General features: G+C 42.3%; 1 protein-coding gene across 1 annotated transcript; it reads right to left on the bottom strand.

The window, feature by feature from the left end:
* Positions 1-15243: 15243 nt before the first annotated feature.
* Positions 15244-62323, bottom strand: LOC147903804 (serine/threonine protein phosphatase 2A 59 kDa regulatory subunit B' eta isoform-like). Its single transcript, XM_087401395.1, has 2 exons — positions 60542-62323; positions 15244-16247 (listed from the first exon to the last, which is right to left on the bottom strand). Exons 1-2 carry the CDS (start codon positions 61766-61768, stop codon positions 15948-15950), a joined length of 1527 nt encoding a protein of 508 aa, XP_087257521.1. The 5' UTR covers positions 61769-62323; the 3' UTR covers positions 15244-15947.
* Positions 62324-72089: the final 9766 nt, after the last annotated feature.

The following is a 72089-nucleotide window of genomic DNA, read 5'->3' as shown; positions in this document are numbered from 1 at the left end:
CTTGGGTCCATGCTCCCTCATTGTGACAGCATGTTCCAACCTTGCAATCTCCTATCCTCCTCCTCCTCCTCCCTTCTCCTCTCTTCTCCTCCTCCTCCTCCTCCTCCCTTTTCCTCCTCCTTCTCCCTCCCTCCTCCTCTTCCCTCCTCCTCTTTCCTCCTCCCTCCTCCTCCGTCCTCCTCCTCCTTCCTCCCTCTTGCTTCCTCCCTCCTCCTCCTCCTCCTCCTCCTCCTCCCTTCTACCTCCATTCCTCCTCTTGAACCTGGTACCTCCTTCTAAACCCTTAACCCCGTGAATCAGTGAACGAGGCTAGCTCTCCACTCCTCAACCTGAAACCCTCTCTCAACCTTGGACTCCTTCTAAGCCCTAGTACCCATCATTAGTTTCCTCAACCCTGTCCTTCTTCTAAACCCTTGAACTCCCATGGAGGTGAAAACCTCCACCAATCCATGTGATCAACTCTTCTTCCTCGCCTAGCACAAGCTAGAACTGCTTTCCACGCTTTAGCCTACACCTTTCATCGGAATATGACTTGAGGACCTATGCTACACTTGTGAAAACCCATTCTACAATGAGCGATGACACGATCGTAGGTGACAAACACCCTCGTATATGTATGTAAAAGTGAATAGTGTAAGGATGGAGTTTTGAGTTTTGGCATCCTGAATGAAGAAGGAGGTTCATGTGCATCTAGTCTTTCTTGCAGTATGCTTCTCCTGACAACTCTCCTATGCCCCATGTATGGTGCCTGATGTATTTCTTTCATTATAGCCATCCAAAGTGTTGAGTGATTCATAATCTCTTTTCATAGAAAATGTATCTATAGTATATGAATATTCTGACATAGGATTCCAATTTATTTTCCAAGTTAATCCATATATTAGAAAATCTTGGATCCTCTTTTCCTACTTTGAAATGGTGGAATCTATATAGCAAATCTTGGATCCTGTTTTTAAAAGGCTTTCCTACATTCAAATGGTGGAATATATATAGCAATTTATCTTATCGGTATTCGATTTGTAAATAGTTTTTCATGTTTTCAAATGGATGGTGTTTGAATCATGCATCGAATCCTCTATATAAATGATGCCCATTTGATGTGTTTATCTGATGTAAAGGTGAGTGAATAAATGCTAATTGTTTTTTGATCCATTTTAATGAGAATTCAACTCCCATCAAATGATGTTTCCACATTCTTAGCACATGAACAACAATGATGAATGCCTATGCTATGGGATGCTTATCCTGCATAAGCATTTCTCCAATCCCATAGCCAGTAGCATTAGAACAACTTTAAAAAATGGTCTAGAAAATTTGGTGGCTATAACATTGGAATTTTGTAAAAGCTTTTTTCAAAGCTCTAAAAGCTTTATCGTATTGCTTAATCTGATGTAAATGTTTAGCTTTCCTAAGAAGTTCTATCAATGGATGTGTAATAAATGCAAAGCTCTTAAAAAACTTCCTATTAACCTAGAAATGATCTCAACTTTTATATATCTCGGGTCTCAATCATGTGACTATACACTCTATCTTCTTTAGATCCATTCAAATTCCATTAGCCTGATCCTCACTTGTCAATCTAATATGACCCAAGTATTGTATTTGGTCTTGAAATAAATGACCCTTTTCAAGATTAAGATAAGTTGGCTTTCCTTCTAGAGTTTAAACAATAACTCTAAATGTTTCTTTATTCTTCAAAGTATTTACTAAAGACCAATATCTCTTCAAAGAATACTACCACACAGTCTTGATGTTTAAGAAATATCCAATTCATCGTTCTTCTCAAAATATTTTGAGGTTCTCATGCTCCTACCTACCTTCCCTCGTGCTCTCCCATTGCTCCTACTTGCCATTTTCCTCCAGCTCAGTCCGCCGCCTCATTTCATCGCCAGAAACCTATTTCTTGAGCAGAAAAACACTCCAATGACTGTTTTTTTACTTTTCGAGGTACGATTTCAACATTTTAAAAAAATTTTGAGCTTCTTGCATACAAACGGCCCTGTCTCGCACCATTTCAAGTAGGAAAAAATTTTGTCAGTATAGTTGTATGGACATCTATTCAGCCGTATGGACAGGTGCGCGATGCTACTAGGAATTCAGACGACTTGTCAGTAGTTGATTTCGAGCATTTTTTAATAGTTTTTGGAGGTTTTGCTCAGATGTGGACTCTTTTTAATCATTTGGGCATTCCTCCAGGAGCTCCAACTTGCTCTAGCACCATTTGGTTGGGATTCTCTCCCTCTTGACTCAGATCTACCTGGTGCAGTTGGATTTGAAGCTTTTCACCCTCTTTTATGTCACACTTGCACACATTGCAGTGACATTGAGGAGATTCTGATCTAGAGATTGGGGCTTTTGTGTCACATTTGCAAATTTTGCAGTGACATTTTCTCCTTTTGGTCACATTTGGGGGATTTTGTCATTTCCACTCCAACACTGGGGATTTTGGATCTATTGCTAACAAATTGCGAAATATTTTTAGATTTGCAAGTAATTTTTTCACATTTGTTTTATTTCAGCAAAATTTGGGGCTTTTGGTCATTTGCCCCAAATTTTGACAATTTTGCCCTTTCAGAAATTGGGGGTTTTGTCAATTTTGTTGAAATTTGCAGTGACATTGGCTTGGTACAGCCAATTTTGGGCATTTGGTAGACATTGACATGCAGGAACATTGACATTGTCTTGGAATTGTAGCACGTTGAATCACATTTGCATTGCAGCACAATTTGCGGCTTTTCCCAATTGCCCTATTTTTGGCATATTTGCCCTCTCAGATTTTGGGGCTTTTGCCAGATTTGTTGTCCATTGCAATGACATTTGCTTTAATCACCTCAATTTGGGTATATTATGCATTTGCCCCTTGATTAAGGCTTGTTGTCTTGTCAGATTTGAGGCATGTAGCCTCCATTTGGGACATTCATAGCTCAATTGATCATTGGATATAGTTGTAGACATTTGCCCCTTGTTTTGGCAAGACAGCTATCTTTGGTAGGGGGGTCCTTTGACCGAGCAGATATTAATTTGCAGGTCATACTTTTGGGGACAGGACATGCATTTAGCTCATCATTTGAGCAACCAATTTTTGGTTTGTCATTGCCTGCCATATGCTGTCATTTTTGGACAGCCAGCTTATTTTGTAGTGAAAGCCTTGAGCCTACTCTTGAGTGCACATTTTTCCTTAGGGATTTATTTTTGCCATGGGAAGGATGGGTATGTTCTCAGCTGAGGACAGGCTCAATGGACCCAATTATCCCATGTGGTCATACATGGTGAAACATTTGTTGGTTGCCAAAACATTTTGGGTATTGTCTCAGGAACGAATCTTCGCCCTTCCTCTGTGGCATCCACTTCTGCTATTGCTATAGTTGGTGCAGCTGCTACAGTGACTTCTCGATCTACTGCCACCGCTAGTGCAGCTGTTACAACCACCTCTCGATCTACTACTACTCCAGCCACACCTCCTACACCGGAACAAGCTAGATGGGATGGTAGAGATGCCCAAGGACATTCTATCATTGCTTTTTCAGTCAAGAGACATATCATTCCTCACATTTGGTCTTGCAAAACATCAAAGGCTATGTGGGACATCTTGGCTCACCTTTACCATGCTCACAATGAGGCACGTGTTGCTTTCTTATGTAGACAATTGGAGAATGTCAAAATGGAAGAGGGGGGTAGCATGGATCCATACATCAAAAAAATCAAGGATTTGAAAGAGCATCTCATTAATGCGGATGAAATTATGTGCTCAATCGAGCACCCATTGAAGACTATCACACCTTATGAGGCATGGCACGGTCGCAAACCTGAAATTTCTCATATGCGGATTTTCGGGTCATTGCCTTATACTCATGTGCCATCTCAGTTGAGGCACAAGCTTGAAGACAAAGCCGTAAAATGCATATTCATTGGTTATAGCATAGAAAGCAAGGGATAAAGGTTGTATCAGCCCAGCACGGGCAAGGTCATTGTCAGTAGGGATGTTGTATTTGCTAAAAATGGCCTTTACCTTGGCTGGAATGCAAAAAAAAGCCTACTGTTGATTCCACTAATGTCTTTGATACATTGTTGCCTCTCTTTCAATCGCCCACAGATCAGAGCAGCCAGTGCAGAGTGTTGTGCCATACACTTCTACCAGTGCACATCCTCCTCCAATAGTTCCTATTCAGCCTAATATGCCTTTAGTTGATGATCATGCTATTGAGCAAGTAGTTGCACAGGAGAGTGTTGTCATTAAATAGCAAAAATTAGTCCCAAGATGGCTTTTGGACACACTCAAGGACAGCAAACAAGCTAAGCCTTTGCCAGCCCACACTAGAGGTGCGCATAAACATATGCATCGCAACTATTTGGCTATAGCTTTGGTTGCTACTACTTGCAATGAGGAACCTTTATGTCACAAGGATGCCTTTGACAACAGCAAGGAATGGATGGATGCCATGAAGGCTGAGCTTGAATCCATTCATGCCAACAACACTTGGGAGTTGTGTTACTTGCCAGCAGGCAAGCGTGCCATTGGCACAAAGTGGGTCTACAAGGTCAAAAGGAAAGTTGATGGCAGTGTTGACCGCGTCAAAGCCCGCTTGGTTGCAAAGGGATATGCACAGCAACATGGCATTGGCTTTGAGGAGACCTTTGCTCCCACCTCACGCATTACTACTATCAGGTGTGTTATTGCTATGGCATCTCATTGGCATTGGGAATTTCAATAGCTGGACATCAAGAGTGCCTTCCTTCATGGTGATCTTCAAGAAGAGGTCTATGTCACTCAACCATCTGATTTTGAACAATTAGGTTCTAAAAATATGGTTTGTTGGCTTAGAAAATCCCTCTGTGGCTAAAAGCAGGCACCCTGGGCATGGTATGCAAAGATACATGCATTTTTGACAGCCCGTGGCTTTCAAAGTAGCCCAACCGAGGCCAATCTTTATGTCCAAAAGAGTGCATCAGAATTTTTAAATCTCATTTTATATGTGAATGACATGCTTATTATTGGGCCATATATGGAATAAATTGCATATTTCAAGGCTGATTTACAGCAATCTTTTGCCATGACAAATATGGGCCGGTTGCACTATTATTTGGGCATACAGTTTGCATATGTTGAGGGGGATATAATGATGAGTCAGTCCAAGCATATTGGACAGTTCCCTGATCGCTTCCAATTCGAGGATTGCAACAGGTTGTTGGTTGCCTCATATACCTTTGTCATACCCGGCCTAATCTTTAGTATGCAATTTTCCATCTCGGCAGGTACATGCACAAGCCTAGTACGCAGCATTGGCAAGCAGTGAAGCGGGTCTTTCGATACTTAAGGGCCACACAACATTTGGGTTTACTCTATGGTTCAAAGGAGGCCTCACTTGTTTTGCATGCATTCACATATAGCGACTGGGTAGGATGTTACAACACTAGGGTGTCACACAGTGACAACTGTTTTATGCTTGGAGCTTCATGCATCTCTTGGTTTAGTAAGAAGCAGCCTACAGTTGCCACATCCAGTTGTGAGGCTGAGTACAGAGCAGCTTTCACAGCTACAGTAAAGTGCGTTTGGCTTCGCAAGTTACTTACAGATCTTGATACCATTCAGAAACCCAACTCTACTACGATCTACACCAATAGCTAGAGTGCTTTGGCGGTTGCTAGAAACCCAGTGTTTCATGTGCACACAAAGCATATTGAAGTCCACTATCACTATGTTCGAGAGCGACTATCAGGTGGAGACATCTAGTTGTCTTATGTTCCCACCGAGGACAACTCGGCAGATCTTTTCACGAAAGCTTTACTGTGTCCCAAGCTTGAGGCATTTCGACATGCTTTACACTTGGCTCCTTTTGTTACGTGAGGGGTCACTATGTACATATCATAGGTTGCTATATCCCTCTGGGACGAATATGTGCAACCATGATGTAGTTTCCAGAGATATTTCCAAGATACTTCAGCCATACCATGGAGGGGGGTTTGTTAGCACTTAGCCTTAGTATGAGCCTTGTAGGTCAGGTCAACTCAATGAGTCAAATTCTCTAGTCAACCATATGGTTGACTTGGGGGCCATATAGGCCACCCTTTGTATTTTCCTCTTGTCCATTTGAGCAGTACTATGTTTTGCTCCAGCTTGTTGTTTGCTTCCTGCACTCCACTCCCGTTCCATTGCTTCCTGCACCCAACACATCAAAGTCAATATGTAGTAATAGAATCTAATAACTATGAACAAGAAGCATAGGAAAACAAAGTCAATGCATTGTTTTAGACAAATAGTGTATCTTTACACCATCTTTATAGGTTGAATCCAAAAGACTCTTGAATTACTCTATTTAAGTCATGAGTTTACTAGATCATTATTGACAAGAGGTCACCACTTTACAACTTTGCCGCATTTTATATTTTGCTACATCATGTTTGTATGGAGGTGACCTAGGTAGTGTTGCAAATTTACCCAAATTCAAAGTTTAAAACATCATTATTGGTTGAAGGTGATCACTCTAGAAAAAAGTCCAAACAAAGTGAGAAAGTCCAAAATTGTTGAATAGTATGTTCTTCTTCCTCAAAGATTTGTTCTTCTTTCTTGTAATCCCTTTTCCTTTAACCTCAACCACTAGACAATAATCATTCTTATTATGCCAAAGGAATGGCATCCTAGGATCCATGTGTTCAAGAACTCTGTGATATATACAAATGACTCCTATGCTTCCCTCATAATCATCCTATTTTGCCAAAGGAATGGCATACTAGGATCCATGTGTTCAAGCAACTTTGTAATATATACAAACGACTCTTATGCTTCCCTCAAGCCTTGCTTCCTGCCTCCCAAACACCTTCAAGGTTTTGAAAACCTAAATTTGAGGGAATACATCTAGAATTGTTCCCACAATGGCTACCTCATCCACTACATGTACAAGCAAGTGCACCTAGATTGTCTTATGCTTGACTGAAATTGCTTCTTCAACAAGCACGTAACTTTATGAAGTCTATTCTAGTCTATCAATGCTTGATAAGGAGCTCTTCTTTACAGAGATCCATCTTTTCCACATGCCAAATAAGATCGAAACATTACTCATCAAGTGTATACTAAATTTACTAAAGTGATATCGGATGAGCCTACCTTATGGTGTTTCAAATCTTGTATTGGCTTCTCTAGCATCTTCTAACGATGATTGTTACAGACTCTCAACTAACTACTGATAATCACGGGAGCTAGCATCATAACTTTCCACCCAGCCAACCTTGCTGGAGTGTGAGAGTACACACAGAGAAAATCAAAATCTGAAAAACATACGTGAAGGTCCCTTCTCATTCTCTCACTAACTCCTACAAGCCCCATCTCCCTAGATGGATCTAGATGCCACATGCCATCATTATAGGGCCTTTCCTAATGCATCTTTTTTTCCCCTCTCTTGGGATACTTTGAAATCCTTTGCCCCTAGGCACATTTCTTGCATTAGGCCCTTAGCCTTAAATCCACCTAGTCTGGTGCTATCAGCCCTCAACTAGGACCTTGACATTAATTCCCTCCCGATCATTTACATGAAGCGCAAACACATATATTACAAACGTAGATCCTTAAGGGAAATGTCGACTGATTCTTCCGAGGTCATGCCACCTCAGCTAGAGCGTAACATTCCTTCCCTCTTCAAACATTAGCGTCCTCGATGATAAAGTCTGGGAACACTCTCTGCAACTGGTATACGGATTCCTAGGTAGCTTTTGATAGAGGCTGACCATTCCATGCAACCAACACCGTGGGTATCTTTCGATTTCACACTTGCATTGTTCCTCGGTCCAGGATTCTTGTTGGTTTGTGTCTTGCATTATCCTCTATCTCCTGAAATAAAACCACACCTTCGATTAGTGAGTCACCAATATGCAAAAATTTCTTTAAATGAGAAACATGAAACACTGGGTGCACCTTGCAACCCTGTGGCAATTCTAATTTATACGCTACCTTGCCTATTCTCTTTAGAATTAACCACGGCCCACAATATCAACGTGATAACTTAGCACACTCTCCTGAAGTTAACGACTTCGAGTGCGAAGGAACTCTGAGAAAAACTTTTTCTCCATCATTAAATTCTCTTATAGACTGGTTTTCATCCGCATACGCCTTGGCTCTATCCATAGCCTGGCGGATATTAGCTTTCGCAAGTGCTAGCATCTCCCGCATCTGAACCATAAAGTTCGCGGCACTAGGCACTCTCTGAGGTATTCCAACAGTAGTTGGATTTGCTGGTCTATAACCATATTTCAATTCAAACGGACTAAACTCCGTGGAGGAATGTTTTCTATCATTGTAGGCAAACTCTAACAATGGCAACACTTGTCCCATGTATGTTGCCTCAATGACACATATGCCCTTAGCATATCCTCTAAAATCTGGTTGACTCTCTCCGTTTGACCATCCGTTTCAGGATGATCCCCACTACTCATTCCCAACTCAGTCCTTAGAGTCTCAAATACCACTGTCCAAAAATGACCGGTAAATCTGACATCTCTGTTTGACACTATGGATCTAGGCAATCCATGCAGACGAAATATATGTCTAATAAACAAATCCGCCACTTGCGGGGCACTAACAGACTCTCTAGTCGGAATGAAGTGAGCCATCTTGGTTAGACGATCAACCACCACAAGGATAGAATCATACCCTCCTTGTGTCGTAGGCAGACCCACAATAAAGTCCATGGAAATGCTCTCCCACTTACCTAGTGGTACTTCCAAGGGCTGCAAAAGTCCAGGTGGCTTCACCCGTTCTGCCTTACTTACCTAACACGAGAAACACCGTGTCACATATTCATGAATATGCTTTTTCATCTTTGGCCAAAAGAAATCTCACTTTACGAGATCATATGTCTTCTCGACTCCTGGATGTCCCGCACATGGGCTATCATGGCAGTGTCGAATGACTCTCTGCCTGAGATCATTCTGACTAGATACTATAACCTTGCCATTTCTTTTCAGCATACCATCCCTTATGGTATATCTTGCATATGTTTGGCCTTTTCTAGATGCCAAGTCATCCTTTTCTTTCCCGGGTCTAAACACATGAGCTTTAGGCCATAAGCTCTGGACAAACTCGTCCACCTTTTGAGTTTCTCTAATCTCGGTCATTAGAGCACTCTCTAATACCGTAAAACTCATATTGTGCGTAATGCGAGACAAAGCATCAGCAACCTTATTATCCTTCCCTCTTCGGTACTGAATCGTCAAATTAAACTCCTGCATGAGCTCTGCCCACCTAGCTTGGCGGCCCCTCAAGTCAGGCTGTCATCCACATAAAACTCTGAACCATACAAATAATGCCTCCATGTTTTCAAAGCATGGATAACAGCATACAACTCCAATTCATGAGTTGGCCAATTTCATTGAGAGGGAGAAAGCTCCTTGCTTTCAAAGGCTACTGGCCTTCCCTCTTGAAGAAGAACCACTCCTACCGCAATGCCACTTGCATCGGTTTCTAGGAAAAATGGTTTCTGGGGATCAACTATTTTTAACACCAGTCCTGAAACCACAGCTTGTTTCACAGCGTTAAAAATTTCTTATTGATTCTGTCCCCATATAAAAGGTACTTTATCTGAGGTCAGATCAGCTAATGGCGATAATATTTCAGAATATCCTTTGATATGCCTTCGATAAAATTGGACAAATCCCAAGAATGATCGCAAAGCGGTCAGACTCTGAGGGATTGGCCAAGTTAGTACCGCAGCCACTTTCTTTGGATCCATTTCTACCCCCTCTGAAGTAATTATGAATCCTAAATATTCAAGTCTAACCATACACAGTATAGTTTTCTTTTTATTTACATAAATACTGGCTTTCCTCAAAGTACTGGACACTATTCTTAAGTGTTCGTGATGCTCAGTAATACTTTTACTGAATACGAGAATATCGTCAATAAAATGTACTACAAACTTTTCGATATACGGACGTAGTAAATCGTTCAGCATGACGAATGTAGCAGGAGCATTGGTAAGTCCAAAGGGCATTACCAAAAACTCATAATGACCAAACCTGCTTCTGAAAGCGGTTTTATGCACATCCTCGCTCTAATCCGGATCTGATGGTAGCCACACTTAAGATCTATCTTGTTGAAAATCACGGCTCCATGTAATGCATCTAGCAAATCATCAATCTGAGCCATCGGATACCTGTGCTTAATAGTGATATTATTCAATGCTCTGTAATCTATACAGAGGCGAAACGTATCATCCTTTTTCTTCTTTAATATCACTGGCGAAGCAAAAGGTGAGAAACTTGGTTGAATCTATCCCAACTTGAGGTATTCTTCTAGTTGCCTTCGCACCTCCGCTTCTTCGGTAAAACTCATTCGATAGGGAGGTCTATTTACAGGTTCTGCCCCCGGGATTAGTTCGATCTTATGCTGAACATTCCGCTCTGGAGGTAACCCATAAGGTAGCTCATCCCTAAAACAATCAGAGAACTCCTCTGCTGTAAGATCAGCCAGCTTGGCCATTTCACCACTTTGGGCAACATCAGTGCTAGCCAAAGAATCGTCAACCGGCTCTACCGATGCTGTACAAAGGAATAAAAACTCTTCTTGAGCTTATCGGATTTCCATCACGAAAACCAACGGTCCCTGAGATACATCTTTCTCACCTCGTAAGACATAAAGCACATCATTCATCTTGAATTGATATACGTGCTTTTTCCAATCAATGGCTGGATTCTTTCTAGAATGCCACGCCTTACCCAGGGCTATATCTGCATGAGCAAGCTTAGTCATTTCAAAATCAAGCTTCTCAGCATAGTCCTAAATACGAAGCTCCAACTAGGTAACCCTTTGGTCCCATACTTCAGTTGAACTTGCATCTGCCATCCTGACTATATACGCATAGTCAGATGGGCTAGTCTTTAACTTCAGCCTCTTCACGAGCTTGGAGTTAATTACATTGTGAGTTGACGCCGAGTCAAACAACACAATGACATCATGATTGGCCACTTGCCTTTTCATCTTAATTAACACTGTATCATTAAAGGCTGTATACCCCATTGCTGCGGGCTTAGATAGGATGTTATCAGGTGCACTCGTTACTAGCTTAGCAACAGACACACATAACAAACAAGGTACTGACCTCTGAGAAGATCCCGCTAGCTGAATCTGCATCTGTTCCGCTCTGGGACTTCCCTCCATTTCCATGTCACATTCTGAGACTACTATCTCAGCCATCCAACGATCCTTATTTCGTGGACAATCTTTCCACTGATGAGACTGAAGGCAACCAAAACACAAGCCTTCTCTCCTCGCTTTTTCTCTTTGCTCTGGGTTTCAGGGAGACATTGACCAAGCCCGGGCTGCCATTGGTGTTACTTTCCTCTTCACTTCAATGGTGGTACTTGATTTAGGAGTTTCAGCTGGTTTCGCCTACTTGGCTTGACCACTCGGCTAAGAACCACTCCCTTTACTAATCCACTTCTTCTTAAACCCAGATTTCTTCTGGTACCCATACTGGGTTCCGACCTGCGCAAACCCACTTGGCCTGCTGCCCTTGGCATCTTCATAGTTCAAGGCTATGGCTATTGCATCATCCAACGTGTTTGCATACTTAGCCCGAACTTCCATTTTAATCCAATCATTCAATCCAAATATGAAATCTTTCACTTAGATTGATTGAGGTAGGGGTTCATCAACCTTCATTACGCTCTCTCAAAACTTATCAGTGTATCCTGCCACTGACAAATTTTCCTGACGAAGGTTTCTATACTGATCCCAAGCTCGGGATGCTTCGTCAGGAGGTAAGAAGTGTTTTCTGAATTCTCTTTTAAACCCCTCCCAGGTAGTGGATGCTATACCATCTTTCTATTGCTTAATCCACCACCTATCTGCTGCCTCACTAAACATGTGGGTGGCCTCGCAGATTTTCTTGATATCATTTCTGATTTCACAAATGGCGAACGCCTCGTCCCATTTGTGCAACCATGTCTCAATGATATTGGAACTACGGTCATTCATCCGACCAGAATACTTTTTCGGCCTATAATTGGCAATATTAGGTACTTTAGCCCTCCTAGGCTCGACCGTATGGACACTATACTCCGGTTCCATCGGAGCCTTTCCTTTCTCATCTCGAGAAGGTCTGGTAGACATACTGTGTATCACTCTTCTAAGTTCAAACTGCCCTGCATTTGCCTGTAACTGTTGCGCTAATAATTGCTGCAACGCATCCTCAAGTAATGCAATCCTGCCAGATAAGGTGTGAACTACTGGGCGCGACACCTGCTGGGTCGGCCGGACTCCTGACTCTACAAGGTCCATCCTGGAAGCTCCTGCTTCTTCCATTCAGGTCAATGGGTGTTTTGTTTTATTTTGTGGTTTTTTTTTTTTAAACACCGCTAGAACACTGTATTTACAAAACAAACTGACAAAATTCAGTGTACTCGCACTTTGACACAATTCCCTATTCTAGGGAATACCTGCAATCCTACATGCACACTGACTAGGCATTTGACAAAGGCATAACCCAAATACCGCTTTTCCCTATACTAGGGAAATTCCTGTAAATCAACTCTGACTGAAGCACACAGGCATATACACAAGTATAGGCTCAAAGACTGTCCACAAATTTTTTTGGAGAAGCCAAAAAAAAATTTCCCGAGTCTGCTACAACTACTAACACATAACACATCTATGGCATCTTCTCCTTCATGTAACCTGGCAACCCACGAAAACCTAATCTGTTTCTAACAAATTAGAAATGATAAAAACAAAGGGGAAAATGGGTAAAGTGCTCCCTGGTCTATGAATTCGATGTTAGGGAACCCCAATCAGATCGTGATTTCTCTGCCTCCTTAGCAAACTGGTGGTTGAATGCCAAACCATTAACCATCCGTTGAGTCTCTGTTCCAAGCAGCGATCGATGACCAACAGTAAACCATAATCCGCTACTGCATCGTCTCTCAAATCGTGATCTTGCGCCATCAACCTACTGGTACCTAGGAACGCAGAAGACCATACGGGCTTCCGCTACGTAGCTCCTCGTCAATCTATTGGATGCTATTCGTCGAAATCTACCCGCTGTATTACGAGTCGCTATATCCTAGAACCAGGAGCAGGTCAAGCCTGTGAGCCTTCGCTGCAACTGTGCTGTCACTCTTGCACCACCGTCAACCAACGGAATCTGCTGACGAATTGCTATGAAGGCAGATCGCTCGACCCTTCAATTCCATTCGCTTCTCAACCCACGAACTCGTAGTCAACCTCTGCGCTACTCTGATGGCAATCTATTCTCTCAGCTGCATGCCAAGCTATTTCGATGTATCTGAGACGGACTGCTCGTGACGTCGCTCCAAGTTTCGTCACAACCTACTACGCTGGTACCGTCTCCAACGCTCTGCATCACGTCACGCTGGCCACCGTGAAGCCTCACGCTATCACTTCCCAAGCTCGCCTTCCCGAGCTCTGATACCAAATGTTACAGACTCTCAACTAACTACTGATAATCACAGGAGCTAGCCCCATAACTTTCCACCCAACCAACCTTGCTGGAGCGTGAGTACACACAGAGAAAATCAAAATTTGAAAAAACATACGTGAAGGTCCCTTCTCATTCTCTCACTAACTCCTACAAGCCCCACCTCCCTAGATGGATCTAAATGCCACATGCCATCATTATAGGGCCTTTCCTAATGCATCTTTTTTTTCCCTTCTCTTGGGATACTTTGAAATCCTTTACCCCCAGGCACATTTCTTACATTAGGCCCTTAGCCCTAAATCCACCTAGTCTGGTGCTATCAACCCTCACCTAGGACCTTGACATTAATTCCCTCTCGATCATTTACATGAAGCGCAAACACATATATTACAAACGTAGATCCTTAGGGAAAATGTCGACTAATTCTTCCGAGGTCATGCCACCTCAACTAGAGCGTAGCAATGATCCTTTCAACACAATAGAGAGTCTTGCCATTATGACATACCTATAAGAGCTTGTGCCAATCATGAGACTTGAGGTCACTAAGATAATAATCCTTTGTAAAAGCTCCCTTTCAACAATGCATGTACCCCATATAATATTCTTGCTCTATAGTAGGAGACAACTAAGATGGCTTTAGTCGTTTCGAGGAAGGGGTTGCACCCATGTCTATGGAAACAAATCAATCAATTAAGGGAGTGAAGAGCAAGTTGAGGTAGGTTTACAAGAAACAATAATAAAACCAAGTTGACCAAATTCTAGTACAATCTTGGTGACCTCATCAAGGTCCTTAAAAATCTAGGCTTGGGCCCAAACGCCAGATGAGTATGATGGGGCTTTGGGCTTTGCAAATGTATTGGTAGGGGTCAAATTATTTGGGCAAAGAAGCTAAGAAAGGTGAACTAATGAGGATCTTTGTCTTCACATATGAGTGCAAGATGTCAAGTGGCAAGGAGTTCATTAATAATAAGAACTGGCGAGGTTGGGGTATATGATGCAATCAAATCAAGAGAAGGTGCAAGGGGAAAAGTTGGGAGCTCACAAAATTGTCCAACGTGAGCTGGCTCTTACACCATTCGCACAATACAACCACACACTTGAAGAGGGACTCCCAATTATCCAATGCAAAGGTAGGTAGGGCTTCTAGTAACTTCAACTATCTAATCTACCATCGAATACAATGCACAATACATAAAACACGTTTTTGTTCATTAGATAGATGGCCTTCGTGCTGCTTCTCTAGTAATAGTGAATTATCCTAGTTCACAAGTTTCTTTGGTAGTGCATTTTAATTTGGCTGCTCTAGGTCCTTGAGTTATCCAGCCACCTCTACTCTTCAACCCTAGGCAAGCTTGGTCTCAGCAGCAAGTATGTCATTCTTACTTGGTGCGTATGAGATGTCACTTCTTCCACCCTTAGGTTTCAAGGTTAAGGGTCCTCTTTCTTCACCATCTTTGGACATCATATCTCAACTTTGGCCTAAAGTAGATTTATAATCATGCTTTTTGAACTCCCCCAGCCATACCCTTCACTATTCTCATGCTCCCTCGCTGGCAATGGTGCCAAATGTTAACTCCTCTTTTGTGGTTTAATACCAATGAACCCTGATCATAGTAGTGCCTGAGAATACTACCCTTTTGTGGTTTAATACCGATGAACCCTGATCATAGTAGTGCCTGAGAATACTACCTAAACCACAGCATGCTCTTCAACATTATAGTAGGAGGGGCTTGATCTTTTGAATCTTTCACATTAATGCATTCTGTGCAAGCCTATGGAATTATAAAATCATACTAATATTAAGGAAATACAGCTTCAAAGCTAAATCCATGCAGTATGTAGGTTCTCCACAGCAGACTTCAGCATGGTACTTTTTGATGCAGTATTTGGTTCTCCCAATGTAGCATACTTCGAAGCCATAGAAGTGCTCAACTAGATTCATTAACTCTGGAAACCACCAAGTCCGTCTCACTGTAGGAAGGTGATTTAACGGATGGCACCTATCACACATGTACAACAGCTACCATGTTCCTTACAGAAAGCAATTGTGACCTTGCCACTTCGGACTTCCTCAAACAATTTAGCCACAAACAATAGCTACCTCTCCACGAGATAATCAAAGGAAAACACATGGAGCAACTAACGGGGGGACTGGGGGAAGAGACTACACCCAGCAATTCAGAAACGAAATGGTTTCCTTGCAGTCACCATGGTCTTTGCGCTCATTAGACCATCAGCATATCCTCAGACGCCAGAGGAATGAGCAAGGAGATATTGGTCAATTTGGATCAAGGCTATTTAAACATGTCCTTGCAACCTGGAAGGTGAAGCCATCTGGCCTTTTGTCGATGCATTGCTGCTGCAAGCTTTGTCTGGGACAGAGGCCAAGCCTTTTAGAGGACAAACCTGGCTGATACCAGCAGAACCAAGATCCCTTATAACAGCAGAACCTCTGTTATAAGGCTGTCCTTAGATTGCCTTCTGATGATTGACCATTGCTGGATCAAGACTGCTGCATCTGATTTATTTGGAAGAGACCAGTGCTTCCAGGCGCTGCCAGGTAAGTTCCCGTGTCTTTTGCATCACCTTTGCCTTGGCTTCCTCTTCATCAAACTTACGCTTGCACTCCTGAAAAAGATCCTGATCCATTTCCAAAAACATTTTTCTTGCATTCGAAGTGAGGCCGTGCACAGCCTGATTCCAATGATTTCTGGTATTCTTTTCTAGGGCAGAAAAGATTAGAGGAAGGATGACAGCTCGATTTTGTGTGACGAGATTTACAATGTGATCTGTATTCCACAAAAATAAAGCCCGCTCTGCAACCTGTAGAGAAAACACAATATGGTATACATAACCAAACTACCTTGATGTGGAAAAGCAGCACAAAGATGCATCCGTTTGTCAATTTTCATGGCCATTATAGTGGAAGGGACACACTGCAAATATAAAGCCTGTTAATGTTACACCAGCACCTTCTATAAATTTAATCTCCTGGCCCCATCTATAATCCCATAACAGAGGACCCCCCCACCCTCCCAAAAATTTAAAATTCCTCCCTTTTCCCATTTTTCATAAAGATGAGCCAAACTGCATGACGGCATGAAATGCAAAATGCATGTTGAAGGATTGAAGCCTCGACTCAGCTTCAAAAACAATTCCGCACCCACTCAGAAAACAGCACAATGAGTAATTCCAATCTCAGCTTAATTTTTAAGATCTTAAAGGAAATAAGGCATTTTATTTGGAAAAACGGCCACTGACAAGAACAGCAGCCCCCAGAATTTTTCCACCCCAAAATCGTGAATCATGATCTTGTACTAAATAACCTAATTCATCCAGATGAGACCAGGCACATGTCCACCTGTGCAAATTCAACAAACAGGTATTCTAGAGAATTATGTTGTTCAAGTGCACATAATCATTTAGAGAATTGCAAAGAAAGCTGCTACGTAAAGAAAGAAGCATAAGAGGACTGATGAAAGCTTAAGGCTGTATTGTTGGGTTTTGTATTGGCATAAGCATATGACCATCTTTTGCAACTGTCAAAGAATGATGTCGGTGCAGTGCCCTTCCTTAGGGAACTGTAGCAATTCACAAGTGCTTGGATTTTGTAGCAAATCTGAATTTCTTGCCTCCTAGGTTTTTAAGTTGGAGTTTACATGGTCACCTCCCCATCTGTGAGCCCCAAAATAAAGAGAGCGTGGGGAAATGTACCAACAGATCTGGTGGTCAGAGAAGAGACAAACAAAGCCGCATTGATTAGGGCTGCCATGCAGCAGTCAGGCAGCAAGTTTAGGACTGCTCCACAGGTTGGGGCTGAGCAGGAATACCCTGCAGACAGGTGCAGCAGAGGTGCAATAGACACGTGAAAGTTCTGGAGCAAATGGCACAGTATTGCAGGTTCTGTAGCAGGTACAGGTTGGCTGGAGCAGGGCCAGCGGTGGACAGTTGCACTGGACGAAACAACAGAGGCAAATTGACACTGCACATGCCTTAAATAGGCCACAGGACTAGTCGAGCCAGTCTGTAACCAATCGGTGACAGACTGATCAGCCAGTCTGTAAAAGTCTACGGACTAGGGCAGGCTCCAGCCTATAAAAGAACCCCTATGGGAGGACACTACTTAGTGCAGTTCTTGAGCAATCTAGTCCACTTCAGGAAGCAGACAAGCAGCCATCTGGTGGGTCCAGAGGAGCGACTGTTTGCAGCAAGAAAAGATCTCAGGTCTTCACATATTCCAGGAGCAAACGAGGGGCAGATCTACCCAGTGTAGAATAGTTGGATAGTGGTGCACAGGAGCAGCAAAAGAATATGGATTCAGGGGACACTTGTGCCTCATCATTGGCTTCCTTCACAACAGCAAGGAGGTCAAGGATCCAGGAGCAAGCACTGCTTACCATAGGCCGCCCAAGGGAGTAACAGGAAGGTGTGATTGCAGCGTGCCATTACGAGGCCCACACAAGCTCTAGGAAAGCAATGCAGTCTGAGTGTTTTGAAGGTTCCATGAGGAGGTGGGAGAACATTTTGGGAGCAACAAAGGTCCACATCTAGTCAGCGCCCTGTTTATAAAGGGTGGCGCACTACCCATCTTTTGAATATGATTTGGTCCACCTTGGACAAATATATATTGATGTTTCTACTCGCTCTTGAGCATTGTTCATTTACTATCTGAACATCTACAGTAGTACACACTAAGGAAAGAAGTTGGATTTGAATTTATATACCTAGATAACTCATCCTCTAAAAAGACAACATAGTGCCATTTAAATCTCACGATAGTCACTCATAAGATTGAAAACCATAAACTCCATCACGCATAGCAGGGACTAGCTATTATGGCATCCCCACTGACGTCATCAGCGCCCAACAATGGGTGTAGACCATAGCATAAAAGTATGCTCTCACACATACAAATCGACACACCCACACATACTTGAGCATCCTTTTATACAAAGTCTTCGTACTAAGCTTCTGTCGGCACTCCAAAGGTGAAGGGCAGACTCATCCATGACGAAGGCTAGCACTAAAGGAGAAGGCTAATCAATAAGTAGTCCAAAATCTCTTCATTCAAGCTACAACTGCTTGTGAAGTCTAAACGATTTCATTTTAGTCTCTCCCAAACGAGCATCTAAATCTAGCTGATAGGGCAACATACCCTTTAAGATAGAAAGGATTAAGAGTATGGTACCATTAAGTGATTCCTTGTTACGCTCAAGTCGAGGTAACATGACCTGGGAAGGGTCAGTCGACATTTTCCTTTAAAGGATCAATGTTTGTATTATAATTGTTTGGGCTTCATGTAAATGATCAAAAATGAATAAAGGTCAAGGTCCTTGGTGAGGGTGACATGGCACTAGACTAGGTGGATCTAAGGCTAAGGGACCTAAATGCATGAAATATGCCTAGGGGCAAATGCTTTCAATGATATCCCAAGAGAGGGGTAAATGATGCATCAAGGAAGGACCCTAAAATGAAGACATGTGGCATACTAGATCCATCTAGGGAATTTTGGGGCTCGTTGGGAATAAGCAAGCTAGAAGCTGAAGCTTTCACGTAATCTGTTTTTTTTTTTTTGATTTTCTGAGAGCTTGCTACCACCGAGGTTGGCTGGGAGGAAAATACTTGTGCCTGTGCCCGTGATTCGACGTAACATTCTAGGAGCAGACAGATTTTCATCTAATACTTGGTATCAGAGCCGCAGGTGATTGGAAAAGGGGGATCACGAGAGGTTTTGGGCTGGCCAGGCGTATGCTTAAGCTCACGGGCTAAGGAGCAAATAATGGTACGAGTTGTTTGCATCATCTGGTTCACATTATACCCAGTAGTTCGTCAACCTTGGAGTTGCGTGTGAAAGGATGGCAGGATCGCGTACAGTCGCAGGTTTATAATTTGGTTACCTTCTGGACTCCTTGGCATCACGGGAAGGGACTAGCTGTTGTAATATTGTGGTATCGTATATTTCGTCGTTGATTTGAAGGTGTGGAAGACGAAAATAGTAAAGCTGAGAAAGTTTGCGTCGTTTAGTTCAGGCCATTAGGTAAGTGTTGATGAGCAGCGCATGACGAGAGCCACTTACGCGATAACTCAGACTTTCTGGTAACTCTTTTCAAAAGCGAGGTTGCTGGAGTTACGACCACCTGCAGAGAGCTACTGTGCTGTCACGGGACTTTCTTGTCATATTTTGCCTGTGATATTTTGTTATTTGGAGATCTCGGTGGCGCACGCATTGGTCACCGCGCACAACGAAAGTAGCCCGTAAGTGGTTCACGTATGATGACTGGTGACTCAATCGAGGTATGGTTGCGTGAGTCTGTCTGCAAGGTTCGTGCGCTGCCATGGACGAATGGTTGGGTTAGCCTGTAGAGACACGTGTATTTGCTGTGATCGAATGTGAAAAGCTTGGTTATATTAGCCGTGACATTTCGTCTGCGTTCACGAAAGCCGATATGGTCAACAATAGCCAAATCGACGTCACATATATGAATTCGATCAAGGAGTCCCGCTGAGAATGATGGAGTGATTTTCAAGGTCAAGTTAATCTCGTCATGCAGCAGAAATATGACCAGGGAGCTTTCTATGCCTTCTAAGCTTTGTTGGAGTATTTGCTTGTTTATTTGCCTCCATGTTTGAGTCAATTTCGATTGAAGGAGTTTTCCCTAGTACAGGGAAAAGTGGTTTTGGTTACAATGTGATATATGCTTGGTTAGCTGTAAATTTGGAAGTTGGACTTTCAAATTGTAATTACAGTTTCAAGCGGTGTATTATTGTTTAAAATAATTTATTTTAAATTTTTTTTAAAGACCCATTGACCTAAATGGAAATAGAAGAAGAAGCTTCTAGGATGGATCCCGTAGAGTCGGGAGTCCGATCAACCTGCAAGTGTCGCGCACAGCAGGTCATACACTATCTGGCAGAATTGCAATGTTAGAGGATGCCTTGCAACAAATTTTAGTGCAACAGTTACAAGCAAATGTAGGACAATCTAAGCTCAGGAAAATGGTGCATAGTATGTCTGCTAGACCATCTCATGAGGAGAAAGGTAAATCTCCGATGGAATCGGAGTCCAGTGTTCGTACGGTCGAGCCTAGGAGGGCTAAGGTGCCTAATATTGCCAATTATAGGCCAGAAAAGTATTCTGGTCGGATGTCTGACCGTAGTTCCAATATCATTGAGACCTGGTTACACAAATGGGACAAGGCATTCGCCATTTGTGAAATCAGGAATGATATGAAGAAAATCCGTGAGGCCACCCATATGTTTAATGAGGCAGCGGATAGGTGGTGGATAAAACAGCAGAAAGATGGAGTAGCATCCACTACTTGAAAGGGGTTTAAAAAGGAATTTAGAAAATACTTCTTACCTCCTGACGAAGCATCCCGAGCTTGGGATCAGTATCGAAACCTTCGTCAGAGAAATTTATCAGTGGCAGAATACACTGATAAGTTCAGAGAAAGTGTAATGAAGGTTGATGAACCCCTAACTTAGTCAATCCAAGTAAAAGATTATGAAAAATTTGGACTAAAAAAGCAGCTCTTCTTGTGGGAATAGGATTGGATAAGGTGAATAAATATGAAATTGAATGATCGGATAAAGATGGAAGTTCGGGCTAAGTATGCGAACACGCTAGATGAAGCAATTGCCATAGCCCTAAACTATGAGGATGCAAAAGGGAACAAGCCAAGTGGGTTTGTGCAGGTTGGAACTCAGTATGGGTACTCGAAGGAAACTAGGTTTAAGAAGAAATGGATTAGCAAAGGGAGTGCCTCACAGCCTAGTGGTCAAGCCAAGCAGGCGAAACCAGTTGAGACTCCTAAATCACGTACCACCATTGGAATGAAAAGAAAAGTAACACCAATGGCAGCCCGGGCTTGGTCGAAGTCTTCTTTGAACCCAAAGCAAAGGGAAAAAGCGAGGAGAGAAGGCTTGTGTTTTGGATGCCTTCAACCTCATCAGTGGAAAGATTGTCCACGAAACAAAGATCGTCGGATGGCTGAGATGGTAGTCTCAGAATGCGACATAGGAATGGAGGGAAGTCCCAGAGCTGAACAGATGCAGATTCAGCTAGCGAGATCTTCTAAAAGGTTAGTACCTTTTTTATTGTGTGTGTCTGTTGCTAAGTGAGTAGTGCACCTGATAATATCATGTCAAAGCCCACAGCAACAGGTTATATAGCCTTTAATGATACGGAGTTAATTAAAATGAAAGGGCAAGTAGCTAATCATGATGTCATTGTGTTGTTTGACTCAGCGTCAACGCACAATGTAATTAACTCCAAGCTTGTAAAGAGGCTGAAAATAAAGACTAGCCCATCTGACTATGCATATACAGTCAGGATGGCAGACTGAAGTATGGGACCAAAGGGTTACCCAGTTGGAGCTTCGAATTCATGACTATGCTGAGAAGCTTGATTTTGAAATGACTAAGCTTGCTCATGCAGACATAGCCCTAGGTAAGGCTTGGCATTCTAGGAAGAATCCAGCCATAGATTGGAAAAAGCACATTTATCAATTCAAGATTAATGATGCGCTGTATGTCTTACGAGGTGAAAAGGATATACCTCAAGGACCGTTGATTTCCGTGATGGAAATTCGAAAAGCTCAAGAAGAGTTTTTATTTCTTTGTATAGCATCGATAGAGCCGGTTGATGATTCTTCGGCTAGCACTGATGTTGCCCAAAATGGAGAGATGGCCAAGCTGGATGATCAAATAGTGTTGGGGTAAAGACACATTGCCACCCCTTTATTAAAGATATGACACCTAATCCTAATAAAACCTATGAGTTTGTGGTGTGGCTCATCACTTCACACCCACATCTTTTGTGTCACTCCTCTCTCTCACTCTCTCCCCGTTGTACTTCTCCCTCATTCTTTCCCTCTCAACTAGTATCAGAGCCTTCATCTCTCCCCCTCCACTCCTGCCTACCACTCCCTCTACCCCTTCCTCTCCCCTCGGGCCTCATGCCCTCAGCAACGGCAACAGCGAGCTCGGCCGCGAGCAGCAACGCGGGGTAGCGCGGGCAGCAGCGCGGGGTAGTACGAGCAGCAGCGCGGGGTAGCGCGGGGCAGCACGGGGCAGCGTGCGTGCGGGCAGAGCAGGGCGGCGCGGAGCAGCGCCAGCAGCTGCAACAGCAGCAGCTAGCAGCAGCTACCCGCTACCAAGCGGGCGCAGCCAGTGCGCAGCACCGGCACGCACCCAGGCAGCACACGGGGCAGCCGTACGAGAGCGTCCCGTACAGCCATCCGTACTGTCCGTACGGAAGCCGTACAGGTACCTGTCGAAATTTTTTTTCCTCTGTTCTGGGATTTCGTACCCTGCGCAGGTACAGCAGGTACAGAAATTTTGTCTTGGGGAAGAAAGAAAAGGAGAGAGCACTCTGCTCTTCATTCCCGGAATTTTTTCAGTTCTCAAAACTGTGTTTTTGAGGTACAGCAAGTACACTCTTGTCCCTCGTGCTTGAGGTGACTAGTGCCACAATTGTGTGGTGGTTGCACAGTTATCTTGTTAAGGGAAGGTCATATGCCTTGACTTTGCAGAGGGCTTTTATGCTTTTGCTGAGTGCAAATCAAGGGCTTTTGCCTGGAAGTTTATGCAGTGTATGCCTTGAGGCAGTGTGGAGCCAGGGAGCCCACATTGGTCTTGTTTCCGCAGTGTATTTAGTGACATTTCTGCAGGTCACATTTTGTGTACGACACCTTGAAAAATCTCAGTTGAGCCACGCTTGGCCAGGGCGCATCGAGTTTACTCGGTCCCTAACTGTCCATCGTTGACAGTGCTCAAAAGATTTTCTCTTCAGTGTTTGTACGTTGGGATCTGTGTTGTTATTGTGTACACAGGGCTGTTTATGCATTGCATTGTCAGGTGAAAGTGCCAGGAGAGCGCTGTATTTTGTATGCTACCTCAGTGTTGAGGTGTTTTTTTCACTTGATACAGGTGTCAAATCAAGGGGCTTTTGCCCAGATTTTGCTTGAGAGCACTTGAGTTATTGTTTGAGACCTTCAAATGCCTTTTATCCCCTTGGCAGAAGGGTGATTGCTTGGGATTTGTCCCATTTTCTGTTGCAGGTTTGTGACAGGCTGAAGTGTCTGGAGCCTCTTTTCAGTGAACAAAACAGTGTATGACAAGTGGTTTATGCATATAAAATCAGTGCAATACCTCATCTGAGGTGGGAAAAGTGTCCAGGACAGCAGTGTTTTGTGCTTCGTCAGCTGATGATGCACAGTTAAAGCACTTGTGGAACAGCTGCAGCATTCTGAAATTACTGTTTTATGCCTATTTGAGCACGGTACAGTGTGTCAGAAGGTACAGTAACTGGAGGGAAATTTTTCTGTTTTGCTGCAGATTTTTTGACAGTAAAAACAGCACTATTGTGAGTGCTCCTGGCTCTTGATAGAGCAGGTTTTTCTGAGAAATCAGAATTTTATTCAGTCATTTTTTACTTACAGGGAGTCAGGTACTTTCCTTATCTGATATGGCATCAGGGGGAAGTGAATCATCAATTCTGAACATAAAGAAATTGGAAGGGGCACACAATTATGCATTATGGGCAGAACAGTGTTTGAATGTACTTCTGCTAAAGAAGATTTCTAAGCCCATAAGGGTGAAGGGTGTCAAGCCATCTAGGATGTCAGATCATGAGTGGGAGGAGCTAGATTTGTCCGCAAGGGCTGCTATCATGCTTACTCTCAGTGATTCTCTTGTGTTCAATGTTCAGGCTGAAAAGACCTCTTATGGCCTATGGCAGGAAGGTACAGCTATGACCTCACACTTGAGTGAGTTCAATGCCATCTTTACACAGCTGATTGCACAGGGGTTGAACCTTGATGAGGAGTTCAAGGCTACTTTCTTGTTGTGTACCCTCCCTGAGAGTTGGGACACTTTCAAGACCACCCTGTCTAATTCAAATGTCACTCTTATATATGCTGATGTAGAGAGCTCTCTCCTTGGGGAGGAGATGAGCAGGAAGAATAATGCGGGCAGCAAGTCTTCAAATGCTTTGCAGGTACAAGAAAGAGGCAGGACTCAGCAGAAGGGGAGATCTGCTAGTAAGTCCAAATCCCGCAGTCAGTCCCGTGGCAAAAAGGATATTGAATGCTTTTATTGTGGCAAGAAGGGACATGTGAAGTCTAAGTGCTTCAAGTTTATACGGGATCAGAAAGCCAAGAAGGATGAGGCAAAGGATGCAGGCAGTGGAAGCAAAGGCAAAGGCAAGGCCAAGGTAGATGACTTGGATGCAGTGAATGTTGCAGCAGAAGACAGTGAAAGTGACAGGCATGATGTTTTATGCTCTTCTGCTGTAATTGCACATACTTTGGTTATTGATGGCCATGACATGCACACCTGGCTCTTGGATTCAGGTGCTTCTTTTCATGTTACTCCTCATAGGGAGTGGTTTACTTCCTACACAGGTACTCATGGAGTTGTTCACCTTGGGAACAACTATGCATGTCAGATTGCAGGGATTGGCAGTATACAGATAGTATTCCCTGATGGACGCATATTTATGCTTGATGGTGTTCGCCATGTGCCACAAATCAAGAAAAATCTGATTAGCACTGGCTTGTTGGATGACAGTGGTTACCACACCACATTTGGGGATTCCAAATGGGTGATTACTGATGGCCAGGTTGTAGTGGCTGAGGGTTATAAGAGTGATACCTTGTACCCTCTTTATGTTTCCAGTGTAGGTAATCATGTTGTTGCCATAACCGAGCTGCCGAAGGTTTCATTGTGGCATAGCCGGTTGGGACACATGTCCGTTAAAGGAATGCAAGAACTGTCACGTTTGGGTTATCTGCCGTCTCTTTCTTTTTCAGATTTGCCTACTTGTGATCATTGCATATTTGGCAAGCATTCTATGACTCCTCATAAGAGGAGAACTCCCCAAAATAGAGCACCGCTTGATCTAGTGCACACTGATTTGTGTGAGATGCCACAGCTATCACTAGGGGGTGCAAAGTATTTCATTACTTTTATTGATGATGCCACACGCAAAGTGTGGGTCTATTTCTTGAAGCATAAGAGCGATGCCTTAGATGCTTTCAAGAAGTTTGTCGCTCAGGTTGAGAATCGGACAGGTCGCAGGCTGAAATGCCTCAGATCCGATAATGGGGGTGAGTATGTGTCAAATGCTTTTGTACAGTTTTGCGAAGCTAAGGGCATTAAACGGGAACTCACAGCCCCTCATAATGCATCTCAAAATGGTGTAAGTGAGCGGATGAATCGAACTATTCAGGAGAAGGTTCGATGTATGTTGTCTTATGCTGCATTGCCCCATGGCTTTTGGGCAGAAGCCGTGCAAACAGCAGTTCACATAATTAACAGGTCGCCGAACAAGGCTTTGGAGTTGAAAGTACCAGAAGAGGTGTGGTCTGGCAAGCCACCTTCATATAAGCACTTACGTGTGTTTGGCTGCGAGTGCTTTGCTCATATACGCAAAGAACTGCGCACCAAACTGGAGCCAAAGTCTTCCAGATGCATCTTTATGGGTTATGGTGACGAAGGTGAAATGGGGTACAGGTTATGGGATCCCGTTAAACGGAAGATTATACGCAGCAATGATGTCATCTTTAAAGAGGATAGTGTACACAAAGAACCCGTGCAACCTGTGGAATACAGGAGGGTTATTTATGATGATGTCGGACAGCAAAGAATGCCCATTTATATGCAGCAGCAGGCTGCTGCAGATAACCCTGTTCAAGAGGGTATACAGGCTGAAAATCAGCCAGATAATTTTGCCAATGATGCACCACTGGATATGCCAGCAAATGGGGCTGTAGAACAGCCAAATATGTGGTACAGCCACCCGTCATGCATGACGAACAGGCTAGACAGCAGCCTAATCCGGAACATTTTGTTAGGAGGAGCACCCGTGTACAACGGCCTCCTAACAAGTTTGTTCCAGGAGCCAATAATGTGGCTGATTTTATCATGCTGACAGATTGTGGTGAGCCTTCCAGCTTCAAGGAAGCTATGGGAAGAACAGAGAAAAGGAAGTGGGAGAAAGCCATGCAGTCAGAAATGGACTCCCTACTTCAAAATGACACATGGGACTTGGTGCAGCTACCAGTAGGCAGAAAGGTTTTGCCATGCAAGTGGGTTTACAAAGTCAAAGTGGATTCAAATGCTTTACCGAGGTATAAGGCCAGATTGGTTGCCAAGGGATTTAAGCAGGAGAAGGGCATTGACTTTGATGAGATCTTTTCCCCTGTAGTCAAGATGACTACTTTGAGAGCAGTGTTAGCTCTTGTTGCTCATGAGGACATGGATTTATGTCAGATGGATGTGAAGACTGCTTTTCTTCACGGAGATCTCCATGATGAGATCTATATGAGTCAGCCAGAGGGATATGCTGTTAAAGGGAAAGAGCAGCTTGTGTGTAAGCTCAAGAGGAGCTTGTATGGACTCAAGCAGGCACCAAGAGAATGGTACAAGAAGTTTGATGCCTTCATGCAGTCCCAAGGGTATCATAGGTGTGAGACCGATCATTGCTTGTACACCAAACGGGCAAAGGATGGCAGTTTGATGCTACTCATTCTATATGTGGATGACATGCTAATTGCCAGTAAATCTCAGCATGAGATTAGTGCTTTGAAGAAACAACTGCATAAGTCTTTTGACATGAAAGACTTGGGTGATGCAAACCATATTCTTGGCATGCGGATTACTCATGACAGGTCCAAGGGACTTTTGTTTCTGTCACAGAAGGAGTACATTGACAAAGTACTGCAGAGGTTTAAAATGGAGGGGGGGAAGTCTATTAGTACCCCGTTGCCTCCACATTTAAAACTCAGCAGTAAGGACAGCCCCAGATCAGATGATGATAAGGCTGAAATGGCCAAGGTTCCGTATGCATCTGCAGTTGGTTCTTTAATGTATGCCATGGTTGCCACTCGTCCGGATATTGCTTTTGCCGTGGGAGTCATCAGCAGGTATATGGCAAATCCAGGCAAGCGGCACTGGGAAGCAGTGAAAGGTGTCTTGAGGTATCTCAAGGGTACCAAAGACTTGTGCATATGCTATGGTAGGCAGGATGCATTGGTGCATGGTTTTACAGATTCAGACTATGCAGGGAATGCAGATAACCGGAAATCTACTACCGGTTATATTTTCACATTTGCAGGAGGTGCTATATCATGGGTGTCTCAATTGCAGAAATGCGTTGCACTGTCAATTACTGAAGCTGAATATGTTGCATCCACTGAGGCTTGCAAGGAAGCAATATGGCTTACTCGACTGGTGGGAGATTTGGGCATTACAGGAGATATGCCAGTTTTGCATTGTGATAGTCAGAGTGCTATCATGTTGGCAAAGAATCCGGTCTTTCATCAAAAGACCAAGCACATAGATGTGAAATATCATTTCATCAATCGAAGACAAGCGACTTGAGCTTGTGAAGGTACATACTGATGATAATCCTGCAGATTTGCTCACTAAGAGCTTGCCTACAGAGCGGTTTGCACATTGCCGCCACATCATGGGATTAGGATGAGACCATTCTTATTTTATGGTCCTGTATACAGTAACTGTATATTGCTGTAATTTTTATTCTTTTCTCCCCTTTAGGCACATTGGCCTTTAGGTGGGAGGTTGTTGGGGTAAAGGCACATTGCCACCCCTTTATTAAAGATATGACACCTATGACTGTCTTAAGACAGTCATAGGGTGAAAAACCTAATCCTAATAAAACCTATGAGTTTGTGGTGTGGCTCATCACTTCACACCCACATCTTTTGTGTCACTCCTCTCTCTCACTCTCTCCCCGTTGTACTTCTCCCTCATTCTTTCCCTCTCAAATAGTTGAGGAGTTCTCTGATTTTTTTAGGGATGAGCTACTTTATGGCTTACCTCCAGAGCGGAATATTCAGCATAAGATTGAACTAATCCCAGGGGCAGAACCTGTAAATAGACCTCCCTATAGGTTGAGTTTTACCGAAGAAGCGGAGGTACGAAGACAACTGGAAGAATACCTCAAGTTGGGACAGATTCAACCAAGTTTCTCACCTTTTGCTTCGCCAGTGATATTAAAGAAGAAGAAAGATGATACTTTTCGTCTTTGTATAGATTACAGAGCATTGAATAATATCACTATTAAGCACAGGTATCCAATGGCTCGAATCGATGATTTGCTAGATGCATTACATGGAGCCGTAATTTTTAGTAAGATAGATCTTAAATGTGGCTACCATCAGATCCGTATTAGAGCCGAGGATGTGCATAAAACCGCTTTTAGAAGCAGGTTTGGACATTATGAGTTTTTGGTAATGCCCTTTGGACTTACCAATACTCCAGCTACATTCGTCATGCTTATGAACGATTTACTACGTCCCTATATCGGAAAGTTTGTAGTACATTTTATTGACGATATTCTGGTATTCAGTAAAAGTATTACTGAGCATCATGAACACTTAAGTATAGTGTTCAATACTTCGAGGAAAGCCAGTCTTTATGTAAATAAAAAGAAAACTATACTGTGTATGGTAAGACTTGAATATTTAGGATTCATAATTACTCTTGAGGGGGTAGAAATGGATCCAAAGAAAGTGGCTGCGATTCTAACTTGGCCAATCCCTCAGAGTTTGATCGCTTTGCGATCATTCTTGGGATTTGTCTAATTTTATCGAAGGCATATCAAAGGATATTCTGAAATAGTATCGCCATTCATTGATCTGAACTCAAATAAAGTACCTTTTATATGGGGACAGAATCAACAAGAAAGTTTTAACACCATAAAACAAGCTGTGGTCTCAGAACCGGTGTTAAAAATAGTTGATCCCCAGAAACCGTTTTTCCTTGAAACCGATGCAAGTGGCATTGCGGTAGGAGCAGTTCTCCTCCAAGAGAAAAGGCTAATAGCCTTTGAAAGCAAGAAGCTTTCTCCCTCTCAACGAAATTGACCAACTCATGAATTAGAGTTGTATGTTGTTGTCCATGCTCTGAAAACATGGAGATATTATTTGTATGGATCAAAGTTTTATGTTGATGTTGATCATGATACTCTAAAACATTTTTGTAAACGACCTGACTTGAGAGGCCGCCAAGCTAGGTGGGTAGAACTCATGCAGGAGTTTAACTTGACGATTCAGTACCGAAGAGGGAAGGATAATAAAGTTGCTAATGCGTTGTCACGCATTATGCATAACATGAGTTTCACGATATTAGAGTGTTAGAATTATTGCTATAATTTAGCACTGACCAATGTAATGTAATAAGTAGGTTAGGAGCACTTTTTCCTCACTTGGAGGTTTTTCCCCCTAACCACAATTAGTTCACTAACTACGGTTAGTGAAGGATAAGGTTTTGTCACTTAGACAAAACCTATCACTCTATTCAGTTGTACACACTCATCTAATTGCAACTATCGTTTTCAGCTCTCTCACTCTCCTACTCTTACTCTCACATTTGCTCTCTCCCCTTCTTCCAGTGATGTCTTTGAGGGGTTACTACCCATTGCCTTGGATTCCCCTGCTGATATATCTGATGAAAATCAAAATTTTCAGATACCTCCACATGCTCCGATTCAGCCACAGGATGTCATACCACCTCCACAAGCCATGGAAGAGGTTGTTCAGCAAGAAATTGTAGATATACATGCAGCAAAAACAGTCCCAAATTGGCTGTTACACACTCTCAGGGAGAGTAAAATTGATGCTCCATTACCTGGCAGAACTCGGAGTGCAATAAGGCATGGGGGAGGTGCTCTTTCAGTTGAATCAACTTATGCAGGTACTCTTCTTGATGAGGAGGAACCTGAGACATTTGAAGAGGCACAAGATAATGTGCATTGGATGAATGCCATGCACGATGAGTTGCAGTCCATTCAAAAAAATCAAACATGGGAAGTTATCGATTTGCCACCAAGTAAACATGCCATAGGTACACGGTGGGTTTTCAAAGTTAAAAGAAAGCCAGATGGCACCATTGACAGGTACAAGGCAAGGCTGGTCGCAAAAGGATATGCTCAGAAAAAGGGCATAGACTATGAGGAGACTTTTGCTCCTACATCCAGAATGACAACCCTCCGGTCAGTTATCGCAATGGCTGCAAATTTTCAATGGAATGTTCATCAGTTAGACATAAAAACAGCCTTCCTTAATGGAGACTTGTTGGAAGAGGTTTATGTCAAACAACCTCCAGGCTTTGAAATTTCAGGAAATGCACTTAAGGTATGCAAGCTCAATAAAGCTTTGTATGTACCTTTGTAAGACTAGAATAAGTCCAATCATACAAATTTAGAATTTTTTGTTGTTCTAAAGATCAAAAATCTACAAAGAAAATAAAAGAGAAAATGAAAGAGAAGAAAAAAGAGGTAAACAAAAACTTTTATGAAAAGCAAAAGGAAGACATACTTAGCAAGCAAAGCAACACTTATGTCGTCATCAGTGCCCAAGCATAAGCAGCTATACTGGGTTTCTAAAGACCCGCGGAGTCTCTTGGGCAAACCCAGTGCTTGCTAAAATACGTCAAATAAACAAAAGAGAATGAAAACAAGAAATAAAGAAGAAACGAAGCAGGTTACTTAAGCAAAAATAAACAAGCAAGTCAAGAAACAAAAACTTCCAAAAAACTAAAAACTCTCTCTCTCTCTCTCTCTCTCTCTCTTATTTAAAACATAAAAAGTTAAAAGGCACTTTACACTTATGTCTCGTTTCTGCAAAGAGGCAAAAATACATTTCTAACTTAGAAAGCACAAGTATACTCAAACAAACTCTCTTTTGAAACTAAAAGAAAAACGGGCTATTCAGCTCCCCGCTTTTTGTTTTCAGCTTAAGTTCAATCATTCTAAACAAACCTAAGGCCGAAACACCATAGATAAAAGACTTCATATCTAAGAATGTGCGAACTTTTTTCATTATTTTCCTTGGATTATACCTCTTGTGTAATAGTAAAGTGATCAAATTACTACAATGAGTGATAAAAGACTCCTTAGTTGTACAAAGGCGGGAAAATCTATGGAATTGGGAAGAAATGACTCCATATTTTGCCAAATCAGAAATGTTTGAGTCAATGTGAGGCATTTTTATAATGTGTAAACCACTATATTCAGGTTGTTCACGTTTATCGTATATATCAACCTCTAATCCTATGGTAGATTGAGAAAGTCTAAGATCTAAGAAAACACAAGAATCCCCTTTTGAAGTGCAGTTCAGTTCACAAGAGTCACGAGCATAGATTCCTTCTCCAAAAGCTCTAGCGTTTTTGTACATAAAGTCTTGAAAGTTAGGAACATCTGGTACAAATAAATCATCTATAAAACGCCTAACTTGACTAAGCTTATGTAAAATGATAGGGCAGGTATTGATAGAAATAAGACGTTGCATAAACTCAAATTCATAAGTGAAAAGATAAAAGTTTGCTAAAAAGACCGGCACAATTAGTGCCCATGGGGATTCCTATAACTTGTTGAAACAAAGAATCACCTATTGTGATGTAAAGATTATCTAAAAGAAAATCTATCCAAGAGCAAACATCTTCTACACTTACTACCTTTGTGTATCTTTTCTTTTTAGAACCTATGTCACGATCTTTATTTTTTAGCCACAAAAAGTCAAAGCATAAGGCTGTTTTCTCAACTTTTAGCACTTTGCATCTATCTTTGTCAAATCTCAGCTTGAAAACTTCAGCCACTAGCTTTTTAATTCTAAACTTCAGGTCTTCCAGCTCAATCTTTGTGTAAAGCGTCGTAAAATCATAGGTTTGAAGGAGAATAGGAGACTCTTTTTCCTGAATGCTTCGAGAGGAATTAAAAAATTTTACAACAGAAATCACTCCTACAGAGTCATTTAAAATCCAGCTTGAGTTCGAGGGGACATCTGCCTCTTTTAATAAGTCCCTCCAAAGTTCATGGACACTAGGCAACATGGCTTTGAAGCAGTAGCTTAGCCATTTAGAGATATTCGTCAAAGTAGTCTCACAAGCAGCTGCAATAAATCTTGGCTTTTTTGGAGTTTTGTGAAACTTCCAAGCAGCACAAAGAAAAGGTATGCTTGGATTGCAAACAAACCCAGAAGACTTGCAAAAACTCTGATGTTTTGAGATCAAATCTTTTGAGAAACTAAGGCGGGGGCGTAAGTTTTGGCAGACGAGTTCACTTCTCTCAAAAGACATTCTAAGTAAAACTTTTTGCAAATAAAAACAAAGTTATTGGAACATTTGTCCACATAAGAAATGACAAAATTCCTATGGAATTTTCGAAGAAGAGTTTCATCTTCTTTCGAAAGATGGTTACTTTTCTTTGAGCAAATAACCGAAGGGACTTCTTCTAGTTTCAAAGTAACTTTCTTCAAAATCTTCCCCTTCCATTCTGATAAGATATTTTTAACTCCTAAACATTCTTCTAATTGCAAAACAAACTTTGAGATTCCCTTATCGATAGCTTTTAAAAGGCAAGACTCTTTAAAAGAGTACAATCGAAATTTTTGCCTTTCATGAAAAGGTCTCTTAGGTTACTAGAAAGCAAAATTGAGGTATCAGTTGTGACTACATGTCCTAAATCAGCATCAATAAAGCTTTGGAATCTCTTACTTTTACAACAACAAGGTTCTTTAAGGATAGAAGATTTTGAATGCTCTGAAAGCCTTTTACCTATCTCTCCATAGTTGAAAGCCTTTTGTCCTAAAGTTTTTACATACTTCCAAGCTACTACTGGATGCTTCCAAATTCTTCTCACAAAATGAGGGAGAGAATCCATTACTTCAGGAGACTTCAAAATGGAGTTTAAGCCTATCTTGTCAAGTGAGGGAGAAGTAAAAATACAAATCAAGAGTTCCTTATTTAGATAGACTTCTTTGCTTTAAAATGAAGCTTTTACTTTTAAGAAGCGATCCAACGAAGTTTTAAGTTGTATATAATGGAGCTTATTTAGATTCAAATCCTCAAAAGAGAAGTTTTCCAAGGTGTATTGAAGTTTAAAAAGAACTTTGACATTATATTTTTCAAAAACTTTTATTGAAAAAAGACCCAGTGACATTAATCTATCTAGGTAGAGTAATCTTCTTTTATAGTCTCGAGAAGCAAAAACTCTTGGAACTGAGGAAGTTAAAGGAACTAAAGGAGGAGGAAGTGGAGGAAGAGGAAGTGAGGGAGGCAACTCACGAACTACATGTGAGATTGCAGGAGAGCTAGGACAACCTCGTAACATAACTTTAGGTTTCCATACGATGTTAGGTGTATGACTATGTTGGTAATGATGAATGTTAAAGGGCTTGATATGAGTTCTCCACATCAAAGGGTTCTTTTTAAAGCTTTGTATGGGCTGAAACAAGCCCCACGTGCATGGAATGCAAATATTCATGCCTTTCTGACCAGCAAGGGGCTGCACAACAGTCCAACTGAAAGCACCCTCTACATCAAGAAGGATGGGGGGGATATTTTAGTCATCATTCTTTATGTAGATGACTTACTGCTCACAAGGTCAAATGAAGATAATATTGCAGATTTTAAAGCTGAATTACAGACCACTTTTGACATGTCATATTTGGGGCTGCTACACTTTTATTTGGGGATCCAGTTCACTCAAGAGCAAAGTGGCATCGGTATGTCTCAATCCAAGTATGTGCAAAAACTCTTGGACAGATTCAACATGCAGGATTGTAAGCCCATAGCTACTCCCATGGAGCCGGGACTGAAGCTTACAATGCATGAAGCAGGTGAATCATTTGATGTCACACTCTACAGTCAGGCTGTTGGATGCCTCATTTATCTCTGCAATACACGACCTGATATTCAGTTTGCAGTTTCTCAGGTGAGCAGATATATGCACAGCCCAAAGACTATGCATTGGCAGGCTGTAAAACGCATCTTCCGTTATTTGCAAGGTACCAAGTCTTTTGGCTTGATGTTTCCCAAGGGGGGTGACTTGCAGATGCATGCCTCCAGTGACTCAAATTGGGCTGGAGATTATGACACTAGGCAGTCCACAAGTGGCAATTGTTTCTTTTTGGGCAAAGCTTGTATTTCTTGGTTGAGCAAGAAACAATCTATAGTGGCTACCTCTTCATGTGAAGCTGAGTATAGGGCAGCTTTCACAGCGTTAGTTGAATGTGTTTGGCTGCGTCGTTTATTTGCTGATCTTCATCTTTCATTGGAGGGTCCTTCTCCAATTCTCACTGATAGTCAGAGTGCTATTGCAGTGGCAAAGAATCCTGTGTTTCTCGCACGAAGCACATTGAGGTTCACTATCACTACGTCAGAGAGAAGTTGCATGCAGGAGAGATCAGCATGATCTATGTGTCAACACATGACAATGTTGCAGACATTTTCACCAAAGCACTTCCACATGAAAAGTTTGAGGCATTTCGCAGTGCCCTGAACTTATCTCCTTTTGGTGATTGATCATTTCCTTGTACAAGACATTGGCACTGCAAGGGGGTGTTAAAATTATTGCTATAATTTAGCAGTGACCAATGTAATGTAATAAGTAGGTTAGGGGCACTTTTCCCTCACTTAGAGGTTTTTCCCCCTAACCACAGTTAGTTTACTAACTACGGTTAGTGAAGGATAAGGTTTTGTCACTTAGACAAAACCTATCACTCTATTCAGTTGTACACACTCATCTAATTGCAACTATCGTTTTCAGCTCTCTCACTCTCCTGCTCTTGCTCTCACTTTGCTCTCTCCCCATCTCACAAAAGAGTGCCCTAATGACCGAGATTAGAGAAACTCAAAAGGTGGACGAGTTCGTCCAGAGCCTTTGGCCTAAGACTCATGTATTAAAACCCGAGGAAAAGGATGACCTGGCATCCAGAAAAGGCCAAACTTATGCAAGATATGCCATAAGGGATGGTATGCTGAAAAGAAATGGCAAGGTAGTAATACCTAATCAGAATGATCTCAGACAAAGAGTCATTCAACAATGCCATGATAGCCCATGTGCGGGACATCTAGGAGTTGAGAGACATATGATCTCGTGAGACGAGAATTCTTTTGACCAAAGATGAAAAAGCATATTCATGAATATGTGACATGTTGTTTTTCGTGTCAGGTAAGTAAGGCAGAGCAGGTGAAGCCACCCGGACTTTTACAGCCCTTGGAAATACCACTAGGTAGGTGGGAGAGGATTTCCATGGACTTTATTGCCTACGATACAAGGTGGATATGGTTCTATCCTTGTGGTGGTTGATCGTCTTACCAAGATGGCTCACTTCATTCCAACTAGAGAGTCTGTTAGTGCCCCGCAAGTGGTGGATTTGTTTATTAGACATATATTTCGTTTGTATGAATTACCTAAATCCATAGTGTCAGACAAAGATGTCAAATTTACCGGTCATTTTTGGACTGCGGTATTTGAGATACTAAGGACTGAGTTGGGAATGAGTAGTGGGGATCATCCAGAAACGGATGGTCAGACGGAAAGAACCAACCAAATTTTAGAGAAAATGCTTAGAGCATATGTGTCATTGAGGCAGCATACATGGGACAAGTGGTTGCCATTGTTAGAATTTGCCTACAATGATAGAAAACATTCCTCTACAGAGTTCAGTCCGTTTGAACTGAACTATGGTTATAGACCAACGAATCCAACTATAGTTGGAGTACCTCAGAAAGTGCCTAGTACCGCGAACTTTGTGGTTCAGATGTGGGAGATGCTAGCACTTGCGAGAGCAAACATCCGCCAAGCTATGGATAGAGCTAAGGCGTATGCGGATGAAAACCGATCCACTAAAGAATTTAAGGAAGGAGAAAAAGTTTTTCTCAGAGTTTCTTCACATTCTAAGTCTTTGACTGTAGGAGAGTGTGCTAAGTTATCACCTCGATATTATGGGCCATGGTTAATTCTAAAAAGAATAGGCAAGGTAGAATATAAATTAGAATTGCCACACGGTTGTAAGGTGCACCCAATGTTTCATGTTTCTCGTTTAAAGAAATTTTTGCATACAGGTGACTCACTAATCGAGGGTGTTGTTTTCTTTCAGGAGATAGAGGATAATGCAAGATGCAAACCAACAGGAATCCTGGACCGAGAAACAATGCAAGTACGCAATCAGAAGATACCCACGGTATTGGTTGCATGGCATGGTCTACCTCTATCAAAAGCTACCTGAAAATCCGTATACTAGTTACCGAGAGTGTTCCCAGACTTTATCATCAAGGACGCTGATGCCTGAAGAGGAAAGGAATGTTACGCTCAAGTCGAGGTAACATGACCTCGGAAGGGTCAATCGACATTTTCCTTTAAAGGATCAATGTTTGTATTATAATTGTTTGGGCTTCATGTAAATGATCAAAAAGGAATAAAGGTCAAGGTCCTTGGTGAGGGTGACACGGCACTAGACTAGGTGGGGATCTAAGGCTAAGGGACCTAAATGCATGAAATATGCCTAGGGGCAAATGGTTTCAATGATATCCCAAGAGACCGGTAAATGATACATTAAGGACCCTAAAATGAAGACATGTGGCATACTAGATCCATCTAGGGAATTTTGGGGCTCATTGGGAATAAGCAAGCTGGAAGTTGAAGCTTTCACGTAATCTGATTTTTTTTTTTGATTTTCTGAGAGCTTGCTACCACCGAGGTTGGCTGGGAGGAAAATACTTGTGCCTGTGCCCGTGATTCGACATAACATTCTAGGAGAAGACAGATTTTCGTCTAATATTCCTGGGTACCATACTCTTTGAATAGCTTCTTGTGTGGGCCTTAACAAGCAACCTCCACATTTCTTTTCTAACATTTTACATGTTTCCTTTGCTGAAATTTGAAATTCTAGCGGTTGGTCTGAGCTACCAAGCCGTAAAGCCACATGTCTACATCTAGGGATGCATGCCCTTGGCAAAACCTTCAATTTCAGGAGGCAACTTTGATATTTTCCCCCTCCAGAATTGCCCCACATGTTACAGCCTATTCCAGCACCCTTGTGCCGCTGTCTGTAGATGCATGCCCAGCCAAATCTTCGGGAAAACACGTCAACATCTATGTTTTTGCTGATTTTCCTGACTTTCCAGCCAGAAACTGCAGTGGTTTTGAGATTCTTAACTGAATTCTGCACACAAGCACCTCCTCGTGAAGCGTGCCACCCATTCTTTGCAATAAACTTGCCCCAAACGCTGGAATACAGCAAGGATTTTGCCAGCTCTAAAATGTGTGCCATCAGGTCTTTCGACATAAGCTCCCATGCAGGGTTTCCTGTCCACATGTAGGATATATATATATATATATAAAGTGAGAAAATATGTAAGCTTCATGCATATTTTGTGCATGCATGCGTGTGTGTGTGTGTGTGTGTGTGTGTGTGTCAGTGAGAGAGAGAGAGAGAGAGAGAGAGAGGTATGAAGCTAACATACTTTCTCACTTAATGTGCTCCGGGTGCAGGAGCATGGATGCTAGCGGAGAAGAGAGGAGAGAGAGAGAGACTATATGCATGCATAAGATTCAGCACATCATACTTATCAGTCTTGCACAGCAGGAGACTGAGAGTTATGATAACTGCTGCAGATTGTTTACCTGGAGAAGAAGGAATTATGTGGCTCCAGAAGCCCTCGAAGCCTTTCATCTCGATCTCCTGAGCTCAGTTGTTGGCAGGTGCACTTTTTGTTTTGTGTTGATCAGTGCGATCCCTCTTTTTCTCATTCAAAATTGTGCCCAATTGGAGAAATTTTGCTAACACATGGACGGCGTTACCTATCTTTTTAATGTATAGTAGATAGATGTATAACTGAGAGCTTGGAAATATATCAGTGAATTATTCACTGCAAGTTTTGGTCCATGCAATTCACTTTCATGGACCAAAAACTTGCAGTGAATTGCAAAAATTTTCCTGCAAAAATTGCATGCATTAAACTAAATCTGGCCCGTATGTCCTATTTTAAGGGAACCAACCTCCAAATAGACATACACAATTGCTAAAGGGCCATTGAATACATATGTAGGCCTGGGACTGAATATCTTCTATTTTCTGAATGGCTTGATCTATTGGGCTAAAGAGGCTATGGCTAGCTGGGAAACATATCGCACTGGATAAGGGCTACGGGGCTGTAGAGGTGCTTGGAGGGGGCTTCTGGGCCTTGGCTGAACGGCTGCAGCCTCTGTTCTACTTCTGGAGCAAATGATGCTCTACAGAATGATGGCTTGGGGCCTTTCATGATTCATACATAGTGTCTACTCTCAATTGATGGAATCATAGATCATAGATCAATAATCAATACTACACCAAAACATCATGATCAAAGGAAGTAGGTCAAGGCAATGGCATGTGCATCTAGTATAGAAAATGTGAGGCCCCTCTTCCTCCACCAATTCTCCTGCCCGCACACAGTCAGATGCATTGTCCATACACACCTGCACCACATTTTCAGCCCCAACATCAAGAATGGCATCTTTTAGTATCCCAAAGATGTACTCCCCTGACTTATACTGCCCACTTGTGTCCACGGACTTCAAGAAGACTGAACCAAATATGCATGAGACCATAATATTGATTATAGGCCGGTGTCGAGTGTCAGACCAACCATCACAAGTTATGGTGCAGCCATATTTTTTCCACTTATCCCGAAACTGTAGCATCTCTTGATCTATGCATACTACTTCATTAGTTAGCTCCGTTGTGCGCAAAACATTGTAGGATGCTTGAAGGTAGGCCCAAATTAACCAATGGCACGAACCATCTCCAAAAAATAAGGGCTCCTCACCTTCCAATGAGGAATATCCTCTGCAAATAAAAAACAATGGAGAGCAATGTATGCATCCTTCCGTGCTTGTGACTCCCATGCCTTTTCCAAGGTTCCCTTTGACATCTTCAACTTCTTTTGCTTTAGCTCATATGCACAGTCAGATGCATTTCCACTTGCAACACCACTCACTGAGGCATCTCCCAAATCAGCCACATCTTCAACAAGCTGTTTTGCAGCAGTTTTTAGGGCCACCTTTGCCTGCAATCTTCGACAAGTATCTTTCACATTTTCATGAGGAGTGGTACACTTGTCAACCCCCAAGCCTGTGAGCCCAAGAAAATGTGCCCTTATACGGGTCGGTCCTCCATCCCATGAATGAGGGCAATATTTACATTTACAAGTGTATTGGCCCTTCCCCAAAGGCTTTAAGGCCTCTACAAATTTCCATTCTCGTCCTTTTTGTCTTCCCATTTGCAGATCTACAAGTTGCAAATTTGCAAAAGAGGGCAAATAAGGCATTGGGCAAAGGAACAATTTCCAAAGAGGGCTTGAAGCCCTTGCAGGCTGCCCTGTTAGATGGCATCAACTAAAGAGAGAGCACTTGCTGCAAAACAGGAAAAAAGAGCAGCCATTGCAATTACCTTGACGCTTGGAGCAGGTAGAGCATAGAGGCAAGCTGCGGGCTGCAACTGTACGGTGACCACTCACCTCCAAAGCAAGTAGAAGAGGGCAAAGGGCTGCCTAAACAGAGGGCAGCAAGGTGCTGAAGAAGAGGGCAAACTGAAAAGAGTGAAGGGCTGAGGGGACTCGGGAGTCGGGACTAAAGAAGAGGGCAAAGGGCTGCCTAAATAGGCTCTTGAGAAGAGGGCAAAGGGCTGCCTAAATAGAGGGCAGCAAGGTGCTGAAGAAGAGGGCAAAGGGCTGCCTAAATGGAGGGCAAACCTCTGCCTAAATAGGCTCTTGAGGCAGCAAGGTCGCTGTGCAGGCAGAGAGTCAATGATTGGAATTTGGGCATAGACTGTAGTACGTACGGCCTTTCTTGGGATTCGGGAGCCTTCACAAGGATGTCATACGGATTAGAAAATAGGAGCCAAGCAATAATATAAGATACGCATCCGTACGTACGGCCGTACAAAATCCGTATGAAAAAAAGGACCGTACGTGTACGAATGCAACAGTGTTGTTGAGGATATGAAAAATAAAGGTCGCTTGATAGCAAAAGGGAAGAAGAAGGGCAAGATGTTTACGTTGGATGCGGACATGCCTGAATTGAGTGCAGTAATGTTTGCACATGGGACCGTATGAAAAAAAGGCCCGTACGCGTACGGATGCAACAGTGTTGTTGAGGATATGAAAAATAAAGGTCGCTGGATAGCAAAAGGGAAGAAGAAGGACAGGATGTTTACGTTGGATGCGGACATCCTGAATTGAGTGCAGTAATGTTTGCACATGGGACTGGTGTAGTTGCAGATATTGATATCTGGCATAAATGCATTTATCATGTTAATGTACAGCGACTTAAATTAATGCAGGCCCAAAATATTGTTGCAGGATTGCCTAAGTTCAAGGTTGCAGAAATGCATAAGGTATGTGAAGCCTGTTAATTTGGAAAACAGGCAAGGAAACCATTTCCCAGACATGTTCAAGAGAGTAAGAGGCCATTGGAATTAATCCACTCTGATGTGTGGACTACTAAAGTTGCATCTATTAGAGGCTGTCATTATTTTGTCACTTTTATTGATGACTACAGCAGAAAAGTTTGGGTGTATTTTATGAAAAAGATAAGTGAAGTGTTTGAGTATTTCAAAGCTTTTAAAGCTACGATTGAAAAAGAAACAGGCTTGCAAACAAAATACCTAAGGTCAGATGGAGAGGGAGAGTACCTCTCAAATGAGTTTGCAAGGTTCCTACAAGAGCATGGCATAAAGCAGCAATATTCATGCACTCATACCCCACAACAAAATGGACTGCAGAAAAGAAAAACAGGCATATTAGAGAGGTATCTCGTGCCATGCTCAATGAAAAAGACCTACCAAATTATTATTGGGCTGAAGCAATTGTTACAGCAGTCTACATAATGAACAGGACTCCCACTGCAACAATACATGGCATGACGCCAGAGGAGAGATAGGTAGGAAACCAGATATTTCTCATTTGAAAGTTTTTTGTTGCATTGCCTATGTTCATGTGCCAAATAAAGTTGAGATCTAAGTTGGATCCAAAAGCTGAGAAGTGCATCTTTATTAGTTATTCTCTGCAGCAGAAAGGGTATAGATGCTATAACCCTTCTACTCATAAGTTTACAATGAGCAGAGATGTTGTCTTTGATGAGATGAGCAGCTGGTATAAACCAGTAAATGTGATTGATGATGTAGATGCACAAATGGTAATGCTATACAGAATTCACAGCAGTAATCACAAAATATTAGTGGACATGTAGTGTCCTCTAGCAGTGGTTCACATACTTCGCCATGGACAGGCAGATTGAGATCAGGAGAATCTCCTCAAAGCAATGCAGATAGTGATATGCAAGTATCACGAAAGGGAAAAGAGAAAGTAGATCAGCCCATGGTTGATGTGAATGCAGATCACTCTTATGTGGATGGTGAATCCAGTGGCTCAGAATAGAGCCTTGATGATAAGTTGGATATTCCTTCCGTTGTTACACCTAGAGTAAGAAAGACAAGAGATGTTTTGAGAGCACCTGGTAGTGAGTCTCTTTTGCGCAAGTCTACCAAAGTTAAGTATCCTGTGGATAGGCTAAAATATGATGGATTTACAGCCATTCACTATGCCTATATGGTCAAAGTGATACATGAACCAGAACCCACTTCTTTTGAGCAAGCCATGGGAAAAGAAAAATGGGAGAAAGCCATGGATGAAGAAATGGATGTCTTGAAAGCAAATGCTATATGGGAATTGGTGCCTTTGCCTAAAGACAAGAATGCAATTGGCTGTAAGTGGGTTTATAAGGTGAAGCACAATGCAAATGGTTCTGTGAGCAGATACAAGGCAAGATTAGTAGTCAAGGGGTATGCACAAACATATGGCATTGTTTATGAAGAAACATTCAGTCCAATTGCAAGAATGGAAACCATAAGAGAAGTCATTGCTATGGCTGCATCAAAGGGATGGTCTTTACATCAGATGGATGTAAAGAATGCCTTCTTGCATGGTGATTTGCAAGAAGGGGTCTTTATGGAGCAGCCACCAGGTTATGTTCATGCCATTCATCCTGAGTTTGTTTGCAGGTTGAAGAAAGCCTTGTATGGCTTGAAGCAAGCACCTAGAGCATGGTCTGACAAGATAGGACAGTATCTTGTCACTATTGGCTTTCAGATTTCCAAGGCAGATTTCTCACTCTATGTGAGAAAAACAGAGGTAATTAGATCACCAAGTGGGATACAACTCTTGCAGAGGCAGTATGGATTGGACATGCTGTCCAAATATAGGATGACAGGCTATAAGCCTATTTCAATTCCTTTGGAGCAGAATGTGAAGTTGAGCACAGATGCAAGTGAGCTTCTGGAAGACCCTACTATGTACAGACACATAGTAGGAAGTTTCATTTATATGACTATTACCAGACCAGATTTGAGCTATGTTGTTGGGTTGGTGAGTCAGTTTATGCAGGCTCCAAGGAAATTGCATTTGGATGCGGTTAGACGCATACTGAGGTATGTTAAGTCCATATTGCGGTATGGACTATTTTATGAGACTGGGGTTCAGATACAATTGCATGGATACACTGATGCTGATTGGGCTGATAGTATTTCTGATAGACGATCTACCAATGAATGTGTGTTCTCTTTTGGGACTGCTGCAGTCACTTGGAGCAGCAAGAAACAGCCTACAGTTGTCTTGTCGAGCACAGAGGCTGAGTACAGGGGTACGGCAATGGCTGCATGTGAGGTAGCTTGGTTGCGTAAGCTACTTTATGATATGCATCAGTCTACAAATGGGCAAGTTGTCATTTATTGTGACAACATGAGCAATATACACTTGGCAAATAACCCAGTCTATCATGCTAGAACAAAGCACATTGAGGTGCATTATCACTATGTGCGAGAGAAGGTTCTAGTAGGTTTTATTGATCTGGTTTATGTCAGCACGGAGGATCAAGTAGCTGACATATTCATGAAGGCATTGGATGCAGAGAAGCTGCGCAAGTTCAGAGACCTGCTTGGTGTGCAGGAATTGGGATTGAGCTTGAGGGGGAGTGTTGAGATATCGAGCTCCACTCGTGATATGCCAGGATGGCCATTGTGCATTTATGTTACCGACTTGTTAGCTGTAGATGCAGTTGGTACACCGCCCATGAATAATAGCTGGATGACAGCTACCTTTATGTACTCTAGTTAATGACTCAATTAGTATGCCACCTAGGTTAGCTGAGTTTGGTTTGAGACCCACATATAGGGTTCATCTGTTCCTTTTGTACTAAGAGAGTTTTCTTTTGGCTTTCACAACTAAGAAGAGGAAAACTATTTTCAACCTCCACCTTTATGTATATTCCCCCTTTGTGTATGTGAGAAAGCTGCAAGTGAGACTCCTTACCTCTCTCCCACTCTCTTCACATTGAATACATGCCAATGGCTGTCCGTTGACAGTGCTGCTAGTCTGTTGACCTCCTGGCTGCCACAGGTCTTTCTGTGGCATGGTTCTGACATCATTAAGAGGTACAACCTACCTGTCAAGCTTCAGCCCATACTACTGTAAAGATTTGTATGACAGCCTGTGTGGCTGTGCTGATCTACAGCTCCGAATGGCTGTGGCTGTGAGGCTGCCAAGTAAGCAAGCATGCCATAGGCTGTGGATGCCCATGTCATCCCTTTTTGTTGAAACTAGAACAGAGGGCACGTCTGCAGACCCCTGATTTAATGTATTGGCAGCAACAGCTCACCTCAAGTTTGTGCCACCATCTCCTATTCCCGGTTAATTTGGCATCTATCAGAGCCTGCCATTCCCACTAAGGCAAAGCCTTGTGATGGGTTATTGAGAAATCAGCAACTAAGGTCTTGCAGGTAAGCTCGAGCGCCATGTGAAACACTCAGGATTGTCTGTCTAGGTCATAGACTGGAACGATATGGTCTTGCAAGCTGACTATTTCTCTAGGTCGAAAAGCCACGGTGCTCCTAAGATGACATCCACTCACCCTAAGTAGGTGACAATGAAGGTTTTACTTGTGAAGAACCAGACTTCTCAAGAATGCAAATGTGTGCAATGCATGCAAAATTTGAAATTTGAATGCCAATTGGCCCTCCAATGGGGGAAGAGAGCCCTCGTGAGAGTACCTACTTCTCTTTTCTACCTACATGCAAGGTGGGAGAGAGATGGTGGATGAATGCAAGGTGAATAGAGAATGTTGCGTGAGATTCACAATGAAGGGTGATACCCTTTCATTAATGTCCCTTGAGATCACTCAAGTTCCGTCTTCCCATTTACACCTACCCTTGGCTTATGACCCATGCGTCTACCATTCAATGCACCTTAATGCACCCTTCCCTTCCTATTGCCCCTAGAACCTAGACACGTGGGTGCACACCTTTATTAATAGAATAAGTGTTACATGTCCAAATTTGATGCCGTTTGAAGTAGTGGCTCCAACTCGACTAGCCATATCTACTGAGATGATCCACCGCCATTACAATATCGGTCGGTGTCCATATACCTAGATGAATCCAGGAACATTCCCAAACTCATTCTCTAAAACACAACATAGTGCAGTTTCAATCTCACGATAGTCACTCATAAGATTGAAACTCCATCATGCATAGCAAGGACTAGCTACTATGACATCCCCACTGACGTCACCCACACATACTTGAGCATCCATTTATACAAAGTCTTCATACCGAGTTTCTGTCGGCACTCCGGAGATGAAGAGCAGACTCGGCCATGATGAAGGCTAGCACTAAAGGAGAAGGCTAATCAAAAAGTAGTCCAAAATCTTTTCATTCAAGTATAACTGCTTGTGAAGTCTAAACGATTTCATTTTAGTCTCTCCCAATCCAGCATTTAAATCTAAATCGGTCGGTGTTCATCATGAATACAAATACATGTTATACCATTGGCATATAATATATAATAAAGTTCTAATGTCTACTAATCACATATTAGTGATTTCTATTGTCATGACACTCCCTCCTGCTTGAATGGGAAGAAGTCCTCTTCTAGATCCTCTCTTGTCTCTTTCTCTTGCGTACATTTTCTCTTTTACTTTTGCATTTACATCTCCTCTTCATAATCTACAAATAGTCTTCTCTTGATAGTACATGATCTCTTCTAAATTAGAACTTAAATCTCATCTTCAAGTTTTGGTTCTTCTTGATGTTGAATGCAGAAGTACCACTGCAGTGCCATAACCTGCTCAATAACCTGAAACAGTATTAAAAGATTCTCTCACCCAAATATGTTATTGACTAGGTCGACCTTAGCCATAGATGATTTTGTGATGGAGAACCGCTTAGTCTATAGAGACTATAGATCATCAATCTCGTTTTCTAACTCTTCTATTTCAACCTATTCATCCTATAAGATGCTCTACATGTAGGAGAAAATCCTTTACTCTCTATCCATACTCTACAATGAATATACCTACTCTCTATCCAGTTCTCACATCCATACACCAATGTTGGCTGAATGGATAGCATTTACTCTTGGTTCTATGTCCATTGCACCGTAGAAGCCTCACCCTCCTGCTTGGATGCTTTGCCTTTCCCTTTTACAGAATTGGTCTTGGCAATTTTGGCTAATAGAATAGAACATTTATGCCATGGATGCCCTCGCTTATGTTTCTTACATCCGAAACCTTTACCATCCTTAATCAGCCTTTTCTTGTCATCGTCAATCATGAAAGGAAATGGTATCCATCCAAGATGTGATTGGCTGTTGACATTTTGTACAATAGCTTTTTCTTTTCCTTTGTTGAAGGGTTTACAAAGATTCAATTTTCTCTCGGCCAATTTAGTGAGGTCTCTAAGGGTAGTTAGGTTGAACATTTCAACTTCATACCTCACCTTCGGGCTTTAGGTTGCTAAATTTTTATTTCTTCTATCATGCTCACTCTTCTCATGTAAGTCTAAAGAGAGTTTCCAAAACCTCGCTGTAAATTCAACTTAACTCTTGTTATCGAATTGCCTAAGCCTTTCCCAACGGAAAGCCAATTCTTCTTCATGCCTGCAGGCATGAAAGTGGCCTTCAACTGCTCTACAAACTTGGACCATTTAAGAATAGGCTATTTTCCCATTTGTACCACCATATCAAAGCATCCTTCTGTAGATGCAATGTGGCAAGAGCAAGCTTCTCCTCATCAGTCTTATCTTAATGCGCAAAATAAAGCTTAAAATGGCAAATCCACTAAAGGATTTTATCCGCCTCTCTTGCTCCATCAAATTTTGAGAATTCTATTCTCTCGGGATTGGAATTTGGCTCTCTTCAAAGGGAGACTTAAATCTTCATCCCCAAAATTCAGCACTCTTAGTCTCAAATTTTGTCATCATGGACTGTTTAATCATATTGCTGACCTGAGAAACCAACTTATCAATGGGAGACTCCTCTCTCCCTGTTGTACTTGGATTATAATCCACGTGTACGGGATTTCAAGTTAAAGGTGTAAACTCAGCGCCTTGCTCTTGGATGGACTCGTTTCTCCTATCATTTCTAAAGGAGAACTCCATATCCAGAGGTTCTTGAAGGAGAGACAAAGGTAATTCTATTCATTGGTTATCATACTCAAGATGTGTGTAACTCTCATCTAAACTATCCTCTTCAAGAGTACATGATGGTATTCTCTATCCACCCCCTTCTGGTAGTGGAGGAAAAAGGACAAGTTCATCATTAAATCTACCTTCCCCTTCCATTCTTTCCTTTTAGTAATACAAGAGAGAAAATGATTTGGGGGTAATTTCAGAAAAGGGGTTCAGCAAAAGTCAAGTGTTATAGAATGGGTGGTACTTATCCAACTCCGCTTTGCTTGTGTCGAAAACCCACTTGAAAAGAGCTCTTCTTTCTTCTCTTTTTGGCTCTTCTACTTGTTTTTCTGCTTTAAACTAATACAATCCGTTTGGGCTACTTGTTTTGAGTGGATTGGAGCTCTAGACACCATGAACAGACATGCTTGGACTCGTTCCCCTTCATATGCTTTGGCTATCCTACATCAACGAGCTACCAAAAACTGATATCATCAACACCATTGATGACTTGGTAAAGAGCAAAATGGATGAAGTATCTTTCACAATCCAAGAGCAGCAATAACAAAAGGAGAAAGCACTCAAACATAAGGATTGAGGGAGTGGAAGAAAGTGAGGATGAAGACATGGTGAAAGTCCTCACCCACGTTTTCAGAAAACAATGCACATATCAGCCACTAAATGGCAAGAAGCCTTTCAGGTAGGCAGGAAAGGAGAAAGGCCAAGGCAAATACTTGTCAAGTTTCAGCACACTCAATCCCACCTCAAGGTGCTCAACCACAAACCCCACCTTATGGGGCACTCCATATGGATTAATGAGGACCTTACGAGGAGTAAATATGCCCAAAAGCTCAAGGAGCTTGAAAAAATCAGAAAAGAACGATTCTCTAACGTACAAACGGGATCAATGCAAGGCACCACAACAATGAAGGGGAGAGACCCCATATAGAAGGAGGAAGTGGAAGAAGGGGAGAGACCCCATATAGACGGAGGAAGTGGAAGAAGACAATGAAAAAAGAAGAGGATGGAAAAGGACATCAAAAGATGCAGGGGAAATCACCCAAGGAAACTCCTCACACTCTATAGATGTTTTGGGCTGCAAATCTTCAATGGCACATCAAAGTTTCAAAACACGGAGGGCTACACATGCAAGACAGCTCAAGGATCAACCGTAGTTGACTATGTGATCACAAACACGAATGCAAAACACATGACTGAATATATCAAACTTGAGGAAGAGTATAGGGCAATCTCTATAGGCATAATGGAGACAAGTAATGCTATGAAAAAACAGAAATTATCACACAGAAAGGATTTAAAAAAGGCTCATATCTACGAAAGGGAGATAGAGGCAGCAATGGCACATGGACAAATGCCATCTACGTGTCAACAAATGAGCAAATACGTAACAGACATGGTGCTTTCAACAGCCAAAAATTGCTTCACTAAAAGCAAGGGGAGGAGTGCGGGAATGCCATGTAATCACTGGTATGACCAGAATTGTATGGATGCAAATAGAGCCTAGAAAACAGCAGACACAGGTGTCATGTGCACGGATCGGTATCTGACGTGTACTAGGTACACAGAACTAGCTCAGGTTAGCCTGGGGAGGCTTAGAGCTAGGCAGGCTTGATTCTCGGGTTGAGTGGCAAGGGTACGAACTATTTATAGGTCTTCGCTATTTTTGGCGCCGAGGCCCGAGTCTATAAAAGAGGCCCAGGGGGTTCAGTTCTCAGTGTGCAGTTGGGAGCAAGTCTAGTTCCCAGGTGCTAGGTCTGATCCTGGATTGTGTCGCGGACGCGCGCCTGCATCTTAGCGTAGCCCAAGGCCCAGTGGCAGATCCAGGGCTTCACAGCGCCACCTGGTGGTATGGGACACCAGGCTGGTTTGGATCTGATTGGGAGTTCGTGCCAGTAGCTCAGCTCGTGGCTCGGAGGGGACATCTTCTGATTCGGGATCTTATCCCGTAGATGTCACGGTTGGGTGGTGAGCAGCCTGCTCAGTTCTGATGTTGTGTGTGGTTATTTTGCAGATCAGGGGTTTCAGGAGTGCTGGGATGTGTCAGTTGGTATCAGAGCCAACTCCTGAGGTAGGAACTTCTGATGCGAGAAATTTGACGGATTTCTCTTCCAGGTATGCCCTAAAATTCGAGATTTCCTGCTGCGTTTTTGCTGTCTACCTGGGGTAGAAGGGGTGAAGAAATATCTGGGAAAGGAAGAAGAAGAGGAGTGAAATAGAATCGAAAATTCTGAAGGCTACAGAGAGAAGTCTGAGGGAGGAGAAGGAGAGCAGAAAGGAAGGAGAGTAGGGCAGGAAATTTACGGCCAGGGAGTAGAGGATGCGGGGTGTAGGAAGGGGCGCAGTAGGCGAGGCAGTAGCGGCAGGACAGCCTGTGCAATAGGCTGTCCACAGCCAGCGCAATAGGCTGTCCACAGCCTGCGCAACAGGCTGCGAACAGCCTGCGTCTAGGGCTGCGTGCAGCCTGCGCAGGTGGAAGGTGCTTTTTTGCGAAAAAAGCACCCCTCCAAAGTTGGAGGGGCTCAGGTGCTTTTTTCGCAAAAGCACCCCTCCAAAGCTGGAGGGGCTCAGCCTTCTTTGGAAGCCTAGCTTCCAAATTAGGCCGCCCTGCACCCTATATAGATGGGGGGCTGGGTGCTAGACAACCCACCAGCAGCCCAAGATTCGAGACGTTACCTCGAGATCTGTGCCAGCCAGCCTCGCCCTTCAGCAGCGCCCTGTTCGAGCAGTTTCCCTGCATCCGCCTTGCCTGCGTCAGCCCTGCACAGCTCCCAAAATTTCCGTACCAGTCCGTACAGTTACAGCGACAGCCGTACAGCCTGTACGGACTGTTTCGCCTGTTCTTGTACCTGCTGCTGCTCCGTACAGCGCCTGCGCCAGCTTCTGCAGCCACCGTACGGACTGCGTCAGCAGCCGTACAGGCCACGTCAGCAGTCCGTACGGCCTCTATTGTTGACTGCGCATCCGGTTTGCAGATTCGGGGAGGCACCAGGACTCATGGTCTTCCAGATTCCAGCATCCTTTCTGTCAGATTTATCTGGGACGGTTTTCTTCTACTCCATCTCCCTCCGTGCTCCGTTTCAGTTATTTATTTCTCTCCGTTTGTAATCGAATCAGTATTCAGCCATGTCTGATGCTCCGAATCCCGAGTTCACTATGGGGGAGCAGGAATTAGACTACACTCCAGTGGGAGAGGATGATCAGGGTCTCTATGACGACCTGATCACTAAGAAAGCCTTCAGTGAGTTCACGACTGCTCTGGATGGTAAATTTGAGCAGGTCAACGCTAATCAATCGGGGTTGACACAGCAACTCCAAGGGATACAAGCCACTTTGACTCTTCTGGCTAGCACGGTTCAGGCACTCACGCATGTGGATGCCATGGCCTCCGTGCTAGGCCCGAATATCACTCCGGATCCCTTTCCAGGTGACCAAAAATCAAGAACAAAGGAGGTGGTTGACACTTGGTTGCACAAGTGGCAAGTACACTTCCAATTTCACCCCTATCCAGACGAGAAAAAGATTCAGCTAGCAGCAGGGTTTATGTCAGGTAAAGCCTTGCTTTGGTGGAAAGAACTTCAGCCTAAGCCTGACACTTGGACAGAATTTGAGGGTATCTTCAGGAAGGAGTTCCTGAAGAAGGAAGATGACTACGATATCGTCGGCAAGCTCAAAGCCCTCGATATGTCAAAATTGAATTTAACTTTTGAAGTTTATCTTCAAAGATTTAGGGATCTGCAAACCAGGGCCACTAAAATGGATCCTGTAACCTTGTTAGGTTTTTTCGTGGATGGTTTGCCAGACTCCTATAAGTTACAGATTAAGAATAACAAGTGCACAACATTGCAGGAGGCCATGACATATGCGCGCATATATGATGATACCATGGCCGGAACCAAGGCAACCACAGTTACCGAGACCAGCGGAAAGAACAAACGCAAGTTCTTTCAGCATGCGACTGGTATTGGGGAGACGAAGTCTACGGACAACGCCTCCAAGAAAAGCTTAACTCCTGCGAAGAATGGTAAGGCCTGTTTCCTTCGTACTCTCAGGCTCAAGAAAGAGAGCCGGTGTTTTTATTGCGAGGAGCGGGGCCACACGAAGAATGAGTGTCCTAAGCGGAAGAACCAGAGATTGGTGCTAGGACCGAAGCTCCAGGCAGGTCCACGTACCGCAGCCAAGGGAGCCAACCAGGTTACGATGACAGGTATTTCAGTAAATGTCATTACCTGCCCCCTTTCTTGCAATTGTACCTTTAATACTTCGTTGTTTGGTTCCCATGATCTTTTCCGAGTTTATGGAGAAGTTAGGGACCAACAGGTTCACATTCTCTTTGATCCGGGCAGCTCTCACAATTTTGTTAATTACAAATTTGTGCAGAAGATGGGGCTGTCCACAGTACCTAGCGACCACACCTACGAGGTGCAGCTTCCAGCCGGGAAGCAGTTTTGGGATCGCAAGGTTGAAGCGCTTCCCATCCGGATTCAAGCCTACACGGGAGCTCTCACATGTTACGTTATGCATTTAGAGCATGTAGACTTGCTGATCGGGATAGAGTGGTTTAAAACCCACAATATCCAGATCGGATGGACGGAGCATACGCTTTCTTTTGTAGACAAAGGCACCCAATTTTGTATTCAGTGTGATAAGATTATCCCTTCTCAGGGGCCTATTGTATCTGCGATGCAGCTTCGGAATATATTGAACACTTCTCATTATGATGTCTATCAGTGTGTTTTGATTCCACTCTCTTCATTTGTTGTTTCTGTCATTAACAAAAATGAATTAAGTGTGTTTGAACACCGAGAATTGAGAATGTTGTTAGATAAATTTAAGGACGTATTCCCAGCTCAACTGCCGGTAGGTTTACCTCCAGAAAGGGCAGTAGATCATCGCATAGACTTAGTCCCAGGGGCTCAACCTATCAGTGTACCACCGTATAGGATGAGCCAGGTAGAGGAGGATGAGTTAGCTATCCAGCTTCAGGATTACCTGAATATGGGCTATATTCGCCCAAGTAAATCTCCTTGGGGTGCACCTGTCCTCTTAAGAAAGAAGAAGGATTCTTCCTGGAGGATGTGTATAGATTATAAACGACTAAATAAAGTTACAATTAAGAATCGCTATCCTTTACCTCGCTCTGATGATTTGATAGACCGTTTGGCCGGAGCGAAGTATTTCACTAAGATTGATTTGCGTACGGGTTATCACCAAATCCGTATCTATGCTAAACACATAGATAGGACCGCATTCCGGACTAGGTATGGTCATTACGAGTTCCTCGTATTACCTTTTGGTTTGACCAATGCTCCTGCTACTTTTCAGCAGATGATGAACGATTTGTTCAGAGATTATCTGGGCAAATTTGTTGTAGTGTTCTTAGATGATATCTTGGTATATAGTAAAACGCTTGAGGATCATATAGGACACCTTCGGGTTGTCTTACTTGTTCTAAGACAGCATAAGCTTTATGCCAAGATGAGTAAATGTGACTTCTTTATGAAAGAGATCATTTACTTAGGACACAAGATTTCTTCTGAAGGTATTAGCATTGATCTGGATCGTATCCAGAAGGTTTTAGAATGGCCTATCCCTCAGACTGTGAAACAACTTCGCTCTTTCCTAGGATTTACGGTATTTCTTCGGAAGTCAGTCCGTGATTATTCACAAATCACGGTACCCTTGACCAACATATTGAAAGGTCGTGGACGCAGGTCTACTCAACCGATCCCTTGGAATGATGCAATGAACAAGGCTTTTGAAACCTTGAAGTTATCTATCAAGGAAGCACCCGTTCTTGCATTACCCGATCCTACCCGGCCTTATGTTTTAGAGGCCGATGCGAGTGATTATGCGATTGGGGCAGCTCTATTCCAAGAAGGTAGACCTGTAGCTTTTGAGAGTAAGAAGCTAGACGACACTCAGTATCGTTGGCCCACACTGGAGAAGGAACTTTATGCGGTGGTGTATGCTCTCAAGGTTTGGAGACACTACTTGTATGGTTCAAAGTTCCTTGTATTGACTGATCACCAGTCAATTAAGTATGTGTGTGATGGATCAGAATTGAGAGGAAGGAAAGCCAGATGGGCAAAGTTAATGCAGGATTTTGATTTCGAAATACGTTATCGTAAGGGTTCGTTGAATAGTGTGGCGGATGCCTTAAGTCGAGTTAAGTTTGTAAATGCTTTGTCATTTACGGAAATATCCTCAGACCTATTTCAATCCTTGAGAGGGCTATACGCAACTGATAGTCATTTCAGTTCTTATTGGCAGAGAGTCCAGGATGGGAATTCCATGGTTGACCAGGACTCAGGGATTGTGCCACCTAGGATACAGGCGGCGGGAGGTCAGTGGATGATTAGGAACGGCTTGCTGTTCCGGAATGAAAAGATTTGTGTGCCTGATGTTCTAGACCTAAAATCCAAGATTCTCTGGGAGTGTCATGATGCTCCTAGTGCGGGACATCCAGGTATACATAGGACTCTGTCTCTTGTGAAGCATACCTTTTATTGGCCTAAGATGCGTGCATTTATAGAGAACTATGTGGTAGGTTGCCGAGTTTGTCAGGTTACTAAGGCTAAACGCCTTAGAAGCGCGGGCTTATTACAGCCATTACAGATTCCAGGTAATAAATGGGAGAGTATTTCCATGGATTTTATTACTGGTTTGCCTCGTACGCGCAAGGGTCATGACTCTATTTGGGTCATAGTCGACCGTTTGACAAAAATGGCTAGATTCTTACCTACAAGAACAACTATTTCAGCTGTTCAGTGGCTCACGAGTTTGTGGACCACTTGTTCAAGCTGTATGGTTTGCCATCTGACATAGTCAGTGACAGGGACTCAAAGTTTACAAGTAACTTTTGGACACTTGTATTTGAGAAGTTAGAAACTACTCTAAGTATGAGTTCCTCAGATCATGCACAATCTGATGGCAGTACCGAAAAGGTCAACCAGTTGGTTGAAGACATGCTTCGGGCATATGTATCTAAGAGACAGTCTTCATGGGAAGATTATCTACCCATTATTGAATTTGCTTACAACAGTGCAAAGCATTCTAGTACAGGTTATAGTCCTTTTATGCTTATGTACGGGTTTCAACCTAAGTCACCAGTTATGGTAGGATTAAAAGAAATTCAAAATGATGCTGCTAAGAACTTCTTGCAAGACATGCAGGAAATGTTGCAGTTTGCCAAGGAGTCTATTAGAAGTGCCCAAGATCGGGACAGATTTTATGCTAATAGACATCGTTCACCTAGAGAGTTCTCTGAAGGAACGATGGTATATTTGAGAATTCCTAAGGAATCCAAGAGCCTAAGTACTGGTTTGGTTCCGAAATTATCCCCCAGATACTGTGGCCCATTCAAGGTCATTAAAAGAATTGGACCAGTTGCATATCGGCTAGAATTGCCTCCTGATGTTAAAGTACATCCAGTCTTTCATGTCAGTCGACTGAAAGAAGTATTGGGTGCAGATGATCAAATTGTTTCTCCTCATGAGATTATAGAAGTTACAGATTTAACTTTTATTCCTCACGAACCTGAATCTATTCTTGAATTCCGTGAAAGACAGATTCGAAATCGTACTATCACGGAATACAAGATTAAGTGGAAGGATCGTGTTGAGGAGGATGCAACATGGGAGACATTACAAAACCTCCAAAGAACATTTCCCGATTTCTTAGCGAACTCAGGAGTGAGTTCTTAGAGGAGGGGGAGTATGTCATGTGCACGGATCGGTATCTGACGTGTACTAGGTACACAGAACTAGCTCAGGTTAGCCTGGGGAGGCTTAGAGCTAGGCAGGCTTGATTCTCGGGTTGAGTGGCAAGGGTACGAACTATTTATAGGTCTTCGCTATTTTTGGCGCCGAGGCCCGAGTCTATAAAAGAGGCCCAGGGGGTTCAGTTCTCAGTGTGCAGTTGGGAGCAAGTCTGGTTCCCAGGTGCTAGGTCTGATCCTGGATTGTGTCGCGGACGCGCGCCTGCATCTTAGCGTAGCCCAAGGCTCAGTGGCAGATCCAGGGCTTCACAGCGCCACCTGGTGGTATGGGACACCAGGCTGGTTTGGATCTGATTGGGAGTTCGTGCCAGTAGCTCAGCTCGTGGCTCGGAGGGGACATCTTCTGATTCGGGATCTTATCCCGTAGATGTCACGGTTGGGTGGTGAGCAGCCTGCTCAGTTCTGATGTTGTGTGTGGTTATTTTGCAGATCAGGGGTTTCAGGAGTGCTGGGATGTGTCAACAGGAGAATAAGAATGCAAGGGGAGGAGTGCGGGAATGCCATGTAATCACTGGTATGACCAGGATTGTATGGATGCAAATAGAGCCTAGAAAACAGCAGACACAGCAGAATAAGAATGCAAAGCACAAACATATAAACAATAGCGAGTACTAAGAAAATGATATTTCTCAAGAGCAACCAGCTTGAGAGCTTTGAGGAGCTGAAACAAAATCCCAGGAAGTTCTTTTAGAAATTGCATAGCAAGAGAGGAAAGCACAATGGGAAGAAATGATACAGTTTATCAAAAGCTTTTACGAAAGAGGTGGGGAAGAGAAAATCAAACACAGTTACACTATCAATGCATCAAATGCAATTTATAACTGAGGAGGACGTGGGTAAAGGCCTCACAAGCTAGCTAAAGGGAAAGCTCCAAACATACAAGGGCTAGTAACAGAAATGCTGACAGGGAGACAAAGAAAATGCTTACCAAGCTTATGAAAATGGCTCTAGAAGAAGGGTTACCTCCACACTGGCAGCTTAAGAATGTGCCAATCCATAAGGGGGGAGATAGCAAGATGGCAAAAAATTATCGAACAATTATGGTGAGTATCTTAATAGCAAAGCTATATGGCACTATATACCTTTGTAAGACTAGAATATAACCAATCGTAAATTTTTAGATTTTTTGTTAATCAAGAATTTTTAGCTGTTGGTGCTTCTGCACCCGCGTAAGATAATTCGATGTAGTTGAACAGCTGATCACCACTTGGATGAAAATTCAAAGAATTTGTGTCACCACAATGTAAATATCCTAAGTCAAAGTACAGTTAATTGATCATAATTAAAGAGTTTTCATACGTGTTAATTATGGTGAAAGAGTTCTTTTAATGGTCAAAGTGGTAAAAGAATTCACTACGGTCAAAGATACTAGACTTTGGTCAAGTAAACCTGACTTCGGTTGGGGAGACTTGGTTTATTACCAAGAGTATTAACTACGGTTAACCAAGATGTGCCAACTTTGGTTGGAGAGTTGTGCCAACTTCGGTTGGAGAGACTTGACTATAATTAAGGCGCCTCGACCCTTGGTCAAAGCCCTTAATTATGATCAAGAGCATTGACTTCGGTCAACGAGAGAATAAATATATATTTTTATATTTGTTATGTGTGCACCTGTGTTCAGTGGGGACGCACACCGTGACTAGAATTAGTCCACAGTGTATTATTTGCATGCAAAGCGCTAACAATTAATGGGTGCCATGGTGTGTGCTTTAATTAATTGTTGCAAGTATTAGGAAGAGTTATTTTCCTAAGCGCTATGGGAGCTACCAAGAGTCTAGGAGGCGGTTCGCGTGACCAAGTGCTTCGAAGACTCTAGAGTTGCCCTTAGTGGCATGTAATTAGGAAAGTAAAGTAGAAATTGACAAGTGGCTTGTTGCCAAGAAGGGGAGCCTTAGAGCTCATGCAATGATTCATTTTACGTTTGGATTTAGGTAGGTACAGCTTCTACGCTGAACTTATGTACTCAGTTTTCTCTCAAGTAATAAAAACCTTCGGGGGGGTCCAACCCGACGATTGTCTTGGGCCCTAGTCTATCTATTGAGAGAGGGAGAGAGGGAGAGAAAAGAAAGAGACTTTGCTGTCTTTTACGAGTAACATTTCGTAGAGAAACAAGAGCGAGAGGTTTTTCATGCTTTCGGGATTGCATTGGTATCAGAGCAATGGCTCATAGCCTTCTCAGGCTGTGACGATCCAGGAGACAAGGAGGGAAAGAAACTAGAGACCCACCGTGACCACGAAAAGCATCGTGTCCGTGAAGGTAACAAGCGTGGTCATGAGGCGTTTGCAAGCGATGCGAGCGTCCTTTCCGAGAACTGGCTCTAGTGTTGGGAGATCACGGGGAGCTAAAGAGCCATCATACATTCCAGGCTTGGCAAAAGAAATGACGAAGGAGATCCTGACGGGATGCCTGACAGCGCACATTTGACGGAACACAATAGGCGTTAAGGGGCTTGCAAGAGTGAACGCTGCTCATTGGCGATAAACAGAGCGATAGATTTAATGCGCCAAAAAGTGTTTTTGGGTGGCGTTCTTTCATCAACGTGTTCCGTCGGGGGGGGGGGCCTCATCCTAATCATGAGCCATAGCCACAACTATGCATGGTTTAAGCCGCCATCGCCATCGCTCGTTGAGAGACCAAGCGTCCCTTGAACTTTCAGAAAGTTGCAGAGGTGATGACGTGGCAGATTTAACATGTGGCACATAGGTGATGTGGTGGCCACACGTGCGAGCTGACGTGGCGCACACGTGGCAGAGTTCTTGACAAGTCCAGCTGACGTGGCAAGCACGTGTGGATGCTGATGTGGCAGTGGAAGCTAATGCTGATGTGACAACACATGCAGGGTGATGACATGGCACGACACATGGCAGCTGACCTGGACTGCCAGCTGGACTGCTGAGGTGGCAAACCAGTGGCTAGACTAACTCTGGTTAGTTAACCCTGGTTACAGGTTCAGTTGGTTGGTCTAACCAAACTAGACTGGTTAGTCAAACCAAGTCTGACCAACTAACCTTAGTTTTAGTTAACCAGACCATAGCTGGTTAACTAGACTACAGATGGTTGAGGTCCAGTTGAGAGCCAACCAAACCAGACCAAAACTAGTCTGGTTAGAGTAACCAGCCAGTTACTTCATCTGGTTACAGTTCCCCAAAAAAAAAAGAGACTGTTTCTGCTAGCAGTTTTCACCTATCTGAGAGAGTATTTACTGTGAGAAAAAGCAGAAATCAGAGAAAAATCAGAGATTTGCACAAGTAAAGGGATGCATGCCTTTGTGCTCAGGGAAAGGGAATCAGATGCATTCTGAGTGCTTTTTGCAGCAGCCAGAAAAGGGGCAATTGCTCAGGAAAAGGGAATCAGATGCATTCTGAGTGCTTTTTGCAGCAGCCAGAAAAGGGGCAATATAGTCGTTGATGTCTTGGCAACTTTGTGGGTATATGCCTTGAGAGTTGACAGCCCGGTACTGGCATCATGTCCGCTAAGGTGATAGTAAATATAACTTTGTAAGACTAGAATATATCCAGTCTTACAAATTTAGATTTTTTGTTAATTGAAAATTGTTACTACATGGTACTATCCTCAAGCAAAAAATCAGCAAATAGGCAGAGGAACAAGGGGTCAGAGCGCAATCCCAAGCAGAGTTTTGTCCTAAACACTCGACGGTTGATTATTTAGTGGCCATTAGAGCTGCACCAGAAGGAGCCAAGCACAAGAAAGAGGTTGTCTATTGTTGCTTTGTTGATTTGAAGATTCGATACAGTCACGCGTAGGAAATTGTGGGAAAGGCTGGAAAAACTTCAAGTCTCACCAGAACTCAAAGGAGTAACATATCGACTTTATGAGAGAGTTTTAGCAGAGCTAACACAGCTGCTAGTAGATGGATCATGTTCCAAGGGAAAAGCTGTCATAAGCAGCGATATAGGGGTGCAGCAAGGATGCCCCCTCGCACCAACACTAGGGAGGGGATGACGTGTGGAATTATGGGGCATAACAGCTGCCAATATACCAGAAGATGCATGTGAAATCAGGGGGATAGTGAAGCAAAAAAAGCTACAAAAGCTATGGCAAAACCGGGGACAAAAATGCAGTTTTACAAAGAGATGGTTACATGCTAACACAAGCCTCAAAGGGATAGAGGCCAAGCAGCCAAGTTGCTATGACAAATGCTAGCATTTACTTCCACGTCTTTAGCAACGACATGATAGCTTGACCACGATCATCAAAGTGTTCAAATTAACATTGCATATATTTACAAGAGAATTTGAACGTTGTGGAACTAAGATCAAGAAAGCAAGAAGACACAATGGAATGACCCTTCAAAAGTCCCAAAGCGTCTCCTGATGACCCTTAGAAATCCCAAGGCATCTCTTGCTGCAGCACCAATTCTCAAGTCCAGACAGGATTGCAATATTTGCAAGAGAATCTAACCTAAATTTTTCTTGGAGCTAAGCGCTAGCTCTCTCTCTCTAGACATAGCCCAGAGAGTCCAGAGAGCGAGGAAACCGCGTCCCCCACCGCAGCACGAGACAGCTTGACAGACGCAGATACGAGACACCTTCGCAGCCCACTAGAGAGCCATCACTGTACCAGGCTTCGGTTTCGTCCCAGCGCCTGGATAGATTGATTGATATGGCCCACTATGCAATTGTAGTTGACTTTTTCTGTGATTATGATTCTGTTAGCATAGATTAGTACTCAGCAAGGGTACTAGCATACCCTTTGCTTCAGCCCACTGAGGCTTGTATGAGTTCTTTTTTCTCTGTACTTTGTCCCACAGGCCCGTGAGGCGCCTCCCGTGGACATTGATCTCTCTCTCTCTCTCTCTCTCTCTCTCTCTCTCTCTCTGCATCTTCTTGCAGGCACAGAAACATGAAGCTTGATGGTCAAAAGACTTCACTAATGGGGCCCTCCGCAAATAAAGTGAATCCAAAGAAACTAACTTCTTCAAGCCTGATATAACAACCATCTCATGACAGAGACGTTCCTTCTGCAATGGCAACCTAAATCAAAGTCAGTCGCACAATTAATACGATCACATGTATAGTGAACTCACTTTCAAGGCAAAGAGGAAACTGGACTGGACAAGAAGCATTGAAATATCAAATTAAGACTGAGGTTTAGTAAATGTGAGGCCTGGGCTTCTTAGGAGGCAAATCAACCTGATTGAAAGAATGTATGCTAGATTCTGTAGACTCAATGCTAATTTACGTTGCTCTTGGGACGTTCGGCGTTTGCTCACAACTTGTCCTACTATCAGACCCAGAGTGTTCAAGAGCTTGGATTGGTAAGAAAATGTTTCACTACAATCCAGGAAGATGCCCAAACTCATCCTTGAAAAACACAAGACTAACCACTATGACATCCCCACTGTACGTCGTCAACACCCAACAGTGGGTGTAACAGTAAACCATTCTCTAGCTACCATGGCCAATATCTAGAACAGACGAGGCAACATGCACAAACTCGTCATATAAAATTCGTCAAGAAGTTTCAGATAGCAACCATAGTTGAACAGCAACGCTTTGAATTATATCATACAGCATAAGCAATGACTCTTAAAATACAGCCAGGAATAAAGAAATATAGGATAATGGAGATCCAGACTGGGGGAAAACTACCCACTAAATAAAAAACTACAGAATTCTACAATGCTTTAGTGTGTGCCCCATCCTATTATGGTTTAGTTTCCATAATGAAATGCATTGAGTGCTACAATGAGGACAGCTTGGCTGGGTGAAACTACCTCCATAGACCAGTGAACAAGACAACGAAACAGCCAAAAACTACAAAGTCCACGACAGTTTTGTCACTTGTGTGTGCCCGAACCCAGAGATCAAACTTGTAGCTTCCACAATGCAATGAATTTAATTCAATAATGAAACAGTTTCCTACATTTTATTGAGGTCGTTCATAACTACAGCAGTACAAAAACTTGACAGATCCAAAAAAGCACAATAAATTCCCGAACGCTTAAAGAGGATGACAAGGTCTTCTCACTCCTCGCAAACCCCATGTGAAAGCAAAGGCTTACCTGGAAATGTGGGCTGTTAAGGCAACGTCCAATCTGCCGGAAAAGGGGAACCATGCATCGTTGAAATTCTGCAGGCTGCGTTGCTTCCAGAATTTCTTCTAATTCTCCTAAAAACAAAACCTCCTTGTGGCTATTTGTAACTGGCCAGTATTTCAACAATCCCCTGATTACAGTATCAGCCAACTTCAAGTCTTTCTCAACGAACTGGGTTATGCAGTAAGAAAGCTGTCGGTGGTACACAGAGACACATTTTGGTTTGTGAAGCGGAATCAAAATACGCACAAGAAACAGCTTATGTTCTTCCTTGAGCGGCAAAGCAAAACCATTTATAATACTTCCCAAAATCTCCAACAACTCCGCAATCCCATTATGTCTCTCTGTCTCAAAGATGAAACGATAGAATATGTTATTGATTGATTTCCGAATAAATGGACGATGCACCATGAATTTCCCATATATCCTGTGGAGAATCGTCTTCAAGTAGTCCCTCTCTCTAGAATCCTCCGAATCGAAGAGGTCAAGAAGTCTGAGCACAAAAGAATGATCGAAATACCGTTTCGCTATCTTTGCATCTGTCTCTGACGACATTATAAATCGGATAAAGAACTCGTACACAACCTGCAAATGGGACCATGCTGGCTCCATTGAAGGTTCTTCATCTTCTAGATCCAAACTCTCAACATTCGTATTCTCATGCATGGACGGGGGTAGAGCGCGAAACAGATTCGTGGCTACCATTTTAGAGATTTCTTCCATGGCGATTTCCGAAATCTTTCCATTGCCAGCACTTATAAAATCCACAAGCTCCAGTAGAGTCTGCCGTTTGATGTCCTTCTCCTTCACGTTCTCGGTAGAATCGGTGAAATCGAACACAATACAGCAGAGATTCAACTTCTTAATGAAGAGGTTTTGCCTTTCTGAGCTTGGCACGTCTCGGAACAGGGGCAGAGACTCGTAAACAGGATTAAAAACGCCGTTGCCAGCCATGTTAATCCCATTTGGAACTAAAACAGCACCTGTTGCAGCTGGCTGATGCGGGACAATTCTCCCCAGAGATCCTGAAGAACCTCGTGAAGAGGGTGGCAATTGCGTTGCAGTCCCTTTCGCACTGTTGGAAACATTGCTCAATGGACCGCTCCCGACAATCCCTGTTCCTCCTGCCGCATCATTGCCATCGGATTTGGACGCCTTGTTCCGGGGAAATCTACCCAATAACTGTTTGATCATAACTGGACAGTGGGTCTTGCCTTCTCCTTACCCCCAACCTATGCTACTACGACGAGCAACGTCAATGCAGGCGTGAAGGCGCTACTGGAAAGCTCATCGACGCAGGGACAGCTCCCGGGGGCCACAAATCAGGAGCTCGCTATGGCACAGAGGAGTGGAAGCAGAAGCAGGGCAGAGACAGAGCAAGGGGGATGGAGCATCTGCCAAAATCCAACCTCAAACAGTTCAAACTGCAATCAAAGCTTGGAGAGGGAAATCTGGAGGGGAGGAAGAGGCTCCATAGCTCGCGAAAGCTGTGACAATTGATACAGCCACGCAAAAGACTGTGAAAAGATGATTAAGCAGAAGAAGAAGAAGAAGAAGAAGAAGAATAAGAAAGGTCTAAAGGAGCTTAGCTCTCTAAGACTTTGAAAAGATGAGTGAGCAGAAGAAGAAGAAGAAGAAGAAGAAGAAGAAGAAGAAGAAAGGCAATCAAGAGTGAAGAAGAAGACGAAGAAGAAAAAGGCCAATAAGAAAGATGAGCTCTACAGGAGCCTAGCTATGGCAGAAAGAAGCTTGGCATTTTATGCTTAGGCTTGAGATAGTCCACGAGTTCTATGTTACACATAATAATAATAAGAAGAAGAAGAAGAAGATCTAATCTCTTTTGCTACAAGGCTTTTCAAATGGCTCTAACTTTTTTGGTTGCTACTACAAAATTAGTCAAAGTGCTTATTTCACTTCTCCCACATGAAGACTCTAGGAGTAGGAGGAGGAGGAGGCCCATCTTCATCATCTCAAGTCTCGTAGAACTCTTGAGATGTCTATTGGCAATTATGATGCTAGAACTCTAGAGATGTCTACTCAGCACTATCACTGCAAATGCAACGCAAGTGTATTGTACCTCCATAGCACATCAACCCCTAGAGATAAGCATCACAAGGCCAATGCAAACGACATCAGCCCCTAGCGACGCACATCCAAACGACAACAAACTCTCAAAGGGGCCCATGCTGATCAATTTATTATCGACGCTTCCATTAGAGGAGAACCACTGCTTTTTTTTTCGAAGACCCCCCTTGTAAAAGGAGCACTACCATCCTCACCTTGAGAAATGATAGCCTTGAATGGATGACCATGCTCTAAACTTAGTGGAGAAAATTAGCCATGACTTCATAAAATGCTTATTTTTATGCATATAACTTTGCTAAATGGCGCTAAAAAACATGATAATTATCTAAACCATGTCTTGCCATCTAATTTGATATGCTACATGACCCAATTTGGATTTGTGAATCAAAAGATATAGGTTGTCAAAGTTTGATTGTTTTAGGTCTTCAACATAGATTTTTCAACAACAAAAAGAAGAAGGAATAACATGGCCTCCAAGCTTTTTGTCCCAAACCCAGATGAGCACCTAATTTTCTACCATTCTCCTTTTTAGAAGACATTGAGGAGAACCTCCAAATTTCTCAACATTTATTTGAGCCTCAAATAGGAGAATTAGGCTAGTATCTGCTAGCAAGGCATCTTAAAGATGCCCATTCTCCCTTGCAATTGAGGCCTTCCTAACTCTGATGGAGGAATTAAAAGAGCGTGGGAATGCCCTTTTAGTATGCTATCTACAATTCCTCTTCCTATCATTTTTGAACATGTAGAGTCCTTTACCTCCTTCATTTTCTAGCACATGCACAATTCCCTCTCTTCACTTCACTTGCTTCCACACAACATTCACACTCCCCTTCCTCTTTTCAGTTCACCTCTCTTGTTTGTCCCATCACCTCCACAACCTCCCACCTTCCTTTTTGTTCTCACCTCCCTCCTACTTACACTTTTGCTGCAACACCCACAGTCCGGTACCTTTTCTTCCTTTCACCTTTTCTTTTTTATAAAACATTTTAAATTCTAGCAAGTAGCTTTCTCCTTACCTTCCTACTCCCACCCAAAAAGAGGAAGAATTCCACACCCCTCCTTTAACCACACAAGTGAACTTCATGTGCGAGTGTGTGTGTGTGTGTGTGTGTGCGCGCGCGCGCGCGTGTGTGTGTGTGTGTGCACATGCATGTGTGTCTATGTGTGTGCGCATGCATGTGTGTGCATGCACATACATGCACACTAACACATCAACAATCGAATCTAATAACGACTACACTGTATCATCAACCCACAATGCAAATGTTTTAATACCATGCTCTAGTTTTAACTTAAAGAAGAAGTTTCAATATACATTATTGACTATAACGTGATTTGTTATAAAGAATGGAGCTTATCAAATTATGAATTATTAAACCAATGGCCAAGTTGCAATAACTAGCACAAAATGTTTAAGAAAATACTAGAATTTGTAGGCTTTGTGTGGCATGGGGTTGGTTGCATCAAAGTGTATATGCACCTATGTGCATGGTATGCACTTCATGTGCTTGTTTAGTATGCATAAGTCACCTCTAAGACAATGTGTGACATGTGACTTAATCTCTCTTTCCAATTACTTGAGCTGATTTCTACTTAATTGAGCTCTAAGTAGGATTTATGTGAGACTTTGGATAAGTTTATGTCATACCTTGGGTAATGTGTTAGTGTGCAAGGGGTAGGAATTCTAGTTTATTATGCTTTACACTGCCAAATCTAGCTTGTTATGTGCTCAAGGTTGACTCTAGCTCACCTACCTAGTACTTGAGCTCAAAATCGAGAGCACAAGCTTTAAGAAATCTGAAAACTCGATTTTGGATTAGGTGCATTCATGCACATTTGAACTACATTAAACTCTTGAGCATATGCATGCATAGTGATAGGAATTTAGGGCACGTAAAAATTTTAGGTTACGTACTCAAGATCAATAGCATTTGATTTGAGCTCAAGGGTTCGTGACTCATGCTCTAGACTGTAGTTTTGACCAAATCATGTGTAAGCATGCACACTTAAAATGCCTTGTAATTTTGTTGCACTTGATGGCGCCTTCGGCAAGAATTGTATTTTTTAGAGTCATTTGATCTCATACTTGAGCTCCAAAGGAGTGACTCAAGCCCCTCGTAAAGGCCCTTTATCCTTAGGTGGAGTGCATGTGTGCACTTCTGTATGGCAAGGTGCTATAGGCATATATGAGCTTTTGGATGTGCCTTTTATGAGTGGAAATGGAGCCTAGTTTAGAAGCTGAGTTCAATACTCTTATACTCAAGATCTTGTTGATGAAACCAAGCTAAATCTCTTATTTTTCTCGTGTCCCACTTCCTCCTTAGCTAGTTTTTTATTATGCTTTCATTTTGTCCACTTGTTGTAAAATGTTACGCATAAAGTATCAGTTAGTGTCCAAAATTCCCCTTTAAGAGCTCGAGTTCATGATGACCAGAGCTCCAAGTTAAGCTTCAAATAGGGTGATTTTATGTAGTCATGGAGGGCACAATGTCATGAAAATTGTATTTCTTACATTACTTGCTTCGAATATTATAGCCTTGTCGACTACTACATGGAACCACAACAGACACGGTAGGGTTCTAGTAGTGGATACTTTGCATGGTTTAGTTGGGATGCCTAGATAAACTTGTGTTTTGCCATGCTAGGCGGTTGGTATTGTGGTGATTCCATGTTAATACTAATGTCGCTAGTGTTATTAGTGTTATATTTGATCATTGTATGTGAGTGATAGAGGTAGGCCAGCCCCCTCCCCCCAACGTATACTCTCTCTCTCTCTCTCTCTCTCTCTTACATCGATGCTCATGTGGAGCGGATGGTGGAAGTAAAGGTGAGAACCTAGAGAGGGAGGCTGAGTCAAAGGTGGGGGGGGTGGTTACAATAGGTTTGGGGTCCCCCTCCCCACCTTTGACTCAGCCTCCCTCTCTAGGTTCTCACCTTTACTTCCACCATCCGCTCCACGCGAGCGTCGATATAAGACAGAGAGAGAGAGTATACGTGTTGCACCTTTGGAAGCCGTGTAAGAGCATCCACTAGAACTAGTGTGAGGTCTTGGTATCCTAATGGCTCAGCTCAGTCTTGTATGATCCTTGTGTGGATTGTTGAGCACACTTATATTGCGATTGATTGATTCAATAATTCATTCAAATGATTGTTAGTACTATGATTGTGTCTTGAGTTTAGGTGAAAAAGAATCTCGTATTTTGGTTTTTGTGGTATTAGGGCATGGCTATAATTTAGGCCTATTGGGAGAAAGAAAGGAATTTCCTCATGAATTGTGTGACTTGTTTGAAAGAGCATAAAAGAGTGAATAAGAGACAAAGAGACAAACATGTGTCAATAAAGCTCCTGATGTAGCACCTTTGAAGGACTTTGGAAGGAAAAATAAATGAATTTGCAACTTTGAAATAAGTGTAGCCCAATCTACACTTAATACATGTTGTTTATTGAGCAGTCATGATCATCAGGCTAGCACACTAGCTGAATACCCGTAACAACTCAATAATATATAACAAAGGCAAAAACCACATCTCAATAACTAATACGACATCTATCAACCAAGCAGCAACTCTAAGGATTTTTGGCGGAGATTCCTTGAGCGAGATGTGCAGCAGCTCCTCCTCTCGTACGTCGGAAGAAGCAGGCATTTCTTCGTCGAAATGACCGTGCATAAGAGCGAGATAAGAGCAGGACCTCGATAGAGCAAAATTTTGCTCCAGGGAAGAAAATTTTATGTTTGACATGGAAGCAAACACATTTCAAAGTTGTAGCCTTTGAACTTCTCAAGTCTAAAATTAGAAGATAGCACTAGCACAACCATTAGAATAAGAGCCCAAAACATCTTGTAGTGAGTTCAGCCATTCGGATGTACTCACAATTCAAAAGCTCAACCTTAGTAGTTAAAAATCTGTGATATGATTTCTTGCTTCCTATAGTTAGAACTCTATAATTTCTACATAGAGTAGCCATGGTAGCGAGCGCATTCCTCATCCATCTCTACATAACTCAAAATTCAGCACACAATGATCATAAGACAATTGCCACATACCAATTTGGGACACTCATTCAGTTGTTAATAATAGTAGCCTCTATTTGTTGACTCAAAAATGATTCTTCTTAATATATATATATATTCCAAAAGTTTTTGAAGCAAGTTTATCACTTAAAAGGCTATGTGCAAAAGACTTTATTATGAAAGCCTCAACAACAACCTATTCATCCAATAAATGCTCAAGCAAAAGTGGGAAATATTGTGGATATTTCCACAAAAATGAAAATCAAAAGCTCATTTTTAATCTAATCAAAATCAAAAAAGGGATTTTGAGCTGCAAAGCAACCAAGTGACAAAGTGAAAGCAATTTGGCATGCAACTGAATGGACGTAACCCAAGCTGAAGGAAATAGTCTCTTAGGGCAATTTCCATCCTTTCAAGAGTGAGAATTTTATTTATGCCATTATATTCCATATGCTTAGTATCATTCAGTATTCATCTTTATTATTTATTTTATTTTAAAGGATTTTTCATACGCTCACGGCACATAAATATTTTTCATCCGTGAATATACTTGTACACCTAAATATTATTTGTTGCATTCATTCTAATTTATTTTCATTTCATCACTATGTGGGATCTTCCACAAGCATCCACACTCTCGGAATAATTAGATGCACTCCACCCACAATTGATACAAGAGTATAAGCAGAGGGAGACTTTAGAGAGAAAATCAAGAAAAAGACAAGAAAGGGATATTCATTTGAGGATGAGTATTATATACATACAAACAAGGAGCATATCACTGATACTCTGAAGGCTATAATCAAGGCACAAAACTCTAGCAAAGGAAACAAGATCAGTCTGAAAACTTTCATATTTCAAAACTTTGATGGGACGAAATATGCATATAGTATCCTATCATGGATTAGTCAACTCAATGAGTGCGTTTTAGGAAAAAAATGTAGAGAAAGTCAAAATCAATATGATGCTAACCATTTGGTTGAAAGTGCTACTCTTTGGTGGAATGTAACAAATAGAGTTAAAGATGACCAAATACTTTTTCAAAAGTTGATAAAGTAATATTTCTCATCTGCACAATTCAAGGCTAGGGCTAGACAATAGTGGGATGCCTTGAGATAATTTCAAAGCTAGGGCCAGAAAGATTTCTTACCTGTAAAATTCAAGGCTAGGGCTAGACAATAGTGGGATGCCTTGATACACTTTCAATAGGGCTAGACAATAGTGGGATGCCTTGAGACAATTTCAAGAAAGAGACACTTTCAGCATACATTGACAAACTTTAGCAAACCTTATTATGGCTACAAACCTTAGAAAGAGTCAAAAGAGAAAATATGTAGTAGGATTAAGGTTGAAACTTTGAGATGAGATGAATATGTTTCATTTGCACTCACTTCGCTCTACCATATCACTTGCCATGAATTATGAGAGGATAAATGGTACTTCCAAGAGGGCAATCCATGCCTCTTCAAAAAAAGAAGAAGTCTGGCTGTGAATGTTCCTCTAAGCCTTAATTTTGCTTTGCTTCTAAAAAGGCAAATTCTCCACCTAAGGCCAATGGTAAAAACTCCAAGAATAAGATGATTAATTGCTTCAACTGCAACAAAACGAAGGACACATAGTGACCAACTACCAAAGAGGAAGCCGACTTCAATAGCAAAAGTATACCTAATTGAGAAAGAGACAGCCCCAAGAAAGAGGGTAACACAAAAGGTAACCCTTCCAAAGGAGGTCAGTATAATTGTCATGCAATTTTTTGAAAACGAAAGGTTTTATTAATGGAAAAGAAGTTGTTGTCTTGCATGATGATGGTAGTATGCATGCTTTTATTTCAAAATGGGCATTGACATAATTGAATAAATTCCATCCCTTCACATTGTAAAGTCAAGATTTCATTCACAAAAATTGAGTGCAATTATACTAAAGAAGCCAAGAACTTGGAGATTTCAATCAAGACCTATAAGGAAAGACTAGATTTCCTAGTGGCACCCTTATAAAGAGTTATTATTTTTTGTATGCCTTGAAGACATCAATACAATCCAAAAATTATGGTCCTTATCAAATGTGGATTATAAAATATAACAAGAAATTATGTTTAAAAAAGACAAACAAAAAAGAGATCGGTCCTCTACTAAATCATACTCAAGCCTAGATAGCAATTGGAACGTGAGAAAAAAAACTTTCTTGATTTTGGTGAGTACAGTCATAGCTACAAATTCTATCTTAAAATCTACTCACCAAAAATTCCTTTCTAGGTTTCTTGTTTTCTTTCTAAAAGACCTACCACTTGGTCTACCATGTTCAAAACCTAAAGACATACGAGTTGTTCTAATTTGTTCAAGACCTAAAGACAACAGGATGAAGATCCCACAAGGTAAAAAGTCTGACAAAAAAGAGATTGGTCCTCTACTAAATCATACTCAAGCCTAGATATAAATTAGAACACGAGAAAAAACTTTCTTGATTTTGGTGAATACATTCATAGCTACAAATTCTATTATAAAATCTACTCATCGAAAAATCATTTCTAGGTTTTTTGTTTTCTTTCTAAAAGACCTACCACTTGGTCTGTCGTGTTCAATAACTAAAGACATACCAAGTGTTCTACTTTGTTCAATACCTAAAGACAACAGGATGAAAATCCTACCAAGTAAGTCTCAACCTTGTAAAGCACCATATAGAGTGAACATGTAGAATAAAAAGAGATTCAAAGACATGTAGAAGAGTTATTAGAAAGAGGATTAGTCAAAAAGAGGATAGAAATAGTTCTAGGTAATACTCCACCTTGTAAAGTACCATATAGAGTAAACATGATAGAATAAAAAGTTATTCAAAGACATGGGGAGCGGTTATTAGAAATAGGATTAATAAAGATCTATCAATTCTCCCTATCTAGTACTTGTTTTTGTTAAAAAGAGCGATATGTACCAAATGTGCATTGATTATCATGTAGAAAACAAAAATAAGGTAAATAAGACATACCTCGTTCTAATAGATAATCCATTGGACAAATTAAGAGAGGCCAAGGTCTTTCGATTATCATTAGAGTGAATACTTATTTTAAAAACTAAACTCGTAATTGGAGAAAAATACAAGGTGCTTCTTCAAGCAATTAATAAATCTCAAACTTGCAACCCTAAACGTAGGTTTTCATCTCAAGAAAATATCTTAATTCTTCAAAAGGTTAATCCTAAAAGCACTAGACCCTAGACACTAAACCCCATAAACCCTCATATTTTGTACTAAAATGAGAAAAATTTTCAATTCTTCCAACAAATTTGTGAAAATCCTAAACTTATACCCACAATTTTAAAATTTATAGAATTGAGCAAGAGGTTGTGTTGCACCCAAGTTGTTGCTTGAGCAACATGTTGGCTCTTCCACCAATTATCGACTTGTTTCTTGAGCAATAGGTTTGTGTACAACACAGTCTCTTGGTTGAACCAAGAAATTTCATAGATTTAAGCAAGAAGAAGTGTTTCACTCCAAGGTGTTGCTTAAGCAATAAGTTGCATGCAACACAACCTAGATCCAACATAGGTTGGGTGCAATACAACTCTTTGTCCAAATTAGTGAAGGGGTTGTGCTGCACCCGAACCGATTGCTCTAGCAATAGGTTGTTGGAAGAGCCAACAAGCAACAGCTTGGGTACAACACAACCTTTTGCTCCAATCCTATCATCTTTAAAAGTATGGCAAGAAATTTATGGTTTATTATTTTATTTAGCTTCTCTCTCTCTCTCTCTCTCTCTCTCTCTCTCTCTCTCTCTCTCATGTCAGAATTGAAGGAAAGCGATCTAGGACATAAATTATACAAAATTTTGGACTAAAGTAAAATAAAGATTTGACATAAAGTGACCGAGGACAGGATTGCCTCCAAGAGAGTGCTAAAGTAGGAGCATTGGTAGCTCACTTTGCTTCCCAAAGATGGCCAATTACTACGTGCATACATTGTAGGAACTACAATTTTATCTTAGATCCCTTCTATATGGACCCATGAAAGGAAAGTCATTCCAAGAGGATATGGACTTAGTTGAAGCATTGAATATTTCTAGCTTTGTTTTGAGTTTCATTGAAACATGTAACTCTTATGCTTATGAGCTAAGTTTTTGTACAGGATATGGGGGCGGCTAGATGCTTGATTGATCGAGAAGGTGAAGATGAGGAAAGTGAGGAGCGAAAAGAGGAGTTGTTGTATGCTTACAAGTTGGCAAAAGACTCGGAGCAAGTTGTGAGGAGAGTCTACCCTCCGATTGACGATCCATCTGCACCGACACATTTCCCTACACATGTGGGACAATATTAGGCACATTATTAACATGAAGGTCCCTACAATAGTAACACAAATCTAACCCTCCAAACACAACTATATCAACAACCGCACTTGCGGTAGAGACACCCTTTGCAACTCTCACCCAATCTGCATGCAACTATGCTCCGGCCAATGCCTCCAACTCCAACACTTGCCAAATCTGCATACAACTTCACTACAACCACCGCCTTTGACAATCCTCTACCTCAATTCCCCTCCTAAAATTCAAGAAATCCCTTTGACTCCTCCACGCCAACATGGCTGGACGCCATCATGCCGATGATGGGGATATTGACCTCAATGCGGAGGCTAACAATTTCTTTAATCTCAGAAATAATAACAATCAAGGCATGCACCCCGTGGGAAAATTGGAACTTCCCAAATATAATGGTAGGGGAGATCCATCCTGATTCCTCCAGCATTTTGATGCCACATGCCGAGCGGGTGGAGATCAATCCAATGAAACCAAGGTGGCCTGGTTTCCCATGGCCTTAACCAATGTTGTCATGATATTATGATACAAAATAGTTGCAACACTTCTTCCCTTATTATTGTTCAAAGCTACTGCCTCAACCCACTTAGTACAATAATCAGTAGCAACAAGTATGTATTTATTATCTATATACCTAGTTACTGGCTTAATTGGACCAATAAAATCCAAGCCCAATTTTTGAAAAGGTTCAAGTGGAAGAATCGGTTGATGAGGCATCCTATCCTTTGGTGATGATTTCCCATCTCTCTAACATGTTAAACACTCCTTTGCATATTGATGAGCATCTTTAAACACTGTCGGCCACCACAAGCCTGCTTGCATAATCTTTTTGCCTGTGACCTCCCCTGAGAAATGTCCTCTAGCACTTCCAACATGTGCCTCCATCAATATTGCCTACTGCTCATGAACTGGTACACGTCTTCTGATTACTTGATCAATACCTCTTTTATAGAGCACCCTAGCAATAACCAAATAAGGCTTACTTTGTAACACCATTTTCTTTTTCTGATCCCTTGTCAAAGAATCATGCATCTATCCATCAGTAAGGGAAAATAGCATGCAAACATACCAAACTTTTGGATCATCCATCCGGACGACGAACAAGTATGAACCTAGTA

This window comes from Dipteris shenzhenensis, chromosome 3, assembly GCF_047967505.1.
Source record: "Dipteris shenzhenensis isolate YYH24624 ecotype China chromosome 3, Dip_SZ_1.0, whole genome shotgun sequence".
Lineage (NCBI taxonomy): Eukaryota > Viridiplantae > Streptophyta > Polypodiopsida > Gleicheniales > Dipteridaceae > Dipteris > Dipteris shenzhenensis.
This window is presented reverse-complemented; position numbering and strand designations above follow the sequence as displayed.

What these genes read in the sequence shown, in the direction of transcription:
- LOC147903804 (XM_087401395.1), bottom strand. Translation starts at nt 61,768, where the DNA reads ATGATCAAACAGTTATTGGGTAGATTTCCCCGGAACAAGGCGTCCAAA. An exon ending in TTAACAGCCCACATTTCCAG is followed by an intron (nt 16,248 to 60,541) that starts GTAAGCCTTTGC and finishes TTTTCTCTACAG; the next exon opens with GTTGCAGAGCGGGCTTTATT.